Here is a 65769-nt window from a genome sequence, read left to right on the forward strand (position 1 = left end):
TGCCTGTCTAAACCGGAGAGGAATTATTGTGTCAGCAGGAAAGAGTTGCTCGCCATAGTCAAAGCCGTAGAACAGTTCCATCACTATCTATATGGCAGAAAATTCCTGCTCCGCACCGATCATGCATCATTGACCTGGCTTTTAAATTTCAAGAATCCTGAGGGTCAAATAGCCAGGTGGATACAGAGACTCCAAGAATATGACATCACTATCCGTCATCGTAAGGGATCATCACACGGAAACGCCGACGGCCTGTCTAGAAGATCTTGCCAAGAAAGCTGCCGATATTGTTCCAGGGTGGAAGCGAAATACGAGCTGCTGACTCCGGTCGCAAGACAAATTACAACATCAACATCGGCTGATCGAGAACCGTGGAGTGATGATGAAGTCAGGAAAGACCAGCTGGAAGACCGCGACATTAAACCGATAATTGATTTAATGGAGTCATCAACCAGAAAACCTACCTGGCAGGACATTTCTATCTGTAGTCCTACAACCAAACAGTATTGGGCACTCTGGGATTCACTTCACATTCGAAACGGCGTCTTATACCGGAAATTTGAATCGGATGATGGGAAGACGTTCCGATGGCAGCTGATACTTCCAAGATCCCGCATTCCTGATGTCCTTAAAGAACTACATAACAGCCCTACGGGAGGTCACTTTGGAATAATGAAGACCTTACAGAGAGTTCGTGAGCGCTTTTACTGGAATAATGCAAAGGATGACGTGCAAAAGTGGTGCCGATCCTGCGATGCCTGTGCAGGTCGGAAAGGACCGAAGAGACGCAGCCGAGGCAAGCTGCAACGTTACAACGTAGGGGCGCCTTTTGAACGTATCGCCTTTGACATCTTAGGACCTCTGCCACGAACTGCTGATGGCAACAAATACATACTTGTTGTCATTGATTACTTCACCAAGTGGCCTGAAGCGTACCCTGTTCCTGATCAAGAGGCTGTCACAGTAGCTGAGGTAATGATACAGCACTGGATTTCCAGGTTCGGAGTGCCTCTTCAGTTACATTCCGATCAGGGAAGGAATTTTACCTCGGCAGTAATCAAAGAACTATGCAAACTACTCGGCATTGACAAAACTCAAACGACGCCATTGCATCTCCAGTCGGACGGCATGGTAGAGAGGTTCAATCGAACCATCCTTAATAACCTCTCATTAGTGGTTTTCAGAAACCAACAGGACTGGGACAAGAAATTACCACTCTTTTTACTGGCTTACCGCAGTGCTGTCCACGAGACTACCGGCTATTCTCCATCACAAATGCTCTTCGGTCGTGATCTTCGTCTGCCTTGTGATCTATTGTTTGGCCGCCCTCCGGATGCTCCTTCATCGTCTGAGGAATATATTCAAGATCTCCAGGCCCGGTTTGAAGTGATGTACAACTTTGCACGAGAGCGAGTCAACTTGGCGACGGAGAAGATGAAGACCCGATACGACACAAGAGCTACTGAACATCAATTCCACGAAGGAGACAAGGTGTGGTTGTGAAATCCGACTCGACGGAAAGGACTTTGTCCGAAATTACAGTCACCTTGGGATGGCCCGTACACAGTCCTAAACAGGCTGAATGACGTCGTGGTTCGAATTCGTAAGTCTTCGAACTCTAAACCTAAAGTCGTTCATTACGACAGGTTAGCACATTACTATGGCCATAGTACATAATGTAAATAATTGTAAATAGTATAAGACCATTGTCCTTTTTGTTTATAAATGTGTATTTGATTTGATTTGTATTTAGTATTTGATTTGCATTTAGTATTTGATTTGTATTTAGTATTTGATTTGTATTTAGTATTTGTTTTGTATTTAGTATTTGATAGCATTTGATTTGTTCAAGTTAGTTATTGCATTTATTGTTTATATTGTTTGATATTGTAATGTAATGTTTATGCCTCAGTTGCACTTATGCCACAGTTGTAAATTTAGCTTCCTGTCCAGGGATTGTACTGCCCGGGACGTGCAGTCCTTGGGAAGGGGGCAGTGTTACGAATTTGGTATTTAAAAAGCTAATATTAGTTCAATTATAAATTAATTGGTTTTATTTCTCGCGCAGTGCAGCGCGTGACGAATATTAAAAGAAAGCTAAGCCGGAAAATTGAAAATACAAGAGCGCGTGCATTAAATAAATAAATATCTCTTTTTGATTTCGAGAAAGTACTGGAAAATTCTAGCGCGTGATTTTAAAATCTTATAAAAGGAGGAAAACATCTCAGTTTGTAGTAGTTGCTTAGTTTGTTGTTGTTTAAAAAAACTACTGTTGTTGATTGTAGCGAATTCGTGGATTAGCGTTCTTTAGCTGTTTTGAATTACGTTCTATTGGACATTTGAGTAGTTAAAAGAAAACTACTGTGAGATATTGTAATACTGCGTGATAATTTGAGAAAATTTAAGCATTTTTGTTGTGATAATAATAAATTTTTGTTCATTTTTTTTCATCGGACTTGTGCATTCATTTCATAACGAACCCGTACGCACAATATAATAAAACAAAGAGTTTGTGTGTGTGTGCTTTCGTTCGCGCTGCGCGTAAGCTAATAGACCCACGGCTACGAAATTTGGTACATACGTGCATCTAGACAAGAGCCAGTGCACCTCGAAGCGATTTTTTCGAAATTCGAATTTTTTTTAATTTTATGTTTTGTGACGAAATCGCGTCATTTTGAGACATAATGGGCTATAGGAAATCGAGATTTTACTCTACGCACTCCATTTTCACATCGTCATGAAACGTAGGCACTTAGCTATTTTACTAATATAAAATAAATTTCGTGTTTCAATAAATCGATTAAATACGAATTTATTTAACAAAGTGAGCTTAGCACTTTTTCAGCGGGATTTTTTCTAAAAAAGTTTATGTTTAAAAATGTACAGTTTATTTTTCTTTGATTTTTGGACACGTTAAACTTTCATCTCTGCGACTGCTTTTACAAAAAGAATTTTGGAAAAATGATAATATTTTGTATTTTAAAAAAATTTTTGAATAAAGCTTCCGAGTACACTTTCACATCTCACATCTTTAGAAATGTGATTTTGGCAACAATTTTCCTTATTGTTGCTGATAGATTTTTGATTAAATCGCATTATTTTGAATACATTCTTTTAGAAATATGGGTTAGGCAACAATTTTTCATCGTATTTCTTATGTCACTGTTTTTAAGAGACTGGCCTATTTAATTTCATTATTATTTTTTATTGTCATTTTTTTTTGGTAGACGGTTGCAGGGATTTTGCCGATTTTCGTTTGGCGAGTAATACGACTTATGGTAAACCCATTGCTGGATAAGTTATTTATGGTAACCAATACTTTGTTGTCATTTTATTTAAAAAATAATGCGTTTTATTATGCAAAAATTCAGTGTTTTAAATATTATTTACGACTTCTAAATATTAAAAATCAATTTAATTTTGCATTTTTATTTGAAATAAAAATTTTGTTGTTTTGCTGTGGATGATGTAATCAATGTCGTCACCTTACTTAAAAAGTAATTGGTTTCATTAATATCTATAAATTTAATCTAATGTTTTAAACATTATTATGGCTGTTAAGTATTAAAATACAATTTAATTTTGCATTTATTTTAAATATGATTTTAATATGAATAATTATTTAAATAATTTTAATTCTATGCGTGATGTAATCAGCTCCCTGATTGGTTACTGAATATTTGTGAATTACCGCGCCATTTAAAATTTTATTGTTCATCTCTTCGAATTCCTCACATTTCAAATGGAATGGATATGTCCGTTTCGAAGATGAATGTTGTTATTGGTAATTACCAAGAATTAATGGTATCGGAATAAAAAATTGACCTTTCAGACCTTATTTTGGCCAACCTGGCTTTTCTAATCAAAGATGTATTTATAAATTGTTAATAGCGTCAGAGGAAATTTATTTTAAATTTTTGGAGAAAACCTCGCTAATCTTCAATGAAGTGCGAGAGATGTGGATCACAGATGAAGATCGTAAGAAGGCCTTTTTTTTTTTTTTTTTTTTTTTTTTTTTGTGGTACTTATCAATATACGACAGGTAAAATACTTTAAAAAATGTAAGTACATAATTTTCTTTCACTTTATAATTGTATACTTCAACTTTTATTAAAAAATTAATACAATGTTTTCAAAAATTCCTGAGATATTTATTGCCACATATGTTTTAATGTTAAATAATTAATTCCTATAAAACTTATTTTAAAGTATTTAAGTAATATTTTAATTCTTTTAAACGTTGGTATGATGTTTTTAATTCGATATTCAACGTTCAATTACTCAGACTCAGGATGCGGAGGAATGGGTCTAGACTATCCAAACTTGTTAAAAATAATATTGAAATATGTGTTAGTAATGAAAATGAAATCCCTTGAGCAAGCCGACGTTATCCTGTATAAGCTAGCACAGAAATTTGTGAAATTAAACACTGAAGAAATGTCCGTCTATAAGGCGATGTTTCAGAATTGTACGCTATAGCACCTATCCCAAGTAGCACACGACGTTGCAAGACGTTGTAAACTGTTCCTGGAGGTTGCAAAGTGGTCGTGGTAACTTTTGCGACGTCTTTACAACGTTGCGAAGACGCAAAATATTTGCCGTTGCATCTTGGCAATTTGTCGACGTCGCTGAAACGTCATGATATGGACCGCTTTTAGACGTGGTTGTTTCAGCCCTTTTTTCATAGTTCATCAGCGTTACTTTTAGAATGAAAAGAGACTAAATCTAGCCTTTCAAGAATCTGAAGTCCGCATAAGATTTATTTTGCAATGATTCATTACTTTATTTCATCTAAATATATTAATCTAAGGTAGATTCATCTAATGAAATATAAATTTAATATAAATACTTTGGATTTATTAAATTTAATTAGTACTAAAAATGCGTGCTAAATTATTGTTTAAAATTTTGTTAAAATAATTAATAGTTAAAATGTTTTTTTATAAATATTATATCAAAATATTTTAAAATGAAATCAATCTATAAAGTAAGTTATTAAGTTATGCATTTTATATATTTTAAAAAATCATATTTCCTAAATCAATGCAAATCACATGTTAGCAATTATTTCACTGCTGAAATATGACTTTATTTATTATTTTTGAGGTAAGGACGAATTTATTTAAATTAATATGTTGACATAATATGAAGCAATTTATCGCATACAGAGCAAAAAGTACAATTTTCGCAAAGATATGATTGTGCGTGAAGATGTATTCATGGCTAAAAAATGGAGCGATTTTAAGAATTCCGAGAAAACCTCCAATGTTAAAAGACGATGCATATCCATGCATATTTAACGGCTGTTCAATATATACGACGGAAAACTCACCGACAGTCAGGAGAAGCAGAAGGGAAAAATTAATGCAAAAAGGAAGAAATATTAACACTTTTAATGGAAAACGACAGAATTAATGGATTTGATAAATTACTAATAAATGTTGACATCAAAATTAGAGAAACTGCGAACAAAAATACGAAATTCATTACTTATAAAAATTCTGATAAACTGTTTGTTATGTTTTTACGCATTCAAAAATGCTTGGTTTAATCCTAGTATACGGTACACTCGGGATTTTGCGACATTGACATTGCAAATGTTTTAACGAGGCCGATAAATATTTTTTTGTAAATATAATTTTGTGAACATTGTTCGTAATTCTATTCAGTTGAAATAATTCCTCAAGGCCATTTAAAAAAGATTCTATTAAATTATCAGAACCGTCGAAAGGTTTAATGCAATTGAATAAATCGCTGAAAAGTTACACTGAATTCTGGTCGACTGATTTCTGTTCGACTGATTCTGTTCGTTATTATTTACTGGATAATTTTATATAAACGAACATCTGAGCTCGAGGCTTGCGCGCGTTGGTTAGCTGCACAATTCGTCAAGTAACTGCATAATTAAATGAGATTGCAGCAGCTGGCATTTGAAAAGATTCACTTCATGTTTGAAACTGAATCAATCAATGACTGATATAAATAATATTACTTATATTAAAAGCAAATGTAATGTACTGTCAATCAAAAAACGCACTGTGAATCTTATCATCCCTATCTGTCCCTATCTACTTACTTCAACTGCCTTCAGTGAGTGAATTTGCATTGCTGTGAGCTCCTGTTTGCCTCTGTGAGCCTCTGAACTGAAGATAAATCATCGTAGAAATGCCACATTTGTGCTTATTTTGTTTCTGAATATCTGCTCTACAAGAAGACACTAAAAGTTTGGATAAATCATTTAGAAAATATCAAAAGCAATGTGCTACAATGCTAATCGTGAAATAGTGTTCTGTTTTGATGTTTTCTGTGTTTCCGTAGTTGGTGTTCTCCAGTCTTCATTATTTTCAGCGGTGCAATTATTTGGATACATGGATTAAGGATTCGGTTATAATGCCCTAAGTGCTATATCGTATATCATTCATATTAAACGATTACTGTGTTGGTGCTCAGAATTAATTCATGTAAAACCAAAAATAACGTACAACGATAAGGAATTTTCTCGTTTTGCTGAAAATGCAATCAATGCAGAAGCAACAACAATTCAGGCAGTTATGTTATGTTCATTTGTTTCAAAATACAAAAAATCATTGGACTGGTACCAGTACTTAATATGACTGCTGAAGATGAATTAGATATATGTAATAACAAGAGCCATTAAGATTAATAATAAAGCACATTCTATAGTATGCAGAAAAGGTTAATGATTTTAAAATGTATGAAATATGTGATCGAAAAAATAGTGTTAAGGAAACATTAGCATTACTATGAAATTTTGTAATCTATAATTATGTGCTATTTAATTGTGTAATATTAAAAAACACTAAATATTTTTATTGATTGCAAATTGCACTTTTATTACTTTTCGTTGGTATCTATTCTTCCAAACACTGTGTAATTCGCGTTTTTTTTTTTAATATTTCTGTTATGTATATTTATTAGATTATCTCAATAAATGAATGTTGGAAATTCTAGAAAGCCCGGCGGTCATACGAAATGACCGTTGTTCTAGATATTATAAATTGTAATTAAAATGATTTGTGCAAAGGTGTCTGTTAATTCAAACTGAATTACCCAGGGCAGGCGCCGAGGACGCCCCTTTGCTTACTGCCCCACGGGGTTTTCCCCTTCTACTTGCTTAATTGCTTAAAGTAGAGTGCAATGAAGGAAACCACTGGCGGTACATTTCTTAAGAGCTAGCTCAATAAATAAAGGTGATTTAAATAATAAAACGTTAATTCACATGTCAAAGATCTCTTTGTATACAACATTTCTTGTGTAGATCTTTCCATCATTTTTTAAGCTCGCCTTGCAGAGGACCAACAATTATTTTTAATTTTACATCCGTTCTTTCACGAATTCCTGAACAGGCAACATAAAGTTGACCGTGTTCAAATGCAGGCTCAAGTAAAAAAATACCAACACGCTTAAGCGTTTGGCCATGAGACGTATTGTTAGTCATAACAAAGGCAAGATTTTACAAGAAATTGTCTATGTCTCAATTGAAACGGCAACCCTGTACCGTGTCAACTTCACCCATTGGCTAGTACACTTACGCAAGCAACCAGTCAACTATCGGCGACAAACAGATACGTAAGCCGCATATATATAAGAAGATATTTATTTATTTCATTTTATTTGTTTTTTCATCGTTTCCGGTTTTTGCCGGTCGCATATTTCAGAATTCTATTATATATAGCTGTTAAATTTATTTATTAAATGTTAAATGTACGTGCTTTTGTGTTTTTAATTTTTCCGCCTTAGCTTTCTCATAATATTCGTCACACGCTGCACTGCACGGGGAATAAAATAATTTACAGTTACGCAAGCAACCAATAAACTATCGGCGACAAACACTTAAGCCGCATATATATAAGATTATTTAAATTATTTCTATACAGTATTATAAAAAGTGCATGAAAAATTCATTGGAATCTACCACTATTCTAAAATGTAGAAACTAAAAATAAGTAAATACGTTAACATATGGTCGAAGGAGGATTTCCGTCATAGACGCGAACAGTGATGGTCGCTCGCTAGAGAGCTCTCCGCTCAATAGTACAGTAACTACGAACACGATTACAGCGCCGCCAGCTGGCAGTACCCCTCTTATGGATACATCTCTTCTACCTCCTCTCCGAATAATTACGAACACTGGTATGGGTACGACTGCTCCTCCTGCCACTTCTCCAACGCAAGTGGCCAACAACACCATCCAAATTTACGCCTTGAAGAACCGAATCCTTGAACAAGAATTTGACATTCAACGGATCGAGAAAAAAGACTATCCGCCTGAAACCAAAGACGCCATGCTAAAGCAGATGCGTGCTGAAGGTGAGACACTTTTGAATTCCTTAAAAATGCTTTTTGCGAGTCTTGGGATTAACTTGTTTACTCTTCCTGCAACGAAAGTGAATTCCTTGCAAATTGCAGTAGACTCAACGATAAAAGAACTGATGTTACCTCTAATCCCAAGCAACCTGCACCTCCTAGCCGTGCTAGTAATTCTAAACCGAAAGTGGATAATAAGAAAAGTCCTAGAGCTACTGATTCGGAAGACTTTGCCCTCCCAGCTATGCATCTTGTTGCTAAAAAATCTACTACTCAATCTCCTACAATTTCAACTCCTAATACCTGAAATAAATTTGAGAACTTAGAAAATGCAAAAGCTAATCCTGAAAATAATTCTCCGGCCGCAAATGCAACTCCTAAAGTTCAAACTCCTCCCCCTGTATTTATCAAACCACGAGCTGATTGGTACTTCCTTTTACAACAGCTACGTAGACAAACCCCCAATATTCAATCTCAGCAAGATATTGATTTTTTTAGATTAACTACTACTAATGAAACTGATTATAGAACTCTTGTTAGATTCCTTTCAGAGAATCAGATAGAATTTAAATCTCATACTCTGAAAGCAGAATGTCCCTTAAAAATTGTTGTTCGAGGCCTACCCTCTGTAACGCCCATCAACGTTGTTCAGACTGCGATTGAAGTTGCTGGGTTTAAAATCCACAAAATAACTCAAACGATGGAAGACTAAAGTTCCAATGCCTCTGCTTTAAGTCCAAATTTACAACAGCCTGAAAGCTGACGAAGTCTTCAATATCACGGAACTTCTCGGCACTGACGTCAAAATCGAAAGATTCAAAGGAAGGAAAGGCCCTTCACAGGGCTGGCGCTGTCAGGGTTTTTCCACAGCTCTGAAGTTTGTACTTTACCCAGACGCTGTGTACGATGTGCTGGTCCGCATCAAGCCAAAGACTGCACCAAGCCCTTCGACGAACCGATGAAGTGCGCGAACTGCCAAGTTCTCATGCGGCGAACTGGCGTTCGTGTCCACGCTTTCCTGAAGCCAAGAAAAACCTAAATAAACCCATGACTCAATCCACCCAGTCCGTTGGTCCTTCCCCCAACAATAGCAGCAATCTTAAATCAAACCCACACCCTATTCCAAAAGTAAAAGTGTAAAGTTTAATAGTGACAGTAAAGTTCGCCCCCGGAGTCTCATACTCCAATATCTTAACGGGCACTCAACAAGTTGCTTCACCCCCTATTCCAAGTTATTCGGACCCCCAAGGAGCTTATCAGATTCAAAATTGCACCGAAATCTTTTTGGCAGTAATCCAGATCTCTAATCAGCCTGGCATTAACCAGAGTAAATTATTCTTAACATTCAAAAATGCCTTGCCTTAGCTATTAGTGGCTCCCTCTGGTGCTGACGCTGCATACTATATTTTTGAGAGCTATGTTACTCTACCATTTTCTGATTCCCCCTCACGTTAAAATTCAGTACTTTGAAAGGTTTGAAGTACTTAAAATTATGTACCTGGAATGCCAATGGCATTATGTGTAAATATCATGAATTTTGTGATTACGTCGAAGAGAAGGGCTTTGACATTATCTTTGTCCAAGAGACCAGACTCCAGCCAGGGAGAGCTCCCAATCTTGAAAATTCTTTTACTTATAAAAATGACAGACAAGCACCGGATCCTCGTGCCGTTTATCATGGTGGTACATGTGTTTTTATTAAAAATTAAAAATCCCATCGCAGAATTGGAACACCGAGTCTGAGCAAACTCGAGGCGACGATTATCGAAATTTTTATTCAAATTTCACCCTCCTTAGTTTTGATCTCTGCCTATCTTCCACTTTTATTCAGAACAAGAGACAAATTTCCGGTGGAGGATTTTAACAAACTGCTCAATTTATCAATCAATATCATTATCGCTGGTGATTTAAATTGTCACCATCAGGCTTGGCGTTGTAAAAATTCCAATACCGTTGGTCGTGGCCTCCTAAAATGGGCTCAGTGCGTCCAATTTAAAATTATACCGCCGGATTCACCCACACGATACGATGTACGGGGAGCCCTTTCTTATATTGATTTGGCTCTTTTTCGAAATATTTCTTTTGACTATCACGTGACTGTGGAAAGTTGTCTATCCTCAGATCACAACCCCGTACTCATCGACCTTAACTGTAATTCTTTTAATCAAAATTCTCTGACACTCGTCTCTATAAATTGGGACAATTTTCGGTATAAACTTAACAGTAAAAGTTTTTCCTCCCTCGAAATTAAATACAGTGACGATATTGACACGGCTGTTGATCAGTTAACTTCTATCCTAACAGATACTTTTAAAGAAGTATCAAAACGCACCCTTCGCCCCAATTTCAATAAACTTACAGCTGAAATAAAACTCAAAATTCGCGAAAAGAGTAAAGTACGAAGGCTTTGGCAAAGAATTAGAAGTCCTGACTTAAAATTACAACTTCGTGTTCTCCAAAATGAGATCAAGGCTTCATGTGACCAGTTCAATCAATCACGATACTCTAATCACATTCAGTCCCTAACGACCGCAGATAACAGTCTTTGGCGTGCATCTGCCAGACTTCGCAAACACAAATCTCACATTCCGTCCTTAGCTAAGGACGCAGTGGTGGCTCATACAGACCCGGAGAAAGCTGGATTAATTGCTGACAGTCTCCAAACACAATTTACACCACATAATGCAGGGATTTTTGCTAATACCACAAATTCCTTCCAACTATATGTTGAAAGATTTCTAAACTCTTCATGTCAGAGAGACACACAATATACAATCATGCACAAAGTTATCGAATATATCGCTAAATTAAATCCTAAGAAAGCGCCTCGATTTGACTCTATTTCTAACCGCATGATTAACTACCTACCCACCAGCTATCTATTTTTCTTAGTATTACTCATAAATTATATGTACTGCATTTGCTATTTTCCTCAAAGCTGGAAGAGAGCACTTATCGTGCCTATTCCGAAACCTAGCCAGTGCCATTCAAATCCTCAAAATTATAAACCTATCAGCCTCCTATCTTCGTTATCAAAGATTTACGAATTTGTGCTACTTAAACACCTGAATGATTTTCTCCGGAGCCAAAAAGTCCTTATTGACGAGCAATTTGGTTTCCGAGCAAAACACTGCACAACGCACCAGCTTCTGAGGACAGTGGAATTAATTCACGAAGGCTTTCGTAGCAAAATGCTTATTGGCGCCCTTTTTCTTGACATAGCCAAAGCATTTGATAGGACTTGGCGTACGGGTATTATTATCAACCTCATGCGACTTGGTATTCCGGCTCAACTTAATTCACATAATTAACTCGTATCTCACTAATCGTTCTTTCTCAGTACGAGTTAATTCTATCATTTCGGCTCCCCGTCCAATCCTAAGTGGCGTAGCTCAAGGTAATCTACTTGGACCGACTATATTTAACATCTTTATCAACGACATTCCAAAATCACCCAGTATTATTCTAGCACTCTATGCAGATGACACGGCCATCTTAACAAAATACAAACATTTCAGTGTTCTGGTTCACAATATTCAGAGTTATCTGCATAGCCTTGAGCACTGGCTCGTTGCTTGGAAAATCAAAATTAACGTCGCTAAATGTGCTGCCAAGATATTCACACGCTTCCGAATCCCGTACCCTACCATTAATATAAAGTTCTTCCATGACTATGTCCCCTGGTGAAATTCATATATATCTAGAAGTGATACTTGATTCCAAATTAATCTGGCTTCTTCATATTGATTATACACTCAATAAAGCGAAAGACAGTCAGAACCCAACTTTACTTCCTTCTAGGCCGAAAGAGCCCTCTGATAATCAAAAACAAAGCTCTTCTCTGTACTTCCATCATTCGACCAATATTTTTGTATGCTTGCATTATCTGGGGTACAGCTGCAAAAACATACATAAAAAACTTCAAGGCTTCCAAAGTAAGACCCTGCGTTTAGTCCTTAATGCAGCCTATTATATCCGTACTGATGTGATTCATTCGGATCTTAACATTAAACCCATAGACGTTGTTATTGGAAAACTAAGTCAAAATTTATTCCTCAAAATTGAACAGACTGATAACCGTGCACTTCAACAGTTACCGGCCTACGAGTCCGCAGCCCGTAGTTTTTACTTATAAATTAAAGACACCGATTTATTTATGTAGTAAATGAATTAACACCCATATTTTGCAAACTTATACATCAATGGGTAAACACAATGCATTTTTATTTCATAAAAAATTAGTAAGTTTAAAATTCGAAAACTAACGAAAGAGTGTTTAGGCATCCTATTTCATGATTTATTTCTATGTGTTCACCAAAAACATATATCCATCCACAATATGGTAATAATTGCTAAATATTTAAAATCGTCTATGCATATATTAAGTAAATGAACTTTAAATGTAATTTAAAGAAAAGTTTCCAGACTGATATTAAAATTTCATAACAAATTCTAGTCATACACAGGAAGTCATCACACAGGAATTAATTCTTTTGTTTCAGATTTTTATGCTATAAGGTCTTCCGTAGTGCTTATCATTTGACTCTTTAAAGATTCATTCAAATCCAATTTATGTAACATGATTAAAAGATGTTCCATGACTTCTGAAGGGCATTCATCCGCGACCATATATGATCTTCGAGCAATTTCCATGGTAACATCCCGGGCAAGACTATTGCACTTTGAAGCTGCATAATCGGCGACACAAGACAGGGCGGAAACATGATACCTGAATTTAAAAAAAAAATATTAAGAATGAGAAGAAAGAAAAATCTAAGTGTATTTCAAGAGAAAAATCTAAAATATATCATTTCGCAAAAGAATACTCGAGCAATGCAGTGTAGTACATATTGTAAAATATTCCATCATAAACTAAAATAATTTCAAATACATTTTAGTTTATTATAATTATTCAAGGCTTTCCAAATGGAGAATACTTTTATTTTACTTTGAAGCTTTGCAATAAATGTGCTACTGCACTGAAATAAACAACACAGTTAAAACTTCCAACCACAATGGTAGAGCGTATTCTGATAAAGAAAAATCACGTTGAATAAAAGAACCCGAAAACCATTCAGCTCCAAATTTTAAAACCCAACTTTTTCATTGTGTCACTTTTAAAGATAAATGCACGTGTTATAATTAAAACATGTGATTTCAGAGCATTGTGCACAACATTATTGAATTATGAAGTAAACTAAGGTTCAGTAGATTCAAGCCGATATTCATTAATGAATTACAATACTACATTAAAACGGGGTACTCTTTCTTTTGAAAACCACTATTACAGCTGTACCTTTTGGAAATGTCGTATACAGTTAATGTACAGCCACCAGAGGTAATTTTAACCATTCCTATTAAAAAAAATCTGATGTGTACACCACGACTTCCTTGTACGGAATATTAAATTATACGCATTTTTTCTTGCATTTCATTTAAACTTATTGGATTGAATTAAACCTACTTCATCCATAGCGCATAAACCACAATAGAATAAATGCACTCTTTAAAATTCACTATATTTGCTTACCATAGCGACACTCTGGACATAGGTTCATTTAACAGCGTTATATTTCGTTCATATTATAACTCAGAATGCACAAAATTTATATCATTTGAAGAATTATCTAATGGTTGCCACATGTTCTCTTCAAATACTATAAGAAATCTAGAACGATGTATAAAAGAAATTAAGCAAACAAAACAAAAAAGAAATAGTTGTCACAGACGATTCAGTATTTCCCATTCAATTAGTTCAGTTCTCACTTGCGACAAGGCAAAGATACGTAAAATCTCAAAATATCTATATTAAAAATTACGAAGTAAATCTTAAACACTTATTTCCTCGAAAACATTCCAGAAAAGATTAAGCATAATTTAATTCGCAATAATAAATGAAGGCGTTATCTTTGTTGTTGCGTGGCTTAGTCTCTCTAGATTGGAAACAAATCTACTATTCTGCTGTTTCAAATATAAATAAACATGTCCGCCATGTTATCTAAAAATTAGGCTTAATCGCACTTAAACAGTTTTTAAATTGTTGATAATTCTACAAATATTGCTTGCAGATTTCCTAAAGGCATAAAAACATTAACCAGAAGATAAGAACAACATAATTCAATAATTTTTAAAGCAAAAAATGCTTCCTCATGACGTTTCTTCTCCTTTTTACATCATACTGGTAGTTGGTTAGAAGCTTACTTGCTCGAGGCTTTCACCCCCTTTGAGTTTGCATCGCTAAGGCATTGAAGACATCGACGATCCAGGTCTGATTTTTAAAAAAAAATATTTTTTTCCCTTTAATTGTTTTTTGGTCTTAGCAACACCCTTACAAAAAAATTTATTTGTTTTATTATAATCTTAAATTTTAATTTTAAATTTAATATTTGGTACTTTCGCAAAGTTTAAACTCTATAAGCTAGTAGGTATAAAATCTTGTATAGTTTGACTAATAGAAAATCGCTATTTATTTTATTTTGTATATTGGCATTACCAGTCCATTATCTATAGCTATTATAATACCTTAATGTGTTTCTTCAAGCGGACTCGTCAGGAAATTGGAACAGAGAATTAAGACGAAAGTTTATAGCGGAGTTTTTTCAATTAATTTCTAAAAAGTGTTTTGTATACAGTTTCAATTGACTGTTTCGGCGAAACTCGATATGGAGTTATCTGGATTCGAAAATCATTAAAAATAATTTCCCCTGAAGAGAATGAGATTCGAATTGGGCTAATCTTCCATTTACCGCTTCCTTGTTTATGTACTTTTACTTAAGTCATTTGTCGCACTTTAATTCTAATGTTTAAAATATGTCTTACTTTGATTAGCATATTGCTTACAATTAGTATTGAATTTTGTTTGTAAAAATTCTGGTATTTATATTGTTTAATTAATCTTTATTACACATTTCATTGCACTTTATTTTACTTATGTTAATATTTTCACGGAACCGCAGTATCTAAGCAACTTTTTGGCGTACGAACTAAGAATTTTCTTTTAACTTTGTATAAATATATTTATATACGTTTGGTGCGGCTGATTGCAACCAAAATATGAGGTGCACATCTACATGTTATAGCAGTCCTATATACAAAATTTTAACGTTCTGAGGCTACTCGTTTTTGAGTTATGCGAGATATATCCGTACGTAATACGTTTGTACAGACGCCACAAAAAATTCTCTCTTCAGAATTCATTTTAAAGCAGTTTTATAATTGTTTTGGGGAAAAAGAGTCCTTTATTCTGTCCTTACGTAGGGATGTCACGCAAAAACATCGTTAAATTGCATTCGATGGCAGTCAAAATGAATGTTTTCGTTGAAATATGATGCCTGAAACATTTCGCGATTACAATACTTCCTTTTTACTTCGTGCAAAGAAGTAAAAACAGTGATTGTTTCATTCCGCTATGGTAAAAGAGAAAAATGTTTTCCAAATCTATCCTCGAGCCTACTCTAGACATGCTCACGGATATTGAGGCAAGATGATCTTGCAGCATATAAAATATTACCGGAGCATATTTATGTTCTTTAAAGCAAGTTTTGCAATTTGAAATGCACAAGTTTGGCACTTACAGTCTTACACACTCTTACACACTTACAGGCCAACCTTTGGTGATACAGCATTTGAGGAATTGGGTGGACTCAATCTTTTGTAATACATCGATGGCCTTACATTGCACCTCCTCTCCAGTAATACTAACCTTCTCCAGACATGTACCTGATCCGGTAATTGTCGGTCATGTCACCCGACGTATTTTAGAATCAGTAAAATCTTCGTCACTGGACTCGTTAACTACGAACATGATTATAACCTTTGGTGATACAATATATGAAGAACTGGATGTACTCAATCTTTTTGAACTCGTACATCGATGGCCTTATATTGCACTTCCTTTGCAGTAATACAAACTTTCTCTAAACATGTAACTGAAGATGTCGGCCATTGTTACCAAACGTATTTTAGAATCAAGAAAATTTTTGTCACTGGACTCGTTACCTGCGAACATGATTATAGGCCCCAATTCAATCTAAGAGTGGTATAATGTAATATTCTTTACATATTGTCAACAAGATTCCAAGTAAATATAGCAGTGAGACAAGCATAGCAGTTAATTTCTGTGTCAGTTGTTTCTGATAATCATAGGCATTACCTTCAAAGTTCAAACATCGAAGCATAAAATAGGGATTCGTACTTTATATTGTGCATAATTTCTTGGCACATTGACTGGGCGTTGCTTAGGAATGTTCTTTGTAAACTAGTTGTTTTTTACGTTTGACGACAGAAATATAACATAAATGTTTTACGTATTTAAATCTTCAGTTTGTAAGCCCAATACATATTTTTTCCTTTCTCATGTATTTAAACTTATGATCTAAATCTAGATCTTCAAAAATGTAATTATTTTGATACTACTAGTTAGATTGGCGGAGGTTACGAGTTATTTACTGTCCATTGTTTTTGTGTATGATTTAATTAATCATTGGAAACTAAAAGTTTACAAGAAAATGTAGAAGATAATGTACACGTGTGTGTGATAATATAATTTAGTTCGTTGCTGTAATTTGATATGAGATGAGTGATTGACGAGGAAAGATGTTATTTTGAAGTCGCGAGTGGATTGAGGTTAGAGGATCACTGAAAATATCAATTATGAAGGAGGAGATGCCGGGAATTTTTGAAGAATCATAAAATCACAAAAGTTGTTAATACAAATACAGTACAAAGTCCGAAATCCGGACTCGTCGGGACTTCGGCAATTTCGGATTTTTCCGGATTTTAGATCCTGAGTTTAAATCTAGTAAGATGGCATGTTGAAATTATAAAATTAAAAATACGAAATCGTGATTTATGAAATAATGAAGTATTTATGATCTAAAGGGTATCAAAATTTACAAAAAAAAAAAAAAAAAAAAAAAAAAAAAAAAAAAGCTTTATTTATTTATTTACCTTATTAAACATACCTTTCAATGTAAGTTGTTTAAGTTGCTCCGTTTTTTGTGCTCATACTTTCTCTTTAATTCTGTAGACAGGCATAATCTCTTGTTTAGTTACATTGTTGAAGTCCTGTAACTGCTGCTTCGAGAATTCCGACTAACTTGTCAATCGAAATTTTCTCGTTTTCAGTAACTTCTCCGTCACTTTCTTCACTATAGGTAGTGGTAATTTTCTGGATATAGAATCACACTACAGATTTTGTCATTGATTAATTGATTGATGATTGAGAAGCACTATCATCACAATGAGAAACTTCTTTTATATCATCTTCATTTATTACCGCTTTTCCATATTTATTTACAAAATCCGTTAACTGGGAAAATTTCACCTTTGTTTTGCTATATCCGAAAACCTTTAAAATCAGCGGCTATCATCATCAAATTTAGCTGTCCTTCACTATACATATTTGGCTATGCATCATGAGTTTGGCGACTAACGATAAGTTGTTCCGTTAAATTTTATCTTGCTTCTATCGCGCACTGAGACAATTAAGCCTGAATTGTATTCGTTTAGTTATCTATTATACTTATGTCGGCTAAAATTCCATAAGCGGGGTAAGTTGGCGCCCAACTATTTTGGCCTTCAATATTTGGCGAATTTTTTAGGCGCACTAAATGAAAGCACTAAAATGTGATTTTTAAATGTAAACAGAATAGTAACTTTTAAGTTTTGCAGTAGTGAAACACCGTTATTTTATGTAAACAAAATAGTAAAATGAGATGATAAAATACTAGATGAGTAAAACAAAGTCTAACAGCTTTGCAAGTAAAAGCATAGTCCTATATACAGTGTCTCACAAAAGTGATGGGACACTTGCGCTTTACGAAAGGAAACTGTAGTAAAATAAATTAAAAAACATGTAAAAATTTTTTTGTGGGTGTGTTTCATACTTAAATTTAGTAACAATTATTACATAACATACATTTTCTCAAAATATTAAAATAGTAACTTAATAAAAATACAATTGTTTAGAACGGAGCAAAAAATGGCTCACATAAGTGTGTGTGTGTGTGATTTTGGCAAAGCCTCGAGGGCTATCTGCCTAAGGAGAGGGATGCCTTCGTGGAGGACTTTCTAAGGGAAACTGGCTCGTATACACGTTACACATGGGGAAAACCACGAACACGCCCATGCAGCCAGCCCGTTCGCGGGATTCGAACCTCGGACCGAACTACCAGTGTTCAGCGACTTTACCGCTCGGCCGCTGCTCACATAAGTGATGGGACACTTACTTTTCCATCAAATATTTATCCAAAAATTTTACTTTAATTTAAAATGTTTTAATATTTTGTTGGATTTCCTTTTACTTTTAAAACGTGATTTAATCTTCTTGGGATGGATTTGACTAATTTTTTTGTGATTTCTGGAGTGATTTTACCCCATTCTTCTTGAAGCAATGATTTTGATTGTTGTTTTGAAGAAATGGTGTGTTTGCGAATTCTTGATTCCAATTCTTGCCAAATATTCTGTATGGGATTTAATTCTGGAGATTGTGGTGGTGTTTTTATTATTTCAGGACAGTTATACAGCAGCCAGAGTCTAACGTTCAAAGCAGTGTGCTTAGGGTCATTGTCCTGGTAGAATTTAAAATCGTTATGAAGGATCAATCTTCGTGATGAAGTTTTCAAATTTTGATTTAAAATGTCAATATACTTGTACTGATCCATTATACTGTCAATTAAAACAAGATTACCAACTCCAGCGGACGACATACACCCTCATACCATAACTCCTCCTCCACCATGTTTTACTGTTGGCACCAAGTTCTGTTTGCGAAATTCTTTCCTGGGTTTTCTCTACACCAAGATTCTACCGTCAGAACCAAAGATATTAAATTTACTCTCATCAGCAAATATAACTTCATTCCAGTAATCAGAGTTCTTATTTATGTTGGATTTTGCAGAAGCCAGTCTGAGTTTTCTATTCTTTTCACTTACGAAGAATTTTTTCCTGGCTGCTCTACCGTGATATCCAGCAGATCGAATTACTCTTCTAATAGTCTCAGGATTAACAATTACTCCATATAATGCTTGTAAATCAGCAGCAACTTTAGGAGCACTCATTCTTGGATTTTTTTTTTAATATTTTGAACAATAATTCGCTTTATTCCATTGGATAGCTTTGATGGTCGGCCAGGTCTTCTTTTATCCTGAATCATATGATTCTTTTTATATCGTTTTATGATATTGAAAACTGTTGAATGACTCATGTTAACTGTTTCAGCAGTTTCTCTAATAGATTTTCCACGTGCAATATGCAAATTAATAATTAATTTTTGAATTTCAGGCAAAGTTTCTTTTCGTTTAGCATTCATGGCTGCACAGAGCTAAAAAACACAAAAATTCCAAAACAAACTGGAGAGAAATACTACAGACGATTTTATAAATTATTGCCAATTGCTTTTGACTAAAAATAAAAACCCCAAAAATATTTTTATTATAGTATATAGTAGTATCTAATGGTGTCCCATCACTTATGTGAGCCATTTTTTGCTCCGTTCTAAACAATTGTATTTTTATTAAATTAATATTTTAATATTTTGAGAAAATGTATGTTATGTAATAATTGTTACTAAATTTACGTATGAAACACACCCACAAAAAATGTTTACATGTTTTTTAATTTATTTTATTACAATTTCCTTTTGTAAAGCACAAGTGTCCCATCACTTTTGTGAGACACTGCATATTTAATTCATCATAAAATAGTAGAATGGACAATTTTTGTAAATAATTATTGAGTAAATAAATGAATACACTTATCAGATCAGAGCACTGCGAAGTAAGTTTTAAATGTAAACATAATAGCAAATTACGCGTATTCAGCATCATAAACTAACTAAAATATTCAAGTTAATATCGTCGTGGAATTCAACACACTAAACAACTTTCGTTCAAAGCTTTAAATATTCCACATCTTTCAATTGCCACATGCAAGAAACAAAAAAAAAAAAAAAAAAAAAAAAAAAAAAAAAAAAAATTAAAATTAAAAAAAAAAAAAAAATGAAAACATTTATAAATTATAAACTTATGTCATATGAAATCCAACCTTCTCCCACCAACAACAGTTTAACCTTCTGCAAATATTTATGTAAATATAATATTAAACACATATATAACAATAATATTAAACAGTAAAACTTTTAAAACAAACACAGTATTTCAAAATTAAATTTTAAAAAAAAATCTGGCTACACTAAATTCGCGCTCTTACAGTTACCGAAATAAAACTCTAGGTTTCCCACAAGAAAACATACAGCCAGAAACCACAACCAAATTAAAATCTCGCCAAATAAAAACCTCTCGCCAAACTTGCCGCTCACCCCGATTATGGAATTTAACTTTTATATGGCTAATCTTGCACAAGAGTTACCTCTTTTGAACAAAAAATTGATCAAATAACCATTCGCTCAAGACGCAGGGACTCGGATTTACGTAATTCACGTTCACGATTTTGTAAATGATATGACATATTTTGTAAATGATTATGTAAATGATATGATATTAAGGCTTATCAGAGTTTTGAATAAATAAATTCCCACATATATTTAAGTCTTATTGAGGGCCGGTGCTAGATATTGTAGTGGCCCAGTTATTGCATGAGAAATAATTATTTTTTATTTCATATATTTGTTCATGTGTTTAATTATTTTATAAAACTAACTTTAATATTTTGTTAATATTCATATTTATATTTTTTATGCTGAATGGCAATAAGTAGTTCATATTTATATTTAAATTTCTTTATGCTGAATGGCAACTGGTTCTAGTGCTGATTCATGATTGCTAGGTTTTGGTTTCAAAACGTTGCTCGTAGCGTCGTATTTCGATAGCTGAAAAATAAAATGCAATACACTTAACTATTTGTTTATAATTCATGCTGTTCCTAATCATAAATTAATTTTAAACATTAGCAGCCAAGGCTACATCGTGGTGACCCTGATTAATTTTTGAAATGTCAACAAATGACTCTTCTGAAACTGCTATGAAAGATACGATGCAGTTACCGGAGCTGCATAAGGTGAGTGTAAAAATACCTCCTTTTTGGACTGATAAACCGGAAATATGGTTTTTCAAGTTGAAGCTCAGTTCAGAATTAGTAATATCGTTTCAGAAGAAACGAGATTTAATTATTTAGTTTCACAGCTTGAACCTAAGTTCGTCGAAAATATTTGGGACATTATAACGAACGATAGTGCCACAAAATATTCGGATGCTAAAATTAGGTTATTACATTTATTCAAAGAAAGTGAAAATGTACGGATTAAACGTTTGATTACTGGTATCGAACTTGGAGACATGAAACCAAGCCGACTTTTGCAGAAATTGAGATCAGTTGCTACTATAGATGTGTCTGAAAATCTAATCAAAACTTTATGGGTGGAGAAGCTACCTGACTCAATAAAAAATATATTATTAGTTAGTGATGAAGATGATTCCAAGTTAGCGTCTATGGCAGATAAAATTAGTGATATGAATCGGAAACCAGAAGTATTTAGTGCTAATGCTCCTTCCGTTCCCGCAAATGATTTGTCGCAAAGAGTTACCTCTTTTGAACAAAAAATTGATCAAATAACCATTCGCTCAAGACGCAGGGACTCGGATTTACGTAATTCACGTTCACGATTTTGTAAATGATATGACTATACTGGCAAATTTTGTTTCTATCACTTTCGATTTGGAGCAAAATGTATTCCAGAGAAATGCCAGCCTCCGTGTGCTTGGGTAAGAAACGATTCCAAAAACCAGGAAAACTCGAATCTGCAGTAGGTTCAGCGGCAAACGCTGCTGCAGAAAATATGAAGGATTGTCGCAAATTTCGTTAATTCGTTCATGACCGAAGATCAAATGTGCACTTTCTTATTGATAGCGGAGCTGACGTAAGCATAATTCCTGCTACTTCACAGAATAAATGTAAAACTGAATACACACTGTATGCAGCTAATGGCACAGATATTTCCACTTATGACATAAATTTGGGATTACGTCGTGATTTTCAGTTTCCATTCATAATTGCTGATGTCACAAAAGGTATTCTAGGAGCTGACTTTCTTCACAAATATAAATTGCTTATCGATGTAAATAAGAAAAAATTAATTGATGGCGTAACACAGATTTGTGTCCAGTGTGATGTCGCTGCTATTTCCACTTATTACGCAGTAATCACATTAAATAAATCCATAAAAATTTTCGATTTACTGTCGAAATATCCCGAAGTTTCTAAACCTAACCTTTTTCCTACACAAATTAAACATGGTGTTAAACATTTTATTACGACTGATGGTGAACCCGTTTATTCAAAGGAACGACAGCTCAATCCAAAACGCTTAGCTATAGCTAAAGAGGAATTTAAATTTATGCTTGACAATTTAATAATTCGTCCATCAAACTCCCAGTGGTCAAGCCTCTTGCACCTTGTTACGAAAAAGGATGGTTCATATCGTCCTTGCGGGGACTACCGACGATTGAATGCGCAGACGATACCTGATCGATACCCAATTCCTCGCATTGAAGATTTTCATCATATTTTAAGAGGTACAAATATTTTTTCTAAAATTGATTTATTCAAAGCTTATTTTCAAATTCCCATTGCAGAAGAAGACAGATATATAAAACGGCCATCATCAGTCCTTTCGGTTTATACGAATTTAATGTAATGAGTTTCGGTTTAAAAAATGCTCCTGCAACGTTCCAACGATTTATTCACGAAGTCTTTAGAGGATTAGAATTCGTTTTTCCCTATTTAGACGATATACTCATTGCATCCAGTACCCATGAAGAACACGAAAATCACCTTAAATTAGTTTTCGAAAGATTACATACATTTGGGTTAAGAATTAATGTTTCAAAATCTGTATTTGCTGTTCCACAAATCGAGTTTCTAGGCTACCTAATTACACCTAAGGGTTCCCGTTCTTTGCCAGAAAGAGTTCAAGCTATTACTAACTACAAACGACCAGAAACAATTCATGAACTTGTAAGGATCTTAAGTTTTACTAACGTTTATTTTATTTTAAATCTTTACTATCACTTCTTATTTTCTACTTCCGGCCAGAATTAAAAGCTTTAACTTATTCATGCAAATTTGTCTTGCGAACGCCAAGTACTTAAGTTGTGGCTTTTTGCCAAGCAAGAGAGAGGAAGGAGCTATTAGAAGCAGGCCGCTTGCCATAGTAGTTTTACTCGGTTGCTGGTTGCCTTCAAGGCCAGAGGTTTAATCCTCTTGATAATTTTAAACGTATCGTAGTGTTAGCAGTTCTCTGTACTACATACGGCTTTTTGCTAATATACGGCCAATCTTGGAGTAGGCACTTGTTTGATTAATCCAAAGTTAAGTTTAGTTCGAGTTTAGTTAATATTTTTATATTCTTACGTTCAGACCACAAGTGGTTGGTCTCTGTATTCCGAAATCCGGAAATCATTGTAAAGAGAGAAAAATAAAGGGTTTCGTATACCCTTCTTGTGTGTATTGTCTACTTCCCAAATTTATTGAACATAGCTTTAGTAAGCTCCCTGTTCCGAGTCAGGACATTTAATGTTCCCAAAGCAAGTAAGGAGGAACACAGAACCTGATAGTGGCGCCCGACGAAGAAGAATAAACATGGTCGAGTTTCAAGAAGAACCTGTGCTGCCTGCAGAAGCGGCTCAGAATCCAGAAATGCCAGCTGCCCTGAAAGGATTTGGTTACATCGTCCAGACCATGCGCGCATCGATGAAACCAGAAGCAACATTTAATGGAAACTCACCGGTAACCAGTTTTTTGGAAAAATTGGATGACCACTTCATGCTGTATCCAGTGCATGAGTTCCAGAAAGTCACCTTAGCTACCAGCGCTTTGAGGGGCCAAGCGCTTAATTGGTTCAAATGTATAGGCAGAAGCCTCTTGGGTCAAGCGGGAAGTCCCGCCTATACTTACGAAAATTTTAAGACCGCCTTAATAAAAGCCTTCCCTGTCGTAAGAGATCGTGCAAGATTAGAAACGGAACTCATCAGCATATATCAGCAACGAATCGAAAATCTTTGCACCTTTATTTTAAGAAAAATTCACGTCTTCAAACTCTTGTATGGAAACCGTCCGGATCCTGAGATAATTCAAGTGATTTTGCCGAGGTCACTTCCCCAAGTACAAGACTTTATTTAATTAAGAAATCCGACTACACTGAAAAAGTTATTTGAGCTAGCAATCCAGTTAGAAAGTAGAAGAACGGCGGACATTGAAAGAAGACGCCAGTATGAGCAACGAAACCAATTTGGTGCGCCAAGACCACAGCAAAGTCAAGAACACGGCTACGGAAGCAAAGCGAATCAGTGGGCAAGGAAACCCGAGTATCCAAAAACAACCGGCGAACGTCGACAGTTCAATAGTAAGCCACAAAAAAAGTCTGAAGGCCAGTGGAAAAAGAAGGAAGGCATGGAAAGGAAGAAACAAGATTTAAGCTAAAACGGATTTCTGCTGACGGGAGGGTGCGGAAATCCGAAGGCCAAGAAAACCCCTCTTCCTTCAAGTTAAATACAGTGATGGTGAAAAATTTGACTCTTCCAAAGATTGAAGTGCTGGTGAATAACATCCCAGCCACCGCACTCCTGGATACAGGCACGCAGTGTTCCTGTGTGGCAGAAGATTTTTTTAGGAAGTATTTCCGTAAACACCGCATATATAATTCGGATAATAGGACAGTGTTAGCTGCGCAGGGAGAAAGATGCAAGTGCATAGGTAAATTACCGTTATACGTTCGTATCAAGGACGAGCAAGTAAAGATTACGTTTTTTATCGTAAGAATTTGCAAGCACATGTCATCTTAGGGATAGACTTTCTTTCAGAGGCAGAAGCAACGCTGGATTTTAACGAAGCGATCCTTAAGCTGACGATGAAACCAGTTCGAGAAGAAAAAACAGAACCACCAACGTTAAACCTCGACCACCTGCCTAAGGAAGAGCAACAAAAAATTCGACAAGTGGTAAGTGAATTTGCTTCATTATTTAGTGATATTCCAGGATTTACTCAAGTTACTAACCATAGTATCGACACCGGAGATTCACTGCCAGTTCGCCACAAACCATACCGATATGATAAGAATAAAGAAAAAATTATAGAGTGGCACATTAGAGATATGTTACGTAAAAAGATCATAACGCCCATCTCAAGTAGTTATGCTAGCCTGATTGTGTTATGTAAGAAAAATAATGACTATCCGGTAACAAATCCAAAAAGGTGGCGTTTTGCAATTGACTATCGTAAATTAAACTCCATGACTAAATATCCGGTATATCCGTTACCTATTATCGAAGAAATTCTAAGGAACATAACTTCTACCAAATACATGACTACTTTAGACTTAACGACTGGTTATTTTCAAATAGGGGTTAGACCAGAAGATGTGCCTAAGACTACTTTTATAAACAAGTCTGGCACTTATGCATTCCTGCGTATGCCGTTTGGCCTTTCAGGGGCACCGGCAACATTTCAGAGATATATGGACATTGTGCTAAGGCCTGTTCTTGGAAAGTCCACATTTATCTATTTAGACGATATCATTATTACTAGTGATAATCTGGACCAACATGTACAGGATTAAGGACAGGTGTTTTCATTATTAAATGAGGCCGGTCTAAAAGTTAATGTCGAAAAGTGCAAATTTGCAGCCCCTGAATTAAAATACTTAGGTTACAAAATATCTCACAAAGGAATCGAGACAGACGAATCAAAAATAATCGCGGTGCAAAAGTATCCGCCGCCAAATACGGCGAAGAAGCTCTCTTCTTTTCTAGGACTTTGTTCATATTATAGGTCCTTTATAAAAGATTTTGCAGCTATTGTTGAACCATTGTTAAAATTAAAAAGGAAAAAGGCAAGATTCTAGTGGACGGCCGAATCCAATAGTGCTTTCGAAAAATTAAAGCAAGCATTAACGCAATCCCCAGTGTTGAAATTTCCTGAAAATGATGAGAATTTAGAAATTTCAGCGGATGCTTCGGATTATGCGGTAGGAGCGGTACTTTCGCAAAATCAGCAGCCCGTGGCATTTTTTAGTCGAACTTTAAATCAAACACAAAGAAATTATTCCGCGACTGAGAGAGAGGCACTTGCAGTTCTGTTAGCAGTGCAAAAGTTCCGAGTCTATTTTGGAAGGGCGCCAATAACAGTGTATTCTGATCATGCGGCGGTAACTAGATTGTACTCAGGGAAAAACTTATCCCCAAGGTTAATAAGATGGGCACTCAAGTTACAAGAGTATAATCTGGTAATCAAGCACACTCCCGGAAAGGAAAATATCGTAGCAGATGCCCTATCCAGAATAAAAATAGATGAAAAAGGTAATACCGTAAAGGTGGCAATGCTCACAGCATGTACCATACATTCCCGAGAAACTGTAATAACCGAACTGGGTAAGGATCCTGAATTTAAAAACATTTATGAGTATTTAAAAGATCCTGAAAATTTTAGCCACCAAGATATTGTGCCGATAAGAAATAGGGCGGCCCATTACGAACTAATAGATGGTTTATTATTTTATACAAAAACTAGGAATTCCAACAACGAATTTCGACCTGTTATCCCAGCTAGTCTTAGATTAAATATACTGCAGGAGTTACACGACTGCCCTTTAGCTTCTCATGCTGGTATTTGAAAAACTATCCAACGCGTACGCGAAGCAGTTTATTTTCCTGAACTGCAAAAGCTAACAAGGACGTATGTCCAGTCCTGCCCAACATGTCAAGCAGTTAATTATATTAATTTCCGCCCGGCCGGGTTTCTAAATAGCATTAAATCCGAATTTCCAAATGAAATAATTGGCATCGATTTATTGGGCCCTTTCCCAAAAAGTTAGTTAAATAAAAGTCGGTATCTCCTTGTTATGGTTCATCATTTTAGTAAGTGGACCGAAATTGTTGTCTTAAAACGAGCCTCCGCGAAATTAGTTACTGATTCTATTTTAAATAAATATATTTTAAAATACCGGGCGCCCCTAAAAGTTATATCGGATAATGGTCCTCAAATTGTAAGTAATATATTTGAAGACATGTGCCAAAAACTGGGCATACGTCATTTAAAAATGGTCCCGTATCGGCCGCAATCAAATATAGCGGAACGGGTCAATAGAAATATAGTGAAAATTATCCGTAGTTATGTTAAAAATTTTCATAAAAGCTGGGATAACTATGTCAATGAATTAGCTTTCGCCCTTGGGACCGCAAAACATGATACAACGGGCAAAACTTCTGCTGAGTTATTTTTAGGCAGAAAGATTATAACGCCGTTAGGTAGATTATTTTATATTCAACAAAGAGCCCCGGAATTTGAAATGGGCGATATAGAAAAATTAATTAAAGAAGCAAAAAAGAACACTGAAGTAGCACATAGAAAACAGAAACTTTATTATGATATGAAACGACGGGGAGTAACTTATAAAGTAGGAGATGAAGTGTTAAAAATTAAGCATTCACTTTCTTCAGCACCAGAAGATAAAACTGCCAAATTTTTTCCACGATTTGAAGGACCATATGTCATAGAAAAAATAACTCAGGCTGTAGTGGTGTTAAAAGCCAGGAATGGTGAAACATGCTCCGCAAACATTGACCAGATAAAACCATTCTATAATCGTAATAAAATGCAAATATTTAAAGATCTTTTGCAGATTCCGGCACGGCAGGCACTGCAGGCACAAGCTCCAGAGGTGGAACAACGACAATCACAAGGGCAAGGCATTAGGAGGCAGGAGCAATTGAAAATAAAGTTTCCCCGTTGGAAAATTGAAGGTAACAATAAAAAGAAGCCGTTCCACCGACTAGAAAAGACAGAGCACGACCACTCCCAGAATGAAGAAGGGAGAAGTACGACGAATGCAAAGAGAGCCAGGAGAAATGAGGGCAACTATAACCCGGCTCCAAAACGGAAGATCCAGCCATCGGACAGGAGTCTACGCAGCAAATGTCGACGAATTGATGAAGGAACACCAGCTGCGGAGGCAAAGAAACAAGGAAAATTTGAACAGCCAGCAACGAGATCCAAGCAGGAACGAGAGAGAGTTGTCCCGGTTCCGCCAAGACCAGCTGCCATCAAACGGCCGAGACCACAGGCAGAGGCTAAAAAGAAAGTCTTCAAGGGTGACCGAACTGGAAGGAAAAGAAAGTTCATGGAGGAAGGAACAGAAGGGCGAACCCGTACAAGACGGAAGATCAACCAGACTGTAGTCTTCGCCACTTTCCAAGCCTGGGCAGAAAAAGGATGTCTGAATATCACAAAGATAAGTAAAACTTTATGTTACTTTGAAACCTTAAGTTCATTTTTCATTCTTACTGCAAGTGGCAGAATTCAAGAAGTTTTACCTCATGTGAAGTCTACCTTTATCGCCAAAAAGGCGAGAAATGAGTTGTTACCTATTTTGGTATTATGTTTTTCAATTACTCGCGAGTAAAACTAAAATTAATGTATAATAGGAATGTGTAAATACTTGAATATTGTAAAAGTTATTGTATAAAATTTTATTTAAAAGATTCTGGCAAGAAAGAAGTTTTAGTCTGAAAGACTTTTGAAATGTAGTATTTCAATGTAGAAGAATTGGCACTTGCTTGGAAAAGAATAGAAGTTAACAATGTACTATTAATGTATGTTTTAAAATGCGTAAAATTAACGGCATGTTAATATGTCCTTATATACAATGTGAACTGTTATTTTAAACGTTAAGAAATACTGTGATATGTTGAAAGTGAAAGTAATGCCAAAAAAATTTAACTTATTCGTGTGACTGTAAAAACAAATTCGTGTGACAAATTATTGTGAATATGTGTTAAAGGTTGAATGAATGTAGTTAGGCTCTCTGACGCTACACTTCACAGTTAGCCACTTTCAGAATAGTACCTCAGGGTTTAGAGATGAATATAAGGTGTGTTATGAGGTCTTGTTATGTTGAATTTTAACACGTTAGTGTTTTGATTGCAGGCGGTAGTGTTGAACACTTGTACATAAACACGTTCGTGTTTGGTGTTTTCCTTTACAACACATGTCAGAGAGCACGGGGAGATAATTAAATAACCTCATGAATGAAATAAGAATGTTAAGAGAAATATAAGTATTCATGTTACTTGCCATTTAATTGTGTAACATTTCATTAAACTAGTTTTCCTTCCAGATCTCTGGAAGGAACCAGATTTCAACTAAGAACTCCTGTTTAGATGCAATACAGATGAAAAGTAATTGTCCATGGATTTGATAATGTAAAAACGATTTTTTTTTTAAATTTCTAGTTTCTAGTGAGAAATGTTTGTAAAAGATTGGCCTCGCGTTAGATTCTAGGGCTAAAAGTTTTCAACAAGGTCGTTTTAGACCTCAGTTTCAAACTAATTAACTCTGGCGGGAAGTATGTAAGGATCTTAAGTTTTACTAACGTTTATTTTATTTAAAATCTTTACTATCATTTCTTATTTTCTACTTCCGGCCAGAATTAAAAGCTTTAACTTATTTATGCAAATTTGTCTTGCGAACGCCAAGTACTTAAGTTGTGGCTTTTTGCCAAGCAAGAGAGAGGAAGGAGCTATTAGAAGCAGGCCTCTTGCCATAGTAGTTTTACTCGGTTGCTGGTTGCCTTCAAGGCCACAGGTTTAATCCTCTTGATAATTTTAAACGCATCGTAGTGTTAGCAGTTCTCTGTACTACATACGGCTTTTTGCTAATATACGGCCAATCTTGGAGTAGGCACTTGTTTGATTAATCCAAAGTTAAGTTTAGTTCGAGTTTAGTTAATATTTTTATATTCTTACGTTCAGACCACAAGTGGTTGGTCTCTGTATTCCGAAGTCCGGAAATCATTGTAAAGAGAGAAAAATAAAGGGTTTCGTATACCCTTCTTGTGTGTATTGTCTACTTCCCAAATTTATTGAACATAGCTTTAGTAAGCTCCCTGTTCCGAGTCAGGACATTTAATGTTCCCAAAGCAATTAAGGAGGAACACAGAATCTGATAAACTTAGAACTTTTCTTGGAATTCTTAACTTTTATCGTCGTTATATAAAGGACGCAGCGAAGAATCAAGCATTGTTGCATGCGTATCTTAAGGGAGCTAAAAAGAGGGACAAACGTAAAATTGAATGGACTGAAGAAGCTGCTGAAAAACCGTTTGGAAAGAGCAAGAATGACCTGGTGAACACGGCACTGTGTTCTTTTCCCAATTCTGAACTACCTCTGGCGTTATTTACAGATGCTTCAGATACGGCGATTGGCTCAGTGATGCAACAATACGAAAACTCCTCGTGGAAGCCAATAGCATTTTTTTCTAAAAAATTAAATGATACTCAACAAAAATATAGCACCTATGATAGAGAACTATTAAGCATATATCTTTCAGTTAAACACTTTAAGCATTATCTAGAAGGAAGAGTATTTACAATTTATACAGATCACAAGCCCTTAATATTCACCTTTCGTCAAAAATTTGACAAAGCAGCACCTAGACAGGCTCGCCAACTTCAATACATCTCCCAGTTTTCGACTGATATCAAATATGTAAAAGGTGAGAATAATATTGTGGCGGATACATTATCTAGAGTTAATGAAATTTCATCGATAGATTATGATAAAATAGCTGATGAACGAACTCAAGATGAAGAACTGAAGAGTTTGCAAACTACTGCTTCCTTGAATTTAAAGCAATGTTCTCTAACTTCGGGGAAATATTTGTGGTGTGATACATCAACTAAACATATTTGGCCGTATATTCCTCAAGCTTTCAGAAAACACGTCTTTCAGCGAATTCATGGTTTATCACATCCAGGAATAAAATCGACTATGAAATTAATGACATCAAAATTCATTTGGCCTAACATAAAAAAAGATGTACAGTTGTGAACAAGAACCTGCATTCCTTGCCAAAAAGCTAAAATCAGTCGGCATACCAAAACAAAATTAGGTGAGTTTGAAATACCACCAGGAAGATTTTCTGTCATCCATATTGATCTCATTGGACCACTTCCCCCATCTAAAGGGAATATTTATTGTCTTACTTGCATAGATAGATTTTCGAGTTGGATGGAAGCAATTCGTTTAGAAAATATTTCCGCTGAGAACGCGGCAAGAGCCTTTTATAGCAACTGGATTGCGCGTTTCGGAACGCCAAGTAAACTCATTAGTGATCGTGGATCCCAATTTAAAAGTGATACATTACGAGCTTTGTCCCAAATCTGTGGCATCAATTTACAACACACTACTGCCTACCACCCCTCGTGTAATGGCAAAGTTGAGCGCCTTCATCGAACATTAAAAGCAGCATTAAAAGCCCACAACAACATATCTTGGACGGACACATTACTAACAGTACTTTTGGGTTTGCGTACTGCTATTCAAGAAGATACAAATCATTCTATTGCGCAAGTAGTTTATGGCCAGAGTCTCAGACTTCCTGGAGAGTTTTTCAGCGAATCAAGTATCCAGACAGCATCGGAGACGCTTGCTAATAAACTACAGAAATAGATGGAAGTTGTTGGACCGAGACTAATTCGTAAAAATTCATCTGAACGGATATTTGTACATAAAGACTTTAAAAAATTGTTCTCATGTGCACTGTAAAACAAAACCTCGAAGTTTACAGAAAAAGTCTTGTATAGTTACAGAAATGCGAGCAATTACGAAGGAAATACCTGTAACGAACACAGAACCGAACCATTCTGTAAACTCTACACGAATTTTTCAAGAAGTTTTGCTTTTATTTTGTCCGTAACGTGTGATCACGTGGCTTAAAACAGCTGAGAAAAAGACCCAATCAGGAAAAAGGTGAAAAAAGCGTTTTAGCGGGAGAGATGAATGATAGTCGCCATGTTAGCCACTATTTTTTCTATCGTGTCATAGTATCGAGGTAAGTTCGAAATCAGTGTTTGACGTGTATTTTATTAATTTTATGTAATGTATTTGTAGCGCTCTTTACACTATCCATAATTAAATTCTTTTAATGTTTAGCTTATAATTCTAGTATTTTTAAATAAATCTGCGTTGAATGATTGTTAGATAGAGTTCAGATCACAGAGCTTGTGTTCCATTTAGTAAAATAACAACTTTTATTCGTTACATCTGCAGGTTTATGCAATTAAACTGCTCATATTTCGAAACAGAAACAAATTTGTTAATATGTTAGTTTCAAAACAAATAAGTTTAATATTAATGTTCTATCTATAGTCTAATAATTTCTCATGTTAAATACTTATGTATCTTTTAAAACATATCGCGTTAGAATATTCATATTTTTCATTTTGTGGACGGATGTAACATCATTATTCCATACATGTTATCATTGATCCCAGCGGGAACTACGTTAGAATATTTTTCAGAACATTATTACACTATGTATGTTATTATTAATCTCAATGAAAAAGAAAAAATAAATGGAATATTATTTCATTAATACATGCGATAAGTTTCGCCTTAAAAGATTATATAGTCGGATAGCAATTACGTATTTGTAAAAGTATTCAATGTATATTATTTTTTGTGTTAAGATAGTTTTAATCCACGAGTCTTTACCAACATATAAAGCATCTATTAAGTTACATTATAACCAGCATTTACAAAAGGCAATAATCGAAATGCTATGATTTTGACATATTTTTAACTATAATGTAACATACTATGAACATTAGGGAAAAAAATTCTATTTTTTTCTTTATGCTTGTTGAAAAGTAAAATATTGATAAAATGGTACAACATTCATTCTAGTACTTATAATGTAAATTTACATATAAATTTTGTATTGTAAATTTGGTGCAAAGTTCATTATAAAATGCATTTGCTAATATTTAATAGTTATAGCATTCAATGTCAAATCATGGAAATTTAAGTAATGATACGTCAGTTGCATATATTAATTTCAATATTCAGCTTAATGCCAAATTTCTTCTATATCTGAGATCACATGTATTTTTCGAGAATAATTCTATTGTGTCATCTTTTCATTTAAAAATCTCTTTGGGATATATTTTAATGTGAATTATTTTCGAAATTATCCTCATTAGAATGAATGTTGTTCTCTTTATTATGTTTGAAACTGCCATTAAGTTAAAAAATGTGTTCAGAAAACTATTTATTACTGAATGTTTAAAATAAGTTCTACTGCTACTTTTTGACATGGGGTATCAATTTGAATTACAGTTGGTTTTAATTAATCGTTGGTTTTATTTTTAAGAACTGCTTGATAAAATTCAACAAATTAGTTCAATCTATGAGTTCATCTGAAAAACCTAAAATTTTTATTCCAATTCTGTCATGTGTATATATTTCAAGAATGAAGAAGAATTACAAATTCACTATCCAACAATACTAATATAAGTTGCTGATATAGCCAAACTTAAAATAACCCATTTTAAAACCAGATTACATAAATCATCACATATTTTCGGTCATCGAATTTCTTTGTCGTTAAAAGTGTCATAGATTTAATAAATCCAAGGGCCAAGGTAAACTCAGAGCTTGTTTTTCATAGTTCATATTTGCTAAGTTATAAATTTTGCTGATGCAAAAGTTTGTAACTTATGCAAACATATGCTTAGAGTATTTGAACTAGTGTTGAAAAATAACCGGAATTTAAAATGTAATTGACAGTATGCCTTAAAGCCTGTTTTGGTAAAAGCATATTTACGGGTGCCCATTGACAAAAATTGGCGATACATGGATACCGAGTTTGTGCAATTCTTTGACCATGTTATTTTGGCTTGTGTAGCGACGATTTGTGTGCCAAAAACCTCCGCTACACAAAGACAAGAGATTGCACATACTCGGTATCCATGTACACATCAACCTATTTTTACTTTAAAAAAATCAACGAATTGTACAAACTTGGCATCACGCACTCCCTTGACTTTATCCATGTACACATCGACTCATTTTCACTTAAGAAAACTTCAGAGAATTGCACAAACTTGTGCTTCCTTGATAATACAGGGGGCACCCTTCAATATACTCTAACTGCTGTTTTTCATAAATTAAAACATTTTAGGCATTTAAGATATCTTCCTGTAAGTTACAACTAAATGAATGACTCTTAAGCATAAAAATATCAAATTTTTATTTAGAGTAGAAGGAGTTAAACTTTTTAAATAACAGTGTCAGAAAAATATACTTTTTAAAATATGTAAACCATTGTTTGAAGTACAGAAAAGTCTTCCTCAGCAACTATACCTCTTTAAGTGACTATGTCAAGTATTCTGATGATACAAACATTGATATTAATTATCACTAAGAATCATGCTTTGTGAAGTAACCACCTCCATTAAATATCAAAATTGTACAAAATTATGAAAGGTTATAGAGAGGTTTTACTGTATATTTATACTTAAAGTATATCATATCACTGTTAGATGTCGGTGATGTAAAAGATATTATCTGATCATAAATATTTCAAGCATTAAATAGCTTAGTAAGTCAATAAGTTTTCAGATTCTGACTTTGTACCCTGTCTTTCACTATGTAATATTTTTCTAGAAACTGTGTTAAGTAAGTAAGTTTCTGTCTTAAATACCACTTAATGTAATCAGGTATCATCTGTTCTGGCTGTAAAACTTAATCGTAATTAGTGAATAGATGAATATCTCTAAAACTAAAGATGGCACTCTATGTAAAAAATACAAGTATTAAAATGTCTATGAGAGGAACATTTAAAATATTAAATCCGCAATCAATTTTTATGACATCTAAGATAGAAAATACCCAAACTGACTAGTTAATTCAGAGGATGAATCATGTAACATCATTGTTCATGTGTTTGTTAATTGTGTAAATTTTGAAGTTTATGCATTAATTTATGTTCATTGATAACTATATTATTGGCCTTATAGACATATACATGCATTTCAAAATTTTGTATATTTTGCAAGTGAGCTAAGTATTAATGCTGTTACGTATAAATTCATATTATGTGGAAAAGTAGTTTTTGATCTAACACTTTCTGAGAATTTTTTAATGTTGATCATCAAGCTTAAAGCATACAGCTGAAATTACCACTATTAACCATAATTTAATTAATTTTCCTGTTTCAGCGGAAAAATATTATAGAATCAAGGCATTTCCAAATCAGTTATATTTTCTTCTTAAATTTTTAAGATCATTCTATATTCATCATGTATTATAGACACAGTATCAAGGGATTCTATTCAATTTTTCAGTTAGAATTTGGGACGAAGTTGTGAAGTCATACCTACATTAAATGATTGATTATTTGAAATATGACAAAGCAAGAAAGGGCCATCTGTCCAAGGAAAGAAATATTTTAAGGAAAACTTCATGTTACAGAAACATTTACACAGACAACCCATTTTCTAGGATTTGAATCTAGAGCCAAATGCTAGTGTAATTATTTATAGTAATATTACAATCAAAATATTTAATATTTGAGAATACATCATTTATGTATTTTGTAAAGACAAATATGTTCTAAATGCATAATTATTTGGAAGAAATTTTAAGTAAATTATCTGCAACTTTTACATATATATATCCTCTAATATTTCACATGAAAATACATGTTCTTCTTACATAATCACTTGCAATAACCTTACAAGCAGAACACTAGTAATCTACAAATATTCCCTTTAGTAATTCACATACAAAAATTACGATCTACACTGACTACCAATAAGTATTGTAACAGCTTTAAATAATATTAAAAATCTTGTAGTTTAAATAATTTAAATAGATGAACATTAAGATATTTGTGAATGGCAATATTTGAAACCAGACTCGAGTGCCTCGTGCGACTCTCGCACGAAGAATGTAAATTATTTTTAAATGATAGAATATGTTTTCTCTTCTTGTTTGTATGTCGCCATTTTGAGTGCTAAATAAAGTTTTTTTTCTGTGTTCCATCATTGGAGTTGCTTCATATTGCCAAAGAAGTATCACAGTCTTAATTATTTTGGAGGCACCGACCGAAATCGAATAATCGTGCGTATTTTTATTTTATTAGTTCATCACTGAACATAATATTAGTGATACCAGATTATTACTTAATGTTTATATAGAATTGTTTTATGTTATTAGTTCATCACTGAACGCAATATTAGTGATACCAGATTATTACTTCCTGTTAATAATAAATTGTCTTATTTTATTCCCGTATTTGATATTATATTTAATATTCATTTTAGTTGTCCAGACGGTAGATATATATATTGCTCTATGTTATTATTCTTATTTTAATCACAATTAATGTGGTACAGAGAATGAAATTCCTATAATTTAAATATTTCATTTTTGAGGTATACGTACTTAACAAAGTGCATTTAATTTCGTGATTCCTGACTGCATTAATTAACTAAAGTAATTGAATTGAGCTATTTTGAGGAAATATAAAGAACACAGTGTTCGTTAATTTTAAACATAAAAAAATGTCCTACTTGGGTAGAGCTCGTAAGGAAGATTTGCAAAATCTCGCGGCTGAACTGGGAGTTCATGTGACTACAGATATGAAAATAGTCGATTTAAAACAGAAAATTGTTGAAAGTAGTGATTATGATGAAGTATTCGTCAAAGGAGTCTTAGACACAATAATAGAAGAACGGAAAGAGAGGGAGAAAAGAGAAAAAGAGAGAGAGGAAAGAGAAGAACTGAAAGAGAAAGAGGAAAGGGAAAGAGAAGAACTGAAAGAGAAAGAGGAAAGGGAAAGAGAAGAACGTAGGAGACAGGAAGAAACAGAAGAGCGGAGAAGAAACGAACAGTATGAATTAGAGAGATTAAGACTTGAAGCAGAGACAAAGTCTCAAAATACCGGACAGATCCGGCCGAAAACGGAGCTGCGTCACCTGATGCAGAAATTCGATGACAAGAAAGGAGATATCAGTCTATATTTGCTATTGTTTGAAAGGCAAGCAGAATGGGCTAAAATTGATAAAGAAGAATTTGTATCTCATTTACTAGGACTACTTCCTTACGAAGTAACCCAGTTAATAGCTAGAGAACCCTCCGATAAAGCTAAAGACTATGAACACGTGAAAAATTTATTGTTAAGACGGTTTAAATTAAGCCCGGAAAAGTTTAGGCAGAAATTTATTAAACATCAAAAAAGTACCGAATCCACATGGGTGGATTTCAATTATGAAATAGAAAATTATTGCAAGGAATGGGTGACTGGTCTAGGAGTTAAGACTTTTGATCAGTTGCTAGATTTGATGGTGCTTGACCAACTTAAACGTCGAGTTCCTCCTGAAATTCGAGATCATTTTCTTGATAAATGGGTAGAGATGATTTCATCGAAAAAATTAGCTGAAAAACTTGATGCCTATGAAAACGTTTGCGGAAACTTTCAAAAGAGGCCTGTAGTGGATCGGCAGAAAGAAAGATACAATGCACTAACTCAAGGTAAATTGAGTTCAGATAATAAAAATAAAACTGAAAAAAAATTGTCATCAGGATTTAATTCGCAAAGCTGGTTTCATAGACCTAGAAGTCCACGTCCAGATGATAAATATGAAAAACGAAAAACGCCACAATGCTATCAGTGTGGGTCCTATCAACATTTAAGACCCCAATGTCCAAAACTTGAGAATAGTACTGAATCTCCGGCTAATCTTAACAGAATTAGTGCAAAACCAGAGGATAAATTTCTATTACCTTATACTAGTATGGGTTACGTAAATGGTCATAAAATTCCTATATTAAGGGATTCAGGTGCTAGTATTGATATAGTTTGTCGCAAATACATCACGCCGGAAATGCTGACAGGTGAATATGTGTGGGTGCAACAGCCATTAGATTTGAATCCAACCTGTTTACCATTGGCTGAGATCGAACTAAATTGCGATCTTGGGCGAGTAATAACTAAGGCTGCCATTATTAGAAATGAACTCGACAAAGGAAGGTATTTATTAGGCAATCGAACTTTTGCACTGTTGAATAAACAAAGAAAGGAACCTGATAATCATCCTCCCCAGGTTAATGCCGTCTCTACTAGAGTTCAAAGGAAAAGAAAAATAGCTGAAGAGAAGATCTTGGAACCGATGAAAGAAGAAAATAAAGCATCCAGAGATATCTTTGAAGAAGTTAAATCACCGGAATTAAACGTGGAAGATTTTCACGAAAATTTGAAAAACGATGAAGAGATTAATACTGAGAATCATTTTGCAATGCAGCGTTATCATCATCTTTCGGCTTTTGATTTAATATCAAAGTCGCTACTAATAGACGAAGAAAACAATTGTCGAAAGCAAATGACAATTGAATATTTTCCGAAAGGCACAGATGAACTGAGGAAAGGTTTTGCTGTGAATTATAGCCGAGGAACTGGTCCAACATGGAAGAGATCTAGGCGCCGTCAAGGAAAAAAAGGAAGACTAATTTGAACACTGTCTATTTTCTTCCTATTTAAATGTGGTGTAAAAATATTTGTTTAAAACTTTAAAATTTTGGCCTGAAGTTTGGAAATTTACCAGAGAAGTTACCTTTACTCTTTAAGCAATTGAGCAAGCCGAGCTTATAAACTTTCGAATTTTTACAGAACTTTTCCCTTCGGCAAAAGTCTCTCCGTTGGGGGAGAGGTTGTAACAGCTTTAAATAATATTAAAAATCTTGTAGTTTAAATAATTTAAATAGATGAACATTAAGGTATTTATGAATGGCAATATTTGAAACCAGACTCGAGTGCCTCGTGCGACTCTCGCACGAAGAATATAAATTATTTTTAAATGATAGAATATGTTTTCTCTTCTTGTTTGTATGTCGCCATTTTGAGTGCTAAATAAAGTTTTTTTCTGTGTTCCATCATTGGAGTTGCTTCATATTGCCAAAGAAGTATCACAGTATTTGGAAACCTATGCAAATGATGATATCTGCGGTCCTAAGGTACGTCACGGACTCCGCCGTGGTATATTGTGTACGAAACAGCATCGGCTTTAGTGGCATGCAAGATGCCTCGCAGTTCGGAGCTCTCTGATTTCGAGAAAGGTATAATTATCGGGTATCACAAATGTGGCCGATCCTTAATCACATAGGCCGCTGTCGATTTTGGGTACTTCAGATCGCTAGATATGTCCCTTAAGAAGTGGAAGGTAAGCGGTGATTGTCGGAATGTGCCCCGAGTCGGCAGACCAACGAAACTGGGAGATAAAGACCGGCAAGTGCTGTCCAGAGAAATTCGGAAGAACCGCATCCAACCGATGGCCCTTATCCGCGAGGAGTTTCAACAGGCATCCGGGAGTATTGTTTCAATGAATACCATTCGTAAGGAAGCACATCTGCTTGGTTTTCATGGTCGTGTTGCTGCCTGTAAGCCTTTGATAACAAAGTCCAACCGCGCTGCTCGGTTAATGTGGTGCAAAGCACATCGAAATTGGACCGTAGATCAGTGGAAACGGGTTCTTTGGAGTGACGAATCAAGGTTCACCCTTTACCGTTCGAATGGCAGGGTCTGGGTCTGGCGTCTACCTGGAGAACGTCTCCTGCCAGAATGCATTGTGCCAACAGTCAAGTTCGGCGGAGGTGGAATTATGGTCTGGGGGTGTTTCTTCTGGTATGGGCTGGGACCCTTGGTCCCCATTCATGGTAAGCTCAACTCCGATGCCTACTGCACTATTTTGGATGACAATGTGCTTCCTACGTTGTGGCAGTTTTACGGGTTGGACCCCTGTTACTTTCAGGACGACAATGCCAGTTGTCATGTTTCGACGTTAACCAAGGCTTGGTATGGTGCCAATGGAGTTCATCGAATGGACTGGCCTGCCCAGAGTCCAGACCTGAAGTCTATCTAGAACCTCTGGGACGAGTTGCATCGCCGAATTCAGGGATGCACTACCCGTGCAAAATCGGTGAAGGAACTTCTGTGTCTTCTCCAAGCCGAGTGGAAGAAAATACCACTAGCTGTCACACAAGACTTGTGGAAAGTATGCCCCGGAGGGTCCACGCTGTAATTACCTCTCGTGGAAGCTCTACCAACTATTGATTTTGAATAAAGTTAGTTTTCTTTTCTATCATAGGTGTCCAAATACTTATTGGTAGTCAGTGTACTTACACTATTATTTCCTGTAATCTTTACAGATGTATACATTGGTAAATCACATATGAAAAACATGTTATACTTACACGATAATTTCCTGTAACATTACAGATCTTTGATCTGTAACCTTTACAGACATAGATCTGTAACCTTTACAGACATATGCTTCGGTAATCAACATACAAAAACTTTGTTATGCCTGCAGAATATCTTCCTGTAACATTACATATCAAACATCTGTAACCATTACAGGTATAATCTTTGTAAAGTTACTAAGAATATTTCTGTTTTGATTACTCAAATAATCCATGGCATCCCAGTTTCCACGACTTTTCTTAGTAACCTTACAGAATTTTTTTACAGTGTGTTTCAGCTAATAGATCGGGTAAAAAAAAAACCTCTGGAACTTCCTTATGAAGGAGCATTTCTTGTTATTTATCGCAAGGACAAATATTTTACTATTAGCATAAAATGAAAACATGTTAATGTATCCCTAGATAGCTTTAAAACACCATATATTTTAGCTCAGGAAAATTCCCAGTTGATACAACCTGACTACAGTAACTTGCAGAGACCAAACTCAAATTCCGATGTGAATCAAAAACATTCTCGCACAGGCAGAACTATACATTTACCTGTTAGATTCAAGGACTCACTAAATTATTTTGATAGTGGTTAACACTGCACTACTAGTTACCACCTATTTCTCCATCTTCGTAACGTAACGTAGTTGCTGGTAGGGGAGTAGTGTAGTGGCCCAGTTATTGCATGAGAAATAATTATTTTTTATTTCATATATTTGTTCATGTGTTTAATTATTTTATAAAATTAACTTTAATATTTTGTTAATATTCATATTTATATTTTTATGCTGAATAGCAATAAGTAGTTCATATTTATATTTAAATTTCTTTATGCTGAATGGCAACTGGTTCTAGTTCTGATTCATGATTGCTAGGTTTTGGTTTCAAAACGTTGCTCGTAGCGTCGTATTTCGATAGCTGAAAAATAAAATGCAATAAACTTAGCTATTATTTTATAATTCATGCTTTCCTAATCATAAATTAATTTTAAACATTAGTAGCCAAGGCTGCAATATCTTGCTGCCTGATGCAGTCTCTGTGGGTCCTAAATTCTGCGACTCCATGCAGCCATACGAGCCCTGGCGCTGGTTCTGGGTTTATGTGAATAACAAATTAGTTATTCTTAATTCAAATAGCCCTAAATGTTATTTTTGAGTCTATAAGTATCACCAACAAAATCTATTTTTAGCATATGGCAAGAAAGTTTTGGTAAATTTTTCCTCGGCAACATTTTTTAGCGCATTTAACTTAATTCTGTAATCATCACCAAGCGTAATGTCAACATAAAAGGTTACCATACTCCTTTATTATTCAATTACTAACATTAAAAAATTGCTTAGGCATCGCTGCATGAGTCATTACTCAAGTTGTCATGTTTTGATAAACATGCGGTGATGAAAGGAAAGTATAATAAATAATGATTCGCCAGTTTAGTGTCAGATCAACGATGTATCTATGTGGCATGTTTCGGTTTGAGATGTGTGCCAAAAAGCAGGCACGCAGCAACGGAGCCAAATTACTGATCGTAAAAATTTATGCTAAAATGTTTGTTTCTTCAATAACAAGGTAATTTATTTAGTGTCGAAGTGAAATTAAGAATCTTCCTAGTCCCTAGTTCCGCTGATAAGCCGGAATTATCATGCGAACTTGCATGAGGTGATCCGGTACTTTCCAGATGTTTTATTATGGGCGAATCAAATGCGCATGCGTAAAACATAGGAGAAAAACGTTGTTGGTTGTTTTGAGGTTCGCATTTTAGATTATTCCGGATAATGGACGTCCGGATTTTGAACTTTGTACTGCATATCTTTATTACTTCTTGATTACTCTATTAAATGGCACAACACAGTGGGCGCAATACGCACGCGACAATTTTGATGATGATGAATTACATTTTTTTTTTTAACAAAAGCAACCAAGCAAGAGATGTCCTTCAGCTATGAAGTGCGAGCAGAGAAAAACGTAGTTTGATTATAATGGTATTTTTAGTAAAAGTTTTCATTAATCTGATTGGCTAAGAACTACACGCAATGCAGAAGATTATGATCACTTACTGCGGAATTAGTTTTCAGATTAGACGCAATTTTGAAAAAGTTATTACCACTTTAAAATAGACAGTTAAAGTTCCCAAATCAAAAGGAGGAATTAAGAGCTAATGCTAACTTACAGTATAATTCGGAGATATATATTTTTATCTTACATATTCCCCTCCTTCAAGGAGAAAACGTCTTCGCGAGAAGAAAGCTTTTTAAGAAGAAGGCATCAGTGTGTTAACAAAGAAAGAAAACTTTTGTAGAATATTTACAATTTAAATAATAAAGGAAATAAATGCCTTCAAGATGTAATTTAGAAATCCTGGAACAAAATATCATTCTGTAAATTAAATTTAGAGTCCAATTTTCAAATTCTTGAAAAAATATAGTTTGATGATCACATAATAAATTCTAAAAATTTTTTGAAAGTCTTTCTCAAAAACTTAAGTATTATAGTCAATATAAAATCAAACTATTTCAATTATACATCCAGGAAATTCTGGTAAATTAGCCCTTGTTTACGCATTCTAAAACAAAAGCGCATATTCTTATTGCAGAGTTATGTAATAATTAATATGCAAACAAAATACAACATAATAATAAACTCGGATGAAAATTATGAGGCCCTGTACAAGCGAATCAGCCTAACGATACGCCGTTTATAGGGTTCCGACGCAAAATCTCAAAACGAAAACAATAGTCCTTCAGGGACAAAGCCACAAAGCCCCTTTGGACTAAAAAAAAAAAAAAAAAAAAAAAAGAAAAAAAAAAAAAAGAAAAAGAAAAAGCTTCTCATTTTTAGCCCCTAAGAACCTCGATTATAGATTAAATCCGACAACAGCTAAGGCAATAATGAAGTAACAGCTAGTAAAAGGTAGAAAGTCTTCACGTAAACGAGCTTTAATATGTCTTTTGAGAAAAAAAAAAAAAAAAAAAAAAAAAAAAAAAAAAAAAAAAAACTGAAATGTTTCAGATTTTAAATTACGTCCAAAGGGGCGTTTTTTAACATTTTGCGTGTTACCTTTTTTTATTAAATATCATGTTCCTCGCACTTAAACCATAAGATCCAGTGCAACAGCAATATCGCAAAATAGTTTTAAAACGAGCATATCTTTAGAATTTCCGATACAGAGACTCACACGCTGGAGATAAAAATGTTTTTTCTGCACAACGTTGCCATTGCTCGCTTTGAAATCCTTGAGTTTGTTAATCAAAAATTCGTCAAAGTTTTAAAAAATAGGAAATCGATCATAAAACAAATTTCAAATTTCAAATTTGGTCTTCCACATGCTCATATTCGTTGGAGGATTACGTTATTCAAAATTCGATGACTCTATGTACCGTTGTTTTATCACAATACGAGAAATATACATACATTTATGCAGATTTTTCATTATTTAATTTCTTCAAATATAATGCAGGACTCTAACATTTTGTGGCATCAGTTTGAAAAGTGAACCGACATTTATGAGTCCGACGCAAAATGCCAAAACGAAACTAATAGTCCTTCGGGATTCAAATCCCTTTGGACTAAAAAAAAAAAATTGGTCTTTTTTAATAAAGGGAAAGGGGCCAGATTAGATTTTTTAAAACTAAAATGAGAGAAAGTAAATATATATTTTACAGAGATTAATTACATACTAACATTAGATTGCTTGTAAATGCCACCCTTCTTTACCCGCCTCTTGGTTTAGGTTCAAATGATCATATCACAGTAAACATGTAATTTAAGTATAGTTAATGCCCGCTTTTTTTTTAAAGTTTGGCGAATTTTGAATTTGGGAGTTTATTTTCTGTAAGAAAATTTATTAATAGTCAAGCTTCTTTCTGAAAAAAATTATTATTATCGCAAAATTTTTTATTCTAATCAGTTGAATGCGAATAGTGTTAAAGATTACTTTTTGAGATGTTAGAAAGCAAGTTAATTAATTTAATGGTATTGAATTTAAATTCTCTTCTTTCGTTATAAATTTTGAGTTTTTCTAGTCTGACATGTCTAAATGTAAGTAACTGATATTTTCTATTTGAAGGCTCATCTTGTTAAATTTTAGGCAAGTAGGAGATCTGTATCTATATATGACATCTATTTATATCTATATCTATCGATCTATCTCTATATATTCATACGAAGAATGTACTAAAATGATATTATTACTGAAACTAACGAGAAGGAAAATGAGCCGTTTTCCATTTCTATTGAAAACGAATTCGGCCATGGTTTGTTAGAAATAGCACAATCCCAGTTCCACATAAACAGGATTTTGTTGTAATATTACATTAAAAAATTCTAACTACCATTAAAATTATTCCAGACATTTGCCGGAAGATTAATTTTAAATTTTGTGTTTGCTTAAATTTAATGGCACATTCATTCTGAAAATTAATTAAAAAAATTCTTCTTGTTATAGTATTTTATTGGAATAAAAATTTTTATAGGCAACTAGTAAACTCTAAATGAAGTGCATTTGGTAATTCATAAAATGGAAGTCTAAAAAGAATAGAATCCAGAAAAGATCTTTTGTTTGTATTAAGTGGTTTACATTTTTGTTAATCAGCAGAAAGCATTCATTATCATGAAGTGAAGTTATATTTAACTCCAAATAGTTGCTGGTTATTAAGCGAAAAAAAACTTACTTAAGTAATGAAAAACATTATTACACACTTATTTATTCAAAAAAAAAAATATTGAAAGGTAAAGCACTGTACCAATCTAACCTTCAGAATTTCTACTTCAACGAAAAACATAGTCACGAACTGTCTTGTCCATGGATTTTTATGGAAGGATGGTTGCCAAAGCAAGGTGATTGAACTTCTATTTTCGTCCAAGTTTTGAAAGACAGCACACCCAGGGGTGGTCCGAGGATCTCCCACTCTTCTGCCTTACCACCAGTCCACACGTAAGGACTTTGGGCTCGCCATATATTTAGAGTGCTCCCATGCCGCAAAGACACTATATATTTACAAATATCCATACCTTCTCCAGTATTCGAACTCGAGCTCTTTGGCACCGCAGTCGACTCCCCTAACCACTAAACCATATGGGCGGCATATTCAAGGATTCCTTTATAGAAATATTTATTTTCATTTATTTGTTGTTTTACATGCATTAAAATCGGAAAATGCATATTTCTATCTTTCGTTATAGAAGGAAATACCGAAAAATAATAAAAGTATTACAAGTTTTGGATTTTCTAGACTTTTTCTGGATTTTATACTCAGATTAAATTAATGCAGTTTTCAAATTTTTTTCGAAATGAGAAATAAGATGTTAAGAGCAAAATGTGCAGATTCGGCATTGTGACAATCATATGCAAACTGTGATTAAAATTATACTTACAGACACATCAAGCTGTATTGTCTCAAAATTTCAGATCTTTCATTAGCTTCATCCGTTATATTCAATAATTCCGACGCCATGTGGGCTTCTACAGCATGATGGAGCTCAGCCCTCGGCTCGAAGCAATTTTTGTCGAGATTGCTCAGTACTTCCTGATAGCACGGAAGACTTTCCACAAAGACTGCAAGAAATGGGACAATTAAACATTTATACGATACTTCCTGAAGCAAGTATGAAGCGTAAGCCTAAATATATATATATTGCTGTACATTTTTAAAGGATTTGATTATATTTTGTTTTTTGTGCATTTTTATAAAGTTACGCATCGTTCTATTTATTTGCTTGATTATTTGTTGTACTTTTATAATAATTTTAGTATGTATTTTGATTTGATCGAATTTAGAGCCACATACGGGGTCTATAACTGTTTATTATAGATTTTAACGTTTATATTGATAAAAATGTTGAATTAGAAGCCAAAATGTCCTTAGCTATAATTTGTGCTGTCAAGTTAATGACATTTGGAAATTTCTCGTCACTTTAGCAATTTTTTAGGAAATTTCTGGAAAACGCATTTTAAAACCCCAGCAGCAAATTTTCTTGTAGCCTATAGAAGGCTAGCTTATCCTATAGGAACAGTTGTGTTGAACCGTGGTAGTCAGTGATGATTACATTCTTAACAACCCCATTTATCTGCATATTTTTGACAGCAACACTTACAGGCCCAACGTTCTAAATCGCAGGCACGACATCTTGGACATTTTTTCAGCAACATAAACATCCCGATGCAGCTTGATGTGATCCAAAACCTATCATCCGATCACATGCCAGTGATCGCCCAATTAGGAGTAAGCATCCCAAATATTCTCCTTTGAAGAAACCACGGATTGAATCTTTTCTGGAATCTCGCCTTTGCTTCTTCCTTCAACATCTCCTGTCTCAGTACTAATGAACACATCAATGAAGCAATTAATCGCCTTACTAGCAATCTTCACAATTTTCTTGAAAATTCTACTACCACATGTAACACGGATCGCTATCATGGTCAGCTTCCCCTGCAAATCAGGAATGTTATTAAAGAACGCAACAGGCTCAGGAAAAAGAGTTCAAGAGTTCAAAGAGTTAGGCAAGGAAACTGAGTTATGTCAATGTTATCGGCAACTTATATTTTTCACGTAGAATTCACTTTATCTCTGCATTCTCTTTGAGTTACTTACAGCCTTATTTTCGCTGTATACTGTTATTTTCCCATTAAATTGTCAATTACTTCCCGCTCTTCTGGAGTAATCCTTTGATGGGATCTTTTACGAGCCAATAACTGTCAGCAATATATAATTTTTTTTTTTTTTTTTTACATCTACATAAATACCGAAATTGTCTTAGATTCATTGATAAAAGAGGTAAATACGATTTCAGCCAAACCATCTGGCGGAAAATTTTTGGAATATGTTTAAGATCATATTGCTAATAGAAATGTAAGGAATATTGTTGTAAGTTAGTGTAAATATTTAAATCCTCTTTTACATCATTGTTGTTTTTCTGTGTTGTTGCTATACTGTGCATTATTTTATTTCTTTATTTGTTGCTTTCAGTGTGGTAATTTTATTGTTTGTTTCGAATTTAAGTGAATATGTGACCACATGCTTTATTTGATTGTAAGTGTTTATTTCTTATATAGCATTGCAGATCTTTCAATTGTGAGCCCAATAATAATAGCTGAAGTAGTGCGCTAACTATACGAAAATAGTGGACCTTGGCGATATTTGACAATTTCTCACCAACTTGGAGATTCACTGAAAGATTCTGGAAAACTCATTTTGGATGACATAAATTTAACTTTTCCGAAGCTTCCAGAAGCCCATGCTACATCATAAGGATGCATATGCAACACTGTATAAATACGGCTGTAACAGGCAAGAAAAGTTCTTTGTTAATCAGGGTTGCGCTTCGAAGAGAGCTAGCTGAACTGCGATTGAGAGTGTTTTGGGAACTTGAGCTAAGAAGGAATTGCTTAAAATATGTGTATTTACAGTTTTCTCCTTGACCTACTTTGCATAATCTGCTTTAATGCATCTAAATAGGAATAGAACCATTTAACTCACCGTTATGGAGAAGAGTGTTTCTGTCACAGACATCAACAACGAGACGAATAATACTTTCGTATTGTCCGGGGACTGAAAATATTTCCACGTCACAAGATTTGTCATATTTATCCATGCAATCAATGTATCTTATAATTAACCTAGAAAGAAAATAGTAACTTTTTATCTTAAATTCCTGCTAATATTTTAAGAAAAAAAAGGTTTTCAAAATGAATTTCTCACAATTTTGCTATGATATGAAGATCATTTTACCTAAATGCATTTAATTATCCAACGGCGTTAACTAATAATTTTACTATGGTTTGTTTTATTTTAAAACTTGCAGATCGGTTTCATTTAAATGTCCATGCCATTTTCTATTCCCAAACAGTCGTTAGTTCAAGATATTCTTTCTAGTTTCACTGTTGCTTACTGAACTGATGTCAAAGTTGAATTCGTGTCTAGAATGCTGCTACAAAGCTGTTTGAGTTCTTATTCACTACTGTGTGTTGAATCTTCGAGAAAACAACATCGGTTGAATATAATTTTTATCGGTTGGGGAAAACATCCAGTTATGTTTTTGCACGTTTCTACTGGATTCAAATTTATCGAGTTATTGATTAGAGGATAGGAAGCATTGTTTGATATGATAGTGTCTGTATGTTTCGATTTCTCTGTTTCTAAGAAAATGATTATAGTTTAAGTTGCTTACTTCTTTTTCTATTTGATGTTGCCGTCTGATGATGTTTCGCGCTCTATTTTATGATATTTTTCACGCTCTATTTTATTTTAAGAATGCACATCTCTAATATGAAATCCTTCGCTTTCAATACAAAGAATATTAGAACACAAAGAAGTTGCAGAATAATTCCGCCAGTTGTAGCCCAATTTTCAGTTCTTGCAGTTCGTAACTTACTTTGCCAACCCAGACTTGGAGATCTGAAAACTTAAATCTGAAGACTGGATGACCCAACTATCGTGTGTGAAGAGTGTTTGGCTAACTTTCTCATTCACTTGAATGATTTGTTAATGGTAAGAAAACTTGACTAATTGGGTTCGGTGAACACGAACAGAGACTGAAATTCTTCGAAAACCTGTACCTGTTTGTTCAACGGAAGAAAGTTAGGAAATTTCAAAAATGTGTTTCAAACTAATTTAAGAGACAATGGTTATTGGGGACTGGAAAAATGATTAACAGAGTGGAGGCAGCTTTTAAAACGCTTCAACAACACTGGCACTATAGCTTCACCAGTGACCATGTGTTGAAAACTGTTCATACTAGTAGTTCGTCTTGGTTCGAGCTTAGAAAATCGGGCTGGCTGCATGACTGATTTTCATAGTTTCATGTGCAGTGTCAATACAAACCGAAAGTCTTTGACGAAGGCATCTCTTCGCTTAGGCATATAGCTTTCGTGTGTTTGCTATATTCAAATAACGAACCACTACGGTTTCAGGTAGAAATATTACCTACACATTATTAGGCAAAAATAATGTAGTCAGCAAATATCCCGATAGATGTCTGTTCAAAACTATTCAATAGTTTAAACCAAACTTCTATAATAATTTTTCTTTCCTTTAAAAGAAATTATAAATTAAAACGCCCAACGAAAAGTGAAACTTCAATTTTGTTGGGTTCGAGGTCAATGTAATTTGCAATGAGCTGACTGATAAAGCAGAAAAAATACAAAATTAAAAGAGTACATTTGTATAGATTTACCATATGATACTCATGTTACATATTTATGTTGCATAGCTTTGGTATACTTATATTTATTTAGAATACTTTTAATTATATGTAACAAAATTAATACTATAGATCAACACTTCTTGAACTCTTTACATCTAGGACCCCCTTTCTCTCACCGAGATGTTTTCGCATTCCTTATATACAAGGTGCGCCCATAAAATAATCGAGCAGTTTCTTATAAATTAGAAAACGATTGCCAACCTTCAAATAAATTTATCTCCTTCAAAATAATTGGGAGGAGTCTATACAATTTTTTAAACACTTCTTTAGCCATCGAAACTCTGTTTACAGCCGTTGAAACTAACAGTTTGCAAAATACGCGTGACATTTCATTTAATAACCAGACGTTTTCAAATTTCTGTCCTTTCATGGCCATCTTAAGATTCGGAAAAAGGAAGAAATCAGCTGCTTGTAAGTGTGGAGAATATGATGGGTGATTTATCACAATTGAATACTTAGCCAAATACTGTTGTACAGACAATGCTATTTTGCTGTTTCTGCATTATGAAAGAACATGCAACGAGTTGTAGAGCAGACCTTTTTAGCCCAGATAGTCCCGAATTCGTTTTATTATATATTTCATACTTTGTAAAACTTTAAAGAATTTTTTATCAACAATCTCAACGATTTCAAAGTAAGCAGTGGCACCACTGTATGGAATAAAATCTCCAGCTCGCGAGACTGCCTATTCTAAAAATAGGCTGTTTCTAAATATTTTGTGATTTTATTGTTAAATCGAATTTTATGTAGCGTATGCGACAAGAACGTGATATGGTCAACTGAGAAAAGACTGAATAGTAATAATAAAAAAAAGGTATGCCAGCACTTAACGCTGCTTTACGAACTCTAAACATATACTGCTATGCTGCTTTGAAAATTTTTGATGTGTATATGGCCTAAGTGCGAAGAATATGATGCTTAATAATAAATCTAAACACACACACACAAAATATGTTCGTAGGAGTGAGCGTAACAGCAGATTGGTAGACTGCAAGCTCAAGAGAGAGCATAAATTACCTTAACATAATCCTTTTGGGCCACCGTTAAAATCTGAAGCCTTTCAGATTTATTTATTTATTTATTATCGCCTCAACCCGTAATCAAATACCTCTGGAATCAACTCTTAATTTGTTTTTATTTCAGGAAGCAACATTTGATTTGACAGTTTTATACAAGTTTGGAAAGTAATCTTTTTCATTCTTAACTGATGTTCGATATTAAATAGCATAAACAGTGTTAAGCTAACTAGAATTTTCCTGGCAAAAATGAACCACATTTTTATTAGGAACCACTTAGCCTTTTATGTATAAATAAGCTGCTAGTGTTATTTTTAGAAATCAGTAAGCATCTGCACTTTGCATTTTAGTTAAACATTAAAAATGAAAAATAAAAAAATCTTAACAGGTATTTTACAGGTCAGTGTATAATACTGTACAAGCAATTTTATTTTAATTTTAGAAAACTGTATCTTATTTTAATTTTAGGAAGCCTATCTGTAACGCATATCATGTAATTTTTCATTTCGTTTTTAGAGGTTATTTTAAGTTTCCAACAGTTATTACAATTTTCAAACATGCTTTACTGTCTTTCGTTTTCCACCTACTATTCCCTACCAACATAGTTTTTAGTATCGCACTGCACCTAAATGAGGTAGAAAGAGTATTTAAAGGAAGGCTTCGCTTACTTCAGCTGAAGAGCTTAGGAGGTCTCAGGTGGCGTGTGTTTGCCGTCAGGCTACTTCGTTGTTTACAGCTAACTACGCTCGGCCGTACTGTACGTGCCTGCTCATATTCTCCGGTTTATTTAATTAAGGGCCAACTTCATTAGAAAATTGTATACAGATTTAGCTAAGTTCAGTTTAGTTTATCATTAAATTAGTTTCTTAATTTCTTAACTTGAGTTAAAGCCCGAGAAAGGGGCCATCTGTGTTCTTAGTCTGAGATAATAAAGGGTGACTTTAACCCTTCTCTGGACCTTTTATTTACACACTTGGATTCAGCGATAAGTCGCTAATAGTTCAGCAAGGTTTCTATTAAGTTAACCTTTGACAAAGTAGTTAGAAACATTACACGTTCCTTTAAAACTCATAAAAATAAAAGTACATAACGACATTATAAAAAAATAAAGCAATTCACAGACATATTTCTGGATTGTGGTATCAACAGAATAAATAATAAAAACCTTTCTTGCTTAAAACGATGAATATCATTCTTTAAATATTATTTTCGCATACAGGAAAAGTAAGTTGTCGGGAATCTTACGTTAATTAACCAGTTATTTATAATAGTTCAAAAGTCAAACAACAAAAATCAGCGTCATATTTTCAAATTTGAAAATATAACGCTGATTTTTGTTGTTTGACTTGTAGGGTTTATATTTATTTTAACTAACATTTATTTTAAGTTTAAACTATCTTTCCTGTCAAGCCTTACTTTCCCCTGGAACTGCCAATGCCAGAGTATGTAAATTTTAGTAGAACGCGCAAGGATTCAAATTATCAGCGGAAGTATTCTGAGTTAAATAGAAAGGAAACTAGTTCGAAGTGCGCTTTCTTACTTCACGAGCGCGGCGGTAGTTAGTCAGAAATTGAAGAACCACGCGTTTCGGCTTGTGTGCTTGCTTCGGAGAATTGTTAATCGTTCAACGTGATATTCAGAGTTGCTGAATTATCAGCGGTATTGTAGAACGCGGTGAGGTCAGTTACGTTTAGAGAGCCTCGTAGTTAGTCTCTTGTTATTATTTCTTTTCAGGTTCTTATTTTTATTTTACCGCCGGGTCGGCGTAGTTTGTGAGCGTCAAGAGCAGGCAATTGTAATTTCTTAAGTTGAATAAAAAGGGACTTAAACCTTTCGCAAGACTCTGTCTAATTTCCAGTTTCAGCAGTCACCACTTTGTTGCGTGCAGGTTGGAGGCGCGCAACTGTACAGACTTCTGAATTAGTATTTGTTCGGCGTGTTATTGTGTCTCAGTTATTTATAATTTCAATTTTTACTTTAACTTCTCCTTTCCGAATTTTTCACCAGAATGCAAATTAGCAGCGAATATTTAAGCCGAGATTTTGGTTTTTAGACAGAGAGTCTTTCTGGCATCACATGCGTGTTTCGTGGCTAGTTTCCTGCCAGCGATTATAGTCAATTATTCGGCTTTAAGGTTTTCGCTGCCGACATTTTAATTCTGACATTCCTATAAAGTTAGTGAGCCAGTTTCCAGTAGCAATTAATTGTGTAGCCCTTGACTACTGTTCAACATTTGATTTAATTTGGACTGTTCTATTTCCTTTTGCATCACCACGAGTTATGATTATATTGTAGAGTACAAGATATTGTATACAAGTACAAGTATATTGTATTGTACAAGAGAGTGCTTTTAGATTCGAAATCTTGTTTAAATGAGAAAGTTATTTTAACATTCTTTGGACTTTGTCATAGCTCTCAGACATAGCGATAGTTAACTTCATGTCTGTTAGGATAAAATAGTATTACCAGATCAAGTGAAACCTTATAAGTGGCACTCCCCCCCCCCGAAAAAGAAAAAAAAAAGAAACCGCAGGCCCCACCGACAACGCGGGTACATCCTAGATATTATGCGAGCGCGAGCTTCGATGAAACCATCCATTATATCCAATAGAAGTTCGGTAATGGCATGTTTGGAACAGTTAGAGATGCACTTTTTACTATTCCCGGTTGCGAAATCACAGAAGGTCATGATAACAATCGCCGCGCTTCTGAAACAGGCATTGAACTGGTACAAAGACATCGATAATTGAGTAGACCAGCTAGTGAGAGTTTCATGATCCAAATATTTAAAAGTGCACTTGTGAAAGCATTCCCAGTGGTGAAAGACAAGGCGAAATGAGAAGCGGAAAATTATATATTGCTATGTATGTATGTAACTGCTATGCATCTTGGGTTTTGCCTCAAACAGAAAAAACTCTAGTTTTTATTCAGAAAGAAGTTTTTCAATTTAATTATGCATTTATCTTGAGGATATTTATTTTTAGTATATATGTAAGCGTGAATGGCCAAAACTGGAGAGACGAATGTCAATATTCTCCAGTGCGTCAAGCCTTACCAAATATGCCGGTGAAATTCCGAATATTTATATTCTAATACATTCAGGCAATAACCGGTGTATATCGATAAGCACAGATATGCTCTGGTGGAGGTGGAAACCAAAAGCCGAGGAGTTGTCTCTAGTACAGTTCAAAGTGTCACAACAGTTTAAGTTGTTGTAATAAATAAGATTGTACAATGCCAATCACATAATTAAGTAAGTTTATTATTGGTGTTATTTTTTTCCCTCATTTAGAATGTACATTTCGTTTGAAGTTAAATAATTTATTTGTATCTGCTATAACTTAAGTTCCAACTTCAACTTCCGCTGATCGCCATGACTATCGTGCGTTCCGTACGACGTCGGAATGTCGAATTTAGTTGCGTCTACGGGTGCTTAAAGTAGTTTGATTTTGTCAGTCTCGGTACAGAACATCGAAGATGTTAAGCTTTCTCCTGTTTTGGCATATATGTGAGGGTGACGTCTTATCATCAAACATAGATCACACTCACGATTCAAAGTATCAGGTTTTTATTCCTGGTTCATAGAAGAAAAGGTAAAAGGAATGAGTATGTACAAATGGATTAAATATGTTTAGGAGAGTAATCACAACACTGGTTCCAGTATGGAGATGTAAAGTCACAGCTGACCACCTATGTGCGGTCACTTTAGATAAGTTCCAAGTCCGATCGCCTACGCGCGACCAGTAAGCGTCTAGTTGTAGCTCCTTCGCGAGCGTTCTGTTAGACCGCTTCTGTCGGACTTCTCGAACCAAGTGAAGATGTGTTTACCTGATTTACTGGAAAGTTCCTACAGAGTGGAGATAGATAGCGACATCTGGTGCCTTCGTTGAGGCACGATTCCCACATATATCGTAATATGTTTTAATAATAAAGAATGATTTAAAAATGTGACAAAAATATTTTTATTCAACATTAATCATCAGACATTTGACGGTGTAAGTGAGAAATAAGGATTTTTAGCAAATATTTCGGACATATACCAAGCGACTAAGTGAATGTTGACAATCACCGGAGAATGTTGAGATTATCCATATTTCGGTCTTTCACGGTAACATAAACAGGATACTATGACTCAGTCCAAGAGAAAATTTTAGAGAACTTTTGTACATCGTGCTGTAAAGTGCAAATTAAGTAATCTTTTGAATGTAAGCGAATTTTAAATGTTTTTTTATGAAGCATATTTGTTAACTGCTTTTTAAAAGAAAAGTGAACCTGTTAACTGTTTTGTAAAATTTATGTGTTGAGATATTTTGCACGATAAATTTAAAGTTAGGAAGTGATAATGATTTGAAGTAAAATAAAAGCTACAGTAGTGAATTTAAGTAGTTAAAAGTTAAGCTCTCCTGCCAGCACGTACAATTTAATGACAATTAAGCTTAAAACATAAGGTACAGTCTTGAAATAGGGTGTCCTTGAAGTCTAGTATGTCTAAGTTATTAATATACAGGATTTTAATTAACAGGGAGTCTGTTGAAACCTTTACACCCTTCCCTCACGAATTTGCATATATTACAATGCTGGAGAGCAGAGGTGAGAAACTGAGTTCATAGGAAACAAAAAATTAAAAAGGTTTCGAAGTTGTAAATGGAAAGTTGGAAAATATAAAATGTGAAATTTTTGCACGCTAATTTCTTCCAGATGTTTGAAAGGAGATGAAACTAAGTTAAATAAGTGATGACTCATGTTCTGTTGAACCAAATAAAAACTACTGCAAAAATTGTAATTTAGTTTTAGACATTTAACTTCATGATTGTAAAAGTTAGCTCATGAAAATTTTAGCGCGATTCTTAAAGAACTTTGTTGCGATTACATAAATTCTGGCGGAGAGAAATACAGGAAATTATGTTAATTAACCTGTTGTTTACAAGTTCAATCTTTACTATAACTTCTTTCCGTATTCCTCACCAAAATGCAAATGAGTATTTAAATTGAGGTTTCGGGTTTTGAGACACAGCGTGTTTCTGGCATACCGCGCGTGCTACATCGCTAGTTTTTTTTTACCAGCTCCTAAAGTAGTAGCAATTATTCAGCTTTGCGGTTTCTCGCTGCTGACACTTTAATTATGACGCTTCGCTAGAGTTCTCGGCCTAACGCCCTTCTAACAGTAATTTATTACGTAGTCCTTGACTACTGTCCAACGTTCGATTTAATTTGACCAGTTCTGTTTTATTTTTCATCACCACGAGTTGTGGTCACATTGCAGAGCAATAGAACCCTGGGTGATTTGTAAGGACAGGCGTGCCTTTTGTTTATCTATCTTAGTCTAAAATAACGGGTCATTTTACGCCCTTCTCTCTTCAGTCTCTGTAGCACTTTTAAGGCTTAGACGATATAGTCTTATTAAGGTTTGGTCACAACTTACAATAAAGTCTACTGTGCAGGCAAGCCTCCACATTTATTCAACATCAAGTCTGTTCACTGCGACCACTCAATGACAGAGCAAAATTGACGGCTACAACCAGTCTGGCTGTTCTCACCGCGGATGAATTTGAGTCTGCAATTTTTGTTCTTTTTCGTTCCTTTCTGACGGCCATCTCCATATAGTTTCAAGAGAATGCATTTTGCCGAGTAAAGAAATTGGTACTGAAGATTCAACTAAAATTATCTAGATGCTGACTCCTGTAGTAAATTAACGAGGTTCTACGACTCTTCAAAAATATATTGGAATTGAAATATTCTCGAAAGGACTTCATGTGCACTTGTTCCACTTTCAGGATGATATGAATATCCGCCTTGTGCTTCTTCAAAAATATATTGGAATAACCAGTCAACTCAATTTCCTCCGTTATAAAATTTGATATTTTTTATCATGAAACTTTGTTTAACGGAGATGAACTGAGATTTACTTTGATTGGAATATTACGCATTTCTAGTACGAAAGGTTACGATTCAAAATGGTAGGACTGATACTTACTTCAGCCGTATGATCTCGGTCTATTATCTTCTGTCTGGCGATGTTTTCTTGATTTATGCTGGTATTATTTAAAATTTCCCGATGTCAAGATATAATAAATTTCTCTTAATTCACATTATTTGAAGTGTCAACCTTTGGGGGTAAGTTACTTTAATTTTATATTTCTTTCAGATCACACATTTCATGCTGCACATTTATCAAGTATATCTGGCTTATTGCGCACACCACCATATTTTCATTACATTTACCTAGCTTACAAGATAAAGATAGTAATTCGTCTTATGGTTCTCGGCGACATTTCACGACTAATTTGGTAATACCCTAGAAGTTTCCTGAAATTTCTGAAGGCCTAGGAGAGATTTTCTTGAAGCTTGAGAAAATGCTTGGACAATCTTTCATATACAGGTTATGCTGAAATCGTGAATCAGCTAGTTCAGTTAGTTCAATAATTCAGTTTAAAGCCGTGCAACTGTACTTAAATTTTGTTTGATGGTCATTGCTTTACATTTTGTTCTGTGAATGATTTTGGTGACCTGCAAAAGTATCAGCACATAAAAAAGAATTTGCTTTATGCCTGCGTCTCTCCTTGAACTATAGCTGTTTACATTGCTGTATGAAAGAGTTATAACTAAAGTATTATTTTCTTCTTGGACATATGATGTAGTTATAAGAAGATCCCTATGCACTCATAGTGACCAAAAATGTGTTCATAAAAATCCTTATGCGGCATTTATTTCCAAAACCGTTGGTTGTCGACATGCCCTGCCAAATGCAAAAATATTTAACATGGTATAAATTATGTTATGATACTTTTAAATTAAAAAAAAAACAGTTTTTAAGAGTTATAAAGTCTAACATCTTTTAACATATCCCAGTTCATATAGCTATACTTAATAAAATTTTATACTTATTCTGAAATCTGAAACATACAAGAGATTTCACTTCTGTTTGACCAAAATTGATAAAGATATTTAATTTCAAAATTTAGGATTATCCCAGTTATTTTTTGCTTTTTTCTGAGAGATCCATTAAAAATAAATTAGAACTGTTTTCAAAGTCCACATTTTTCTCCTTTTACTGTCATTCAGTAACATTCTTTTGGGATTTACAAGTGTATAACATTCCTTAATTTATAATTTTTTTATATTAGGTATAACAAAAGTTTTTTCAGGCAGGTAGTTTAGAAGTTTTTAAATGCTAAAAATGCGTCAATAATACTGACGTGCCGTTTTATTGCTTGAAAATTATAATCTACACTAGAAATACTTTTTATTTTTCAGTTATTCAAATAGCATTAAGAATAGACTGCATGCTGAAGCTGCCTCTGTTTTCTAGAACACGAATTCTGTTAAGTTTCTGTGCATACACTCTCTTTTTTTGAATAAAATTTGTATTGATAGAAACTTTTCGAGATAGCCCGCACAGGAATGCTCGTTCCTTAACGTGTATTAATTAACGTAAGATATTATTTTCTAAACTGAGATTTTTAGTTTCGTACAAAGTTGAGTATTTCACTATTCTATTTGTATACAGCTTTTGACTTTTCACGAAACATGATTTCAAACTTTAAATATCTCAGTCAACTTTTGTCATATGGCAGTCAAACGTTTTGAATTTCATGTTTTAGAATAAGTATATATGGACTGGAGGGAACATATAAAAACGAAATTTCGTAATTTTTACAAAATTGACTTTTTTCGATTAGTTTCCAAAACATGAATAATTGTCTTATTTAAAACATTTCTGTTACTGCAAATGCATGTCTACGACTATAACATAAAGATTGCAAAATAAAGACTGCGTAAAAGGACATATTGCATTTGAGCATAGTTTAGAACTGCACTGTAATAGAAAACTTGTTTTTAAGATTTTATCTATGTTCCATTATTACAAAAGTACTTACGGGCAAAACTCCGCGAATTGTTCTTCAGTCACTGGAAAAGGTTTTTCACCACGATGTACTGCCTGGCACTTAATGTAGGGGCTTTCATCACACATATCAGAATCAGACTGACCTAAATGTGTTGAACACCTTCTTTAAATACGTATCATCTACATTAGAAAAATACCAAAAAAGGGTGGAAATACGTAACAAAGTATTTCGAAACTTTCATGTAACAAAAATAAGAAAATTTGACACATATTTCGAGGAAATCTAGAAAATCTAGTTCCTTTAATTAATATTAATAATAAATACATGATAAAAATGTTTAAAAACTACGCCTGATTGATCATCGTAGCTGTATATTTAGCTTTCGTGATTTTGCCCATGCGTAAATTAAATACGAGCCATTTTTTTCCTAGAAACCCTTCCACGAAGGCATCCCTCTTCTTAGGGAGATAGCTGTCGTCAGTTTTTCTATTTTCAAATAACCTCACCTAATCGATATATTACATTTATGATATTTAACTGTGAAGCTGGTATGTAACAAAATAAGCATTATATATTATGTATGATTTTAAATTTCTTTATATTTTTTAACGAAATAATAGCAAGTCGCTCAGACTTTTATTCCCGGCGACTGGATGAGATTTTCCTGGTTTCGTCACGTGAAGCATAAATATTGGCTATTTTCGCTTCGAAAATTTTCCTTGAAAGCAACTTTCACATTCGAAAACGAACCTAGTATCTTTTGTCAAAACCAAATGACAAACACATTTCTAGTATTCTCACACCGATGTCTTAAGATTAAAATTATGTTGTTTTCATGCACTATATTATATACGAATATAGAAAGGTATCAGTTGTAGTGAAATGCCTTTTTATAATTAGAAAAGACACCTCGAATGTATCAAAATTATTTGAACATGAAAATTAATTTAATAATTGTGACTAAAATTAAAAAATAAAGATAAAAATCTGAAATTCGCTAATTTATTTGATATTTGCGAAATTTTTAGAATGAAAATTGCTTATCTAGTTCATCATTTTTAAACATTTAAGCATATTCAGAACTAATATCTTACCTGAGCAGAATGCAAAAAAATATGCAAAAAAGAGGAACCACATTTTGATTTGAATTTTGAGTACCCTTTCAATTAACACAGAAACTGATCTCTTGAAGTACTTCTGCGTGAATATGGACGTAATGTGTGGCAGGCAATTTCTTTATCTACATAAGCATTTTAAATTCCAGATATTTCCGCACCAAATTAATCTGACCTGAAAAAATGACCACCGGATATCCTTTCAGCTTAGCAATTAGAGAAATAAGCTTTACGTTGAATAGAAATGAAAGATAAAACATCTCTTGCGCCTTTTTTTTTTTTTTGCCATTGACTTGAATTAATCAAAGGAAAACATATTTCAGCTGCATTTGAAAAGCTACAAATATCAAACTGTAGTTAATTAATATCAGAGAGGTAGCTCAATCAGCACCAGCAATGCTCATACAACCAGACATGTTCCGTTTCTGCTGTCTTAAATATGAATTATCAGTGAAAGTCACAAACTGTTTCGAGTTTTACTGAACACATTTTTATCAGAAGTTAAACTCGTTTTTAAATGAATCATCAACTATTTTGAGATACTATTTCGCAGCAACTTCGAATAACTTTTTAAATTTCTAAGCAGTTTCATATATTTTAACACCTGTTACTCTAGATGTTATGATGATCAGAGGGCATTGATTGCTATCCCGAAACTAAAGTTATGGGTTCAACTTCCGTATATGCGTTATCCCTATGGAGATAAAAAGGAGATATATTTCCTACCTCCATGGGAGGTAACATCTGTCAGCCCTTATGGTGTACCTTGAGCAACGTTCTCGGGAAAAGGTTGACTAAACAGCTGATGGATTCGGATGTAAATCCGATGAAAGCTTAACCTGCAAACGACCGGCCGCATTTAACCTCTCACTCTTCCCTGACAAAAAATACCTCATAGAGTAGTGGTTCGCAACTATTTTTGCATCATGCACCCCTTTCGCCATTGCTAGAAAATCATTCTCCCCTTCTTTCCAAAACTTGAAAAATACATATATGCATTTATTTAGATTTGGATTCTTTTCTAACGCTTTTATAAATTAAACTGCACAAAATATATAAAATGTTGGTACATGCTAAAACTTGAATAAAAGTAGTTCTTATATTCATATTCATGAACTAAAACTTAACACTTTATCAGCTGAACAAAATGATGCTTGCGATCCCCCCCCGAAACAATGAAGTTTGCCCTTATGAAGAATTCCCCGCTGGTTAAGAACCTTTGACACAGAGGTATTATTATTTTCATTGAGCATAAAATCCTTCTATTAAAAATAAAGATCAGAGATACGACAGCTCATCGGTTTCAGTTGATGAAGTATACGTTATTTTATATATTTTAGAAATTACAGTAAAAGTGTGTTACTCTTCAAAATAAGAAAGAGAATATTCTACTTGTACTCTTTAACAGCATTAAGCAACAAGACTTGATTTACATCGTAAGTGTGATAAATAAAACCCATTTCCAATAACTAACAACATACCAGTAGGAAACATTTTTAACTCTTCTTTTTCTGTACATTACTACTTTCATTAAAAATAAAATCCAGAGACGAAGACGAAATTTTGCAATAACGTAACATTGCAAAACTCTTTTAATGTATCATTTTTCTTAAGCGGTAATATACTTCTCTAATACTTAAATACGAGTAGTAACCCACGGTCTTCGTGCGGAGGAACAGACGTCGCAGAAAAGGGGCGTGGTCGTCGCCATCTTGGATCACGTGACAAAAGGAAGTTACGTAGGTGAATGGAATGATGTCATCAAAGTTTGGTTCTTATCTGTGGCAACGATAATATTTTTATGTTTATGGCAACGATATCTTGAACCACGTGTTTAGACATTACTTTTTAATTTATTATTTTTAATTATTTAGTAAGTCATTAATTATTTACTCTTTTATTTTAATTATTTAGTACGTCATTATTTTAATTACTACATTTAATTAATTTTTATTAAATTTAATATTTTTTTCTTTAAATTTTAAAAATAACTCCTCGAGTTGCATGGGAGAAAAGAGCGTTATCTCTTAGCTGCTCTTCGTCTAATCAAACTTATTGTTTCACATTGTGGACCATTGGTCTCATGAGGCTGAAAGTCTGCGCATGCGTGAACATGCCTTGGCATGAAAACCAGATCACACATTTTTTTTTCACGATGGGAATGAATGCAATCTTGATGGCCAATCAGATTCTTGTTAATAATATCCTTATTTGTAACCACGAATGTTTGTTTCTTGAAACGGACTAAGATTTCTCTTGGCTTCTAAATCATTACTGGGTTTTCAGCGTCTACTTCTGTATGCCAAGAATTAAAAACATTTCATTCTAAAATTTTGTAAATTCAATTTTGCACCCAATACTTGCCCCGCGTTAGTTATCCACTGATGATGCATTGAGACATATAAAATGAATCTTTTAAATTGTCAGTTATCAATTTCTTTATTAATAGAAAAATTTCTCTCTATAATGCCTGTCCATGTGATGAGATTAGAAGCATTTTTGATATTTTCCATGCTTGTGTCTAGTGAAAGTTAGAAAAAACAACTGGGAAATAAACATGTTAAGAAAGACTTCCAGAATCAGATGTAAAACATTTAAATATTATGTTTTCATTATTCTTCTGAAAATTCTCCAAAAAGTAACAGTTCATCCTAAGCTTTCTGTAAAATTCATCCATTATGTGTTAATACCATGAAGACATTTTTCTGGAATCTTCTAGATTTCGTGGATCTATAAATGTTGCCTTTAAATCCTTCTAAACTTTCCAAGTTGCAACGTCTGAAATCCTAAAGAAAAATTACTCCTACCAATTCTGTAATAGCAGAAAGTGAGAAATATGTTGGAAAAAAAAAAGCTGATGTGTACATCCCATGACTTCCTTGTACGGAATATTAAATTATACGCATTTTCCCCTGCATTTCTTTATTCCTCGAATTTCATTAGAGATATATTTCTCATTCAATTAATTCAGCTCTCACTTCGCGGCAAGGCAAAAATACATAAAAACTAAAAATGTATTCGTTAAAAATTGAAAAATATAGAAAAACATAAAACATCAAATTCAGTTAAAATAATTAAAAAAAATTTACAAATAAAATTACAAGCAAAAACAATTCGGCCAGCAGGCAAATTTTTCGGTGCACAGAACTGAAAGTTTTCTTTTGGTCCCACTCGGCAAAGAGACACTGAAGGTGTAGAAAGACTTAATTCACTATTCTAATATAAACAAATATGGCTGTTATGGTTAAAAAAAAAAAAAAAGCAATGATTACAATACCTCCTTTACTTCGTACAAAACAAGGAAGTAAAAAAATCAGAGGGGAAAAGTGTAAAATTAATTTTATAGAGAAAACAGATCCATATTGAGACAATTACACGGGAAAAATTCTTACTATGCAAAAATTAGGACGAAAACATTTTAAATTAATTACATAGCTATTTCGCTTTAGCTAAGAATTGTTTCGTAAATTGTGCTAAAGCGCGATTTAAGCACGTATTACCTTGTTCATTTTTCAGATTCAAAATATTGTATAAATTGTCGCCAAACTGGAAAGTAATGTCACTTTACAATATGAGAGCGAAAAATAAAAATGATTAATTTTAATGTTATTTCTTGAATACAGTTTCAATATATTAGCATTATTTTAATAAAACTGATCAACGTTATAATGTTTTTTTTTAAAAAATCGTCCAAAAATTCCCAGATTTCCGATTTAAAACTTTTTTTTATAGAAATTGATCTTAAAATCGCCAAAATGTTGGTAAGTCGCCAAACTTGGAACCGTTTAATAAAGAATTTACATTCTCCAAAGCGAAAAGTTGTTTAAGAGCTCTTCGATAGAAAAAATGAACTAATTTCGAAATCCTTATGTTTCACTTATTGCTCAGAAATTTGAGTATCCCACCGTTTATATTAGAAATAGGAAAAAATTAGAATCCATTCAAAAGATAACTATATTTGTCAATGACTCTCCAAAAATATTTGTCCAAAATGCTAATTCACATTCAAAATGGCAGTCGTAAAAAGAGACAAATTTCAGATGATTAAAATTAAGGACCTTACGAAGCCTGAATCTACATATAATTTCACTACAATTATATTCAAAATTCACAGTAATACTTTAAGAATGTTATATAAAGCTTTTTCAAACATGTGACGGCAGTGTTCTTACATGTAAAAAGTTAAGTGATGCAGATTTCGTGAGGAAAATTAAAATGAAGAGTGCTGATGTTGAACCAAACCACACAGAATATCAAAGCTGGAATACGTGTCATTAACAAACTCATTTTCACACAAAGTGTAGAATGAAAAAGGAAGTCTTAAATTGTCAGAAAAAAATACAAATAAAATTTGTCTGAAGTTTGCATAATAACAGCAGGCACTCAGATTATAAGTAAAAGTTAAGACCATGAAGAATCTGCGGCTGAGCGGCCGGTTGGATTTGCGTATGCTGTTGAACCACTAGCGCTCGGCAAAGTGTTAATCGAATTTATCAGACACTCGAATGATGTTAATGACAAGTGTCTGCCTTTCAATCACACTACTTTTGTTCGATATTCACGACTAATATCAGTACAGTTTCCCATTGATGTATCGAACTTTGCAACGGCGATATAGTTTCCACGCAACGACTGAGCCTTACATCCAGTTAAGTACAACTGAGAAATTACAACAAAATATATAGATTTACATTGAAATAATTTCTTACAAAAACTCGTTATTCTTCTTGCTTTAACAATACACACTGTCTCTAAATGAGGCATTGGTCAGTTTCTTGAATGGAGACTCTTGAGAGTGGTTTGATAACTTAAAACAAATTAAACACGTGTTTTCTTCCTTCAAGAAAGCAATATGTACACATCCTTCAAGACAAGACATCATAAAAAACCTACAGCTTAACCACTTGCGCTAAAAAGACGTGCTACGCACATCGAGATGCTTTTGTCTCAAACCACGAGCGACGTGAACACCACGTCGATAGGCATTTATCGCAAAAATGAAAATAACGTAGTCCACACGTCGCCTAGTAACGAGATTGTTTATTTCTCGAGTTATAGCACTGAATTGAACTCGCAGACGCGGAGCGGCGTAAAAGAGACACTTTACCGCTCGTTATATTGTAGCGCACAGCACTGCAACCGTGAAGTTTAGTCGTAGCGCAAGTGGTTTTCGGATATTACGGAAATGTATAAATTCATCAAGTTCTTCATTTCATAGCACCATGGCTTAAATTTCTCTTTTAACTCCTTATCCCAACTGATTTTGGGTTCTCAAGATCTTAAAACAAAAACTTAATTTAATAACAAAAGGATTAATATATAATGTTGGCCCATACAGTTTTCCAATTTTTTGTAATGACAATCTTTTATTCTAACCTATTATCATGACAATCTTATATTCACAGAATTTCACATTATATCCAATATGCTTAGACTGAGACAAGATCATAAATTAGTATTGAAGAATTTTCCACCTTTATCCTCTGAAGAGGCTTGAACAGTTATCTTCAATTATGTGGTTAACTTCTTTCTTCAAAAGGAAATGCTTCTTTTTATTTTCCGATCCTAAAAAGTGTTACTGTATTCTAAAATTACTTTTTAAAAATCTTATTTAATTTCGTCCCACAGAATTTGTTTTTGAAAGAGTAATAAAACAGGACTTCTATTTGCATAGTGATAATATTGAAACTTTTAGTTGTGTTACTTACACGTTCTGGTTCAATTCATGAGTTTCTGATAGTAAAAAAGGTCAGAATTTCAATTTATCTGAACATTAAACGTATACTGGATTTAGAAGCCTAGCAAATTATTTGTTCACGGAGTGGATATCAATGAAATTTGATCCCAGTACAATTTCACTAAAGAGGGAAAATCTTTTTTTTGGGGGGATCAGTTCAGAATCATTCGCTTACTGAACTGAATCCATTCTTTTCTACGGTTTACCCTTCAAGAATTTTGATGAATAAGGTCAGGAAGGAGACTGAATCAAGAGCAACACGCAAGGTTGGAGAGAAGAGTGAGAAGAATCGAACAAGAACTGGAATGGACTGAATTAAAATGCTAACTCCCTCGACTGATTTCTTTCAACTACAGTTTTGAGATTTCTTAAAAACCTTTCTTCAACATAAAATTAACGATACATTTTTGGAATAAAAATATATTAAAAAAGTTGGAAAATGATATAAACTCATTTTAAACATAAGAAAAGAAACATCCTTTCTTCCCT

General features: G+C 34.1%; 1 protein-coding gene across 2 annotated transcripts; it reads right to left on the reverse strand.

Moving 5' to 3' along the window:
* Positions 1-12603: 12603 nt before the first annotated feature.
* Positions 12604-60101, reverse strand: LOC118198560 (uncharacterized). 2 transcript variants are annotated; one of them, XM_085820606.1, is made up of 5 exons: positions 59523-60101; positions 58459-58570; positions 47840-47979; positions 45738-45918; positions 12604-13057 (listed from the first exon to the last, which is right to left on the reverse strand). In XM_085820606.1, the coding sequence occupies exons 1-5, from the start codon at positions 59563-59565 to the stop codon at positions 12835-12837; spliced, it is 699 nt and encodes a 232-aa protein (XP_085676732.1). In that variant the 5' UTR covers positions 59566-60101; the 3' UTR covers positions 12604-12834. The 2 variants fall into 2 exon arrangements, with proteins under 2 accessions (XP_085676732.1, XP_085676733.1); XM_085820607.1 differs by having other exon boundaries at positions 58459-58607.
* Between the last annotated feature and the right edge of the window lie 5668 nt (positions 60102-65769).

The sequence above is a fragment of the Stegodyphus dumicola genome, chromosome 7 (assembly GCF_044657685.1).
Source record: "Stegodyphus dumicola isolate Sdum_Otavi_A_Nest chromosome 7, ASM4465768v1".
Taxonomy (NCBI): domain Eukaryota; kingdom Metazoa; phylum Arthropoda; class Arachnida; order Araneae; family Eresidae; genus Stegodyphus; species Stegodyphus dumicola.

Coding starts and splice junctions, on each gene's coding strand:
- LOC118198560 (XM_085820606.1), bottom strand. CDS start 59,565: ATGTGGTTCCTCTTTTTTGCATATTTTTTTGCATTCTGCTCAG. Junction 47,980..58,458: donor CAATTCGCGGAGTTTTGCCC/GTAAGTACTTTT, acceptor TTTTCTTTCTAG/GTTAATTATAAGATACATTG. Junction 13,058..45,737: donor CAATACAGCTTGATGTGTCT/GTAAGTATAATT, acceptor TTTTAAATTCAG/GTATCATGTTTCCGCCCTGT.